The following is a 72089-nucleotide window of genomic DNA, read 5'->3' as shown; positions in this document are numbered from 1 at the left end:
GAGCAGGGGCAGCACAGACAATCACAGTGCACAGAGCACCGTGGCTCAGTTCTACAGCTCCACTAGCTCCGTACAAACCTCTGCTTTGCCGCTCCATGCCACAGGAATTTCTCTCCCTGCCCCAGAGAATGGAGGGTGACAGTGTGAAACTCAGCATCTCCTTAGCACAGGTGGTCCTGTGGATGCCAGCAAAGAGCAGAGAACAGGGACAAAGGAAGGAGCACTGGCACCCTGACCCTGGGAGGGAGGGAGGGAGAGAGTGAGGGAAGTCTGTGTTTAAGCACATGCCACAGGATGGGGTCTGTTGCTGGCTGGCAGGCACAGACGGAAAAATTGTATTTTGCTGAGGGATATATATGACCATCCTGGCAGTGAGTTCATTGAGCATCCAACTGGCACCCCTTTTGTGGGGTTATGTTCAGCACCAGCCTGGGATGTACCCACTGAGTGCAAAGTGGTTGATTGTATTTAAACTCCTAAAGACCTTACATAAGCTAAAGCAGCAGAGTTGTAACAACTTCCCCCCCACACACAACTTGGTTTAGGAGCAAGGAAGGGAAACAACAACCAAGCAAACACCAAGAGCATCTCTAGGCTGTAAGTTTGCCTTTAAATGTGTTCCCACTTTTAAATGAAAGACTACACTCTAGGAGCAAAGTACCCTCAAGCCGCTTGACAACACACCAGCTGTTAGCAAATCCCAGCAGTTCCAAATCTGCAGCGCCTGGGGGACTCATTTCCCGACACCAGCTCAGCTGCTACCTTCCTCTCTCCGGGAGGGAAGGGGTGCTGCCTGCACACCTCCAGCTATAGGGTGAGAAAGTGAGCTGAAGGCAAACAAGTCCCATCCCAGGGCTGCTCCACAGAAGTTTGAGGTCTGCTTTGGTGCTCAGTGTAGCTACCATCCCACCACCAATCTCATTGTCACCGTCATGTTTTGTGGCTGCAAGTGATGCCCACACACCTGTCTGCAGGTGCAGGGAATGAGAGCATGAACTGTACCTTGCACTGTGCCCTCAAGACCAGCACGGATGCTAAAGCCTTCCAGGGGCCCCTCTCCCCGCAGGATGCTCTCAAGGACCAAGCCTTTCTCTAACACTTACTGAAAGTCAGCGTGCACTGGCTCTGGTGCGTGCCTGGGAGCTGCTTGGCTGGGGTTACAGGCTGTAGTAATGCCGCAGTGAATCAGACCCTTAGTGTTTTGTTTAAATATAAACATATTGAATCAGTGCTTTTTGTGTAGAAGGCTATTCTCGCGAGCCAAGTGTTTTGACAGCTACAGCAAGGTGGTATGAGTCACTGCCTCTGCCTCACTCAAGCTCAGAGACAGATACATCTTAATCACATTACGTTTTCTCTCAGCGCTACACAAGTCAAGGCACGGGGCCAAATTTCCCCGCGGGGAGACTAACCAGCGAAGCGCTGAGTCCTGAGCCTGGGGTTTGTCCTTCCAGCCTGGACGAACCTTGGAAAAGCGCATTCAGCGTCCCGGCAGCGTTCAGCCGCGAGCCCTCTGCTGCTCACCAAGGACTCGGTGCAATTTGCAACAGCGGGAAGCGCTGCCGAGGGCTCGGGAGCCCCAGGGCAGGCGCTGCTGCTCACGCTGCCCGGTGTTTACACCCCGCCGGTGCCGTGCCTGCTCTGCATGCGCGGCACATCAGCACATCGGAGCACGGCGGCTGCAGCTGCCATTAGCGCTAATGGAAGTTTGAAATATAAATCCCATGCGCGGCAGTGAGGGCGGAATAGGCGCCTCTGTCTCGAGCTTCGGAGCTCTCAAACACAGCTTCGCAGGGGCTTTAATTGTACTTTCAAAAGAGCAGATTATGGTGCTCGATGGCGTGGTACTCACAGAGTTATTAGGCATGTTTGGACAGAGGGTTATCTTATCTAAATTGGGTTGGAAATAGATTTATAGCATGGCAACTTCCCAGTTGAACTGCAAATTGCAAGAAATTTACTTCATCTGGCCCCTGTGCTCCTGCATTGCCCCAGTGACAGGAACCCCTCTTTGGCACGAATTAGTGCCGGGTGATTTCCACAGGGCTGCAACCTTGCCGAGGCAGGAGCTAAAACAGAGTTTAATAAATGATTGAACAGCCAGGAAAAAAACAATCAAATCTCGCCGTTTTTCATCTCAGGCAATGGAGAGGAATCTGGAAGCCCCGGTTTGCACAGCAGCTCTGTCCCAGAACTTGCACGTGAGCCCTTGGGAGCATCCCCACACCTGCCTGTGCCTCCACCTCCCCTACCTTTTCTCTGGAAGAAAATTCATCCCTGCCTGCTCAGTGCTGCAGTGAAAGGGGTTGTACGAGTCGATACTATTTGGTGTTGATGCAGACATCTGCAGGGGGTAAGCACAGAGCCGGCTGGCCGAGCCAGACCTGCCGCCGCTGCGCACGGAGGTGGTGACTCAAATGTGCCGGTGCCCTGCAGGGTTCCTATCGCAGCCTAAGGAGGATAATCAATATACAAGCTAAAGCTGGCTGAGACGGAAACCATTTCTGAGCATCTCTTGCATGCACAAATAGAAAACCTCAAGCTTCTGAGCACACAGAAATTGGCCTTTATTTATTGGCGGGAGATGTGACTTGGACATGGCAGGACGTATCATCATGTCCTTGTGACTGCTGTCAAACTGCCGTGATAAATTCCCCCGTCTCTAACCTTCAGAGCACTTGCAATTAGGGGGTGCTCAGCTGACACCTGCCTCTGATTTCGCATGCTCTGCTGCAGCTTTTCCCCCTCTTCAGGGGAAGCATAAGCAGCTGGTCCCACTGTGGGATTCCCAGTTGATAATGCAAAGCTACCAGACCACAGGCAGATGAACATGTGGATCGAAAACACATGCCAGCCCTAGGATTTCACACGGACTGCCAATCGATTGCAGTCCTTCCAGTGTATCGAGCCTTATCCCTCTCTCAGACAGAGTAAGCCCCCTTTCATTGACTCACGGAAAGGTGGGGACCCACAGCCGTACTGTTGTCTGCTGGCTTTGCACTTTAAAACTACCTTTTAGTTGGCTAATTGCTTTACAGATCTCCCTAATTGCAGATTCTCCCTCGGCACACGTGTGTACAAGGCACAAGCATCTGAATAGCTCTCACGAGGGCATGAAGGCACGAGACTTAATGGCTGAGTGACTATTCCCGTCTCGATTCCTACAGTCCCACTGCTTTTATCAATAGAACAAAATAATAATTCCAGGTTCACCCCCTTTCAACACTAATCCCAGTAAATTCCCTCACTCAACCCGACCAGCTGAAGTCTGCAAACTTGTTAGTTACCTGACGATGCGGAGTCAATCTGCAAAGGGTCTTTCTGGGATAATCTCAGCAGTTCTGGTAAGATTTCCCCCTCGCACGGGCTCAGCGAGCATTTCTGGCAGCACGGCACTGCTGAACGGTTACCTGGGGTGGTGCATCAAGGAGAAACACACATAGCTCAGGTGGCAAAGTCAGGACAAACACGGCAAGTGGCTGGACCTCACGAGAAGAAAGTGCTATTTCAGCATCCCCACAGGGCTTAGTAACAGGAATAAATAAGAGTTCTGGTGTCACACTCAATTCTCTAACTTTGACCTTGCTTCCTGGAATCCCTTTCAAACATCATCATAAAACATTAAGAAAAAACATTTCAGTCCCTCAGTGGTATATCCTCTCAGAGCAAATGCTGCAAAAATGCTGCTTGCTCCTCTAAATATCCAGACATTTCCAGACCTAGAACATGAATTCTGCCCTGAACACCTCTTTAATTGGCACATTATTTTCTCTATTCATTCTTGTCATCCTCGGAGGACAGCTAAAGGGCTACTATGAACCAACACCATTATTTTGAGTAGTAGCAATCATTTCCTATCATACACACTCACACTGCCTGCAGAGCAATACAGGTCCGGGGAAAGTCATATTCCCGTTTCTCTTCAACAGAATTATTGCAGGGTGCATGTTTCAGTGTTTGCCTGACGTACAGTGCAGCTTCCAGGCTGATGCCTTCTCAGTGAAGTATCCGGCATATAAGAATATCTCCTACTCTGGGGGAAAAATTATCACAGATATGTGGTAGTTTACCTAAACTCTGCACTTTCATATGTGTGTGAAGAGACACTCACACTTGTTTATGCACATGAATGAAATTAGACTTGTCTAAATCCTGCAAGAAAGAAAGAGCATGTATGTGTGCATATTCATGCCTCGCAGCTATAAGACAACTATATTTAGACAGTTGTGTCATCCCAGAGATGACACCATTAACAGGCAATGAACGAAGAGCTATGGTTACTTTTCAGAGTTCAGCTCTGACCGTAAAAAGAGGACTCTGATTGAAATGACCTTTCGTAGAGCATGCTACAGCCCGGCAGAGCAGCAGCACCTCTGCCCGTAGCCTATAGCACTGCGGGACGTGCATGAGCCTCCCTCTCAGCTCTCTGCCCTCTTCCAGGATGCAGCAGAGCCGAGAACTCACAAACAAACACAAAACTTACTCCCCGCCAACAGCCACTTGCTAAACCCGCTGAGACAGATCCCACCAGCAAAGCCCCGCGCCACTTCACTGCCTCGGACAACCCCCACAGCTTGCTCTCCCCCGGCTCAGCGCCACTCACCCAGCGAGCCCCGGCTCCAGAGGGAGGGCTGCTCCGTCCTTCCCTCGCTGCTCCTGGAGGAGGTGGTGGCGGTGGAGGTGGTGGTAGCGGTGGTGGCGGTGGTGGCAGCTCCTGCGGGTCCCTGCAGCCACTGAGGAGCGCATCACCTCCCGGCCGCAGCCCGCGGAGGTGGGTGCCCAGATGTTCCCCGCGCGGATTGGTCCAGCGGGAGCAGATGTTGCCCGGTTGCTAGGAGCGTTGCTAGGAGCGCTGCTAGGAGACGGTGACGCTCTCTCCATCACTGGCGCGACTCGAGGCCGCGGGGAGGGAGGAGGAACGGGGAAGGAGGGAGGAGGGAGGGGAAGGTCCCGCCACCGGGATGCTCCGTGCTGCGCCGAGCCAAGCCGAGCCGTGCCGTGCCGGGCGGGCCCCCGGGCTGCGGGGTGAGCCGGAAGATGGAGCAGATGCCGCGGCTCAGAGCTGGACAGGCGGTGAGGAGCTGCCTGAGACTCGCGGCAGAGGACGGGGATGTGAAACACCCAAACTGGGAGGGAGGTAGCAGCCCGAGGGAGTGGAAGGGGGGGCATAAAATCTCCCTTCAGGGTGGACTGAAGGAGGCACGGAGAGGGTCGGCAGCTGGAGAGATGCTGAGTGCCCGTTGCAGCGCTGAGAGTGCGAGAGCTCTGCTTGCTTCAGGGTAAGACTGGGAAAAACACGAGTCAGTGCCTAGAAAGGCTGGAGGGAGAGGTGAGTCCAATTTGGTACTGCTGGCAGAGAGCCGAGCTCTTCTGCTCTCTTGCTGGGTCACAATTCTCTTCCCTCCCTACTTACATTGCTCCCTTCTTCCTCCATTCCCACATCAGATCCTCACACACTGTTTTTCCCCTGAGCTTTCGGGATGTTCCACAACCGTGCCCTGGGTCTCACCCTGGCAAATACACCCGTGATCCCAAAGAGGCACTACAGCACTCTGCAATCCCATGGGTAGAAATTGGATTGTTGCAGGAATAAAAGCTGCAGAGCAAAACAACCCAAATCTCCTCCCGAACAAAACAGCAGGTCACTGTGGGGTGGGACAACTACTGTGCCTCACTCAGACAGTAGGATTTTACTGCTGAGCACCCTCCTTATGGCAATAGGTAGGATATCAGGCTCAGCCTACCCTCATAACCGAGGGTCCAGCGAGCAATGCCCAGAAAAAGTTTAAAAGGAATAAATACAATCTTAAATGTGTAAGTGAACAGAGGGGAAATCTCTTTCCTGAAAATACTGGCAGATAGAAGAATATGAAAAAAAAATTTTAAAAAAATTCTTTTTTAAAAAACAGTACAGCCAAGTATGTGTAGAGAACTTCCCTGGAAGAAGTAAGTCATTCCCAGAGGAGTTGTACAAGTTGAAAAGGAGGTGTACAAGATGACCTTTTCTGGAAAGCCAGATTGGTGTTAATGGCTGTAATGAAGTTACCAGCACAATACTGTCTTAGATCAGTCCCAGCACCAAGCCTCGGCTTTGCTCAGGACTTTTCTCCAAGAGGAAATCTTCTTAGACAATAAATTTTCTTCTGTGCTTCCCAACTGTGTCCTTTTCCACACAACTAGCATGGATGATACTGTAGCTCCTGAGAGGCTCATGCTAATACCATACCCATTCCCATCACTCCTTCCAGCCCATAAATCATGGAATGGTTTGGGTTGGAAGGGACTTTAAAGATCATCTTGTTCCAACCTCCCTACCATGGGCAGGGACACCTCCCACTAGACCAGGTTGTTCAAAGCCCCATCCAAATTGGCCTTGAACACTTCCAAGGATGGGGTATTCACAGCTTCTCTGGGCAACCATGTTCCATCTTGTTACTGAAAGTGACTCAAAGTCTCAGGCAGTGCCAAAAACAAGGCAAGGTGCTATGGGAAAACATTCATTTTAGCAGCATCTGAAGGTCCTGGGCAATCCCCTGTTGTCTTGTGATCTGTAAGATGGTGTCCCACACACGTTGTAACTTGGCATATCACTGCTGGTGGGACACATGGAGTTCCCCTCCCTCTGGTTGCTCCAGGGTCTCCATGAAGGTCCTGCAGAGGAGCTTGCACCAGCCTTAGTCCTCCTCCCTCTTACATGGTAGGAATGGAAGCACACTTCAGCTGGCATTCCCCTGGATCAATATCTCATCCAAATTTTAATAAACTGAGTCTTGGCAGGCCTGAGTCCCAGCTAACACACATCAATGCCACAGACTCAAACCAGTTACTCCCTTGACTCTGAGCATCTGGCTGTGTTTGGTACTCAGCATGCACGAACATGCGAATGCACTCAGCTCTCCTGGTCTTTGCAGTTTGAGGAAAGATCACTCACAGCCATATACTTACTTCCAATTATCTCTGAAGCTCTGCTTCTTTTATTGAGAAGTCAAATGAACTCCAACTAAATTCAAATTTGAATTTTCTAGAACAATAGGAAGGCACTGGAATTTAATTGATTTTGATTACCTACCTTATTATTATGCTGCCAGTAGCAGTAGTTCAGGTTGGTGTAATTTTAAATTTACTGCGAGATGAACCTGACATTTCTCTACTGCTGAATAGAGGACTTGAGCGATTCGTCAGCTCTTCACAAAGATGTCATAATTAATTCAGTAATATCACTTCTGTAAGCAGAGACAGAAAAGGAAGACACAGAAGCACCTACTCCGTGCCTAAGAGCTGAATGAACGACAGCCTCACTTACTCCAATCTTCGTGAAAATTACTGTATTTTTTTTAACATTCAACACAACTTCTGTTGTAAAGACACATCTTCCCCTCTCCTCTCAGCACACAAGGAGAACCTATTAGCAGGCAATAATTTACAGCGAAAAGGTCAGCTATGTTTCCTCAGCTGGCTCAAAGAAGTATTTCCAACCCCTGATCAGCCCGGAAGAAATTCTTCCGCAATCCAGATGTAGCTGCTTTTCTTTGTCCGCTTTCCCAGGGGGCAGAGGGTGCAGGGAAACAGATCCCTGTCAGTGTAAACCAGCATTGCTCTGCTGGCTGAAAGGCATCTCCACCAAGATGAACAGCAGATGCTCCATCTCAAGCCATCCCATCCTCTTCCTCCTGCCATGGGAGCATGAGAGATCACCTCCCCACCTTGTCCGAAGAGGAGTTTTCCCCTCTGCCAGGGATGCCTGGTTGGGAATCACTGTCCAGCTGAATTGCACAATGTTTCAATGCAACAGAAATTAAACAGACCTGTGAACTGGGATCAAAGTCCCTATTGACAGTGATATTATTTGAGAAGATAAGGGTTTAAATGTGTACTGCATAAGATAAAACCCGGACAGGCAGACAACAGAAGAGCAGCTTTTTTCTTTTAGGTTAGTCTTTTGAAAGCAGGATTGCCTGGCATAGTCAATGTTATAACATATGTATATTTTAAAATGGTTTAGAGCAATTGGGAATATAAAAGCCCAGAACATTAGCATCTACTTTACTTTAACTGTCTCACAAAATTAGAAAAAAAAATCAGTTCCTTCATTTCAAAACAGTTGTCTCCTCAAGTCAAGTATTAAAGAAAAAGTGAATTAAAGTAATGACTTCAAGCACCAAACATTCAAAAGATGTGTGTACAAAAGGACCAGTCTTCTCAGGCAGCATATGCCTACACAGGTACTGTATTTCTAAACACAGCATGCAGAAGGTATTTTCGAAAGATAAAATATACCCAAAATGTTCAGCATTTGTACCTGAAAACTTTCAGATGCGAGGAGCTATGTCCTGGACCAGGTTTTATCCCTCGCCTGGCATTCTCAGCTGCCTCCAGCAGACACAGATTCTCAAAAGCTTTCCCAGCCATTGGCTTGTCACAGCAAATGAAGATGAGTAGCTCCAGTTTCTGGACCCTGTTTATGCCTCCCAACAGTTGGCCAACCTCAGAGGGACTGGATGCCTAGGGAGGCTAATCCTGCCTGCATCTGAAATGAAGCCTTTGCATTTCATTTTAAAATACTGGCTTTCTCTTTTTACTCTTCCAGTACTAGAACTCTATTTTTCTCCTCTATCTCCCAGTTCATTGTACAAGAAAATTTGTTGGTATTTTAATATTTGAAAACTTATTTTTTACCTCCTTACATTTTAAAAAAACTTAGAAAAACCTTCTGAAACAAGCTGGGGAAGAGCAGAACTAATGAAGTTCATTTTCCTACTTATTTGTGCTCTTTATCCCCTACATCCTCCCCACCACCCCCAAACAAATTCCACCATGTCCGCTTGGACACCCACAGCTCAACCAGAGACAGCACCAAAGTCAGCACATGCTGAAGCTTGTCTGGAGCTTTACAGTGTCATGATGGACCAGCTGACCAACCCTTGGCCATCAAACCTACTTCTTTCTGCTTCCCTGTAAATGATCCTCTGCCAGCTGACAAAATTTGCAGAAGCAAAACTGCCTTTGAGACAGTTACCCTTCGCTCAAATGTGATTGAAATTGGCCAACCTGTTAAAAAGTGATGATGGTGGAAGAGAGACTGGCGAGGAGACAGATGGCAGACAGCTCAGCTTTAGCCTCCACTGAGCTGATTGAGAAGTGGGAATGCTTTCACCCTCTCGTGAAAAATGATATCACTCTTTCACTGAAATTCAAAACTTAGTTTCCTGACATTAAAAATGTGACTTTTCCAACTGGTCAAAATTAGGATGGAAAAAGGGACGAAAAAAACATTACTTGGTGCTTTGCCAAGGAACGAAGTCATTCTAAGCAAGGAATTAAAATGCAGCTGGAGGAAGAACGGGATAATAAGAGCAATAAAACATAACACAGCCGGGAGCTGGGAGCCCAGCGAGACCCACACAAATTGATGCTGAGCGGGGCTGACCCAGCAGATTGCTAAGCCCATTGCACTTGCACTAGTTGTCCACCAAGCACATAGAAATCCTGAGTCTTTTATTCCCAATTTTATGGGCAGCCTCACTAAGGCCAAGCTAACCAAGTGTTGGCACCAAGACATACCCCCTCTGTCCCCAAGTTTGATGCCAGCAGCTTCATCATCACGTGTGCCGAGCTTGCACAGGGACACAGACAAGTCTGCCTGGAGGGGTGAAACAAACCCTGTGCTTGTTAGCCCTGCACTGGGAACCAGCCAGAGAAAACCCACCCTGAGGCTGGGGACATTCCCAAAAGGACATGGTGAGGCTGCAGGAACAGCAACACAAGTGTGGTCCCCCCCCCACAGTGCTCGAGTCATCCAGAGCAATTGCTGGCACCTCTCAGTGCTGGGTTTATACGGGAGGAATAGGGTGAGTTGGTGGGAGGATTGAGGCTGGTTGATTGGGCAGGGAGAATTTTAAGTGTTTTTCAGAAAATGCATGGGGTGAAGCGGTGTTATGAATAATCAAGCTAGAAAAACTCTGTGCTGGTACCAACTCAGATCATGTCACCACCTCAGCAGCAGCGCCCACCTGAGCTCCCAAACCCCTGAGCAGCTTGCAGATGATGCCTGATTCTGTAGATCCTCCTCTATGTCTGAGGGAGTTGCTGGCTGCCACTCCAGAGCAAACCCCCAGCCTGCCCTGCAGCCCCACCCAAGCCCTCTCAACTGAGCCTGGTCACCCATGAACATCAACAGAACACATTTTTCATCCCCAATTTACACCAAGGAGGGTGAGTTTTCCCAAAATCCCTTGTTTTTCTCTGAGCCTCCCAGCATACCCCACTTTCCCACTGTCTTTCAGATGAAGGGCTCTGGGCTGGGTTTCCTGCGTCCCCAGACATGTCTCATACTGGCCGCCTTTCCTGAGCTTTCCAGGGACTGAAGCTACCAACAGCCTCTGGAAAAAGAAACTCTATTTCTGGGCTGGTCCTGGAAAGCCAACCCTGTGGATGCCAGCAGGGATGCAGAAATCGTGGTTTCTCATGTCTCCCTCAAAGGTGGCACTGCTATTCTGAGAGGAACAAACTAACCCCAGTTCAAAATCACCAGTTTGGAAAGTTTTTTTAGCTTCTATCTTTTTCTGTCTTAACGTAGGCATGGACTACAACTTCAACCTGTCAGAAGTAAACCGCTCACACAAATAGATCATGATCAAAGGTAGATGTAAGCAAAAGTACTCACCAGATACAGACATATCCCTCATGCCTGGCTTCATGTCAGCCCAGTTTCAGCTCTCCAGCTCATCACTTGAGCACTTACTTCTGTTTCCACCCTGTGGCCAGCCTAACTGCTATGGGGGGATCCCTCAGTGTCCCAGGATGTCAACAAGGCTGGTATCTACACACAGGAGACACAATGGTGACACTGACCCCTGCATGCCCTGGTGCAGATGCCAACATGTCACTGGTGTATACGAGAAACCCGGTGATTGGAGAACCACCATGGAGAGGGCGGGAGGGACTTCTCTCCCAAATCTTGGTGGCTCTGGATGGCAGAGTGGGGAAGAGCAGGCATCAAAGGCATAGCCAGCACTTCTCCTTCCCCACACAGAGCTGGCTGAAAGGAGGTGTGCAGGGGGAAGCAGATACACAGTGGGACATGGGAATGTCTTTAATTCCCCAAAGTGCCCCCAGCCTGCTGCCACAGGGCCCCTCTGTCAGGGTGAATGGACATGGGGACCGGGTGGGGGGTAGATACTTCCCATTCCTCCCAGTTATGCATTATGCACCAGGCACCTGCATCCCAGTTCCGAACAAAGCACATCCACCTCTCCTAGATGCATATTCACTCCGTTCAGCCACAATGGGAACAAAAAGGAAGATACGTTGGTTTTGCATGTCTACATGAGCCATCTGCTTCTATTTTATTGATAAAAACCTGCAACAGCAGTGTTCACCGTGACAAAATAAGACTGTTTCTAAGGTGTGGATGGCTGCATGTGCGTGGGGGGAATTTTAGCCCAGAATTTTGCAGAAGCTGGGTTTGATGCGTTTTGGGTTTTTTCCCCCAGTCAGATATCATCTAGACATTAGTATTCCTAACACAGCATATAATTAGCGAGAGGCAATATATTGTATGATCATGCACGTTAGCACTTAAATAGAATAAAAATGTTTCATTGTCAGCTGCATGAAAAGCTAAGAATAAACCCATACCACTCTTCCTGATGAATATCCAAACATCTTTTCATCATATATTTCATCTTTTTGTCACAGTTTTGCACCGCAGATATCTCCTTCAATCACGTACCCCGCAAGTGAAACAACAGTCTAACCACCCTGGTGGCCTTACCAGTCAATACCAGCTGTTTATTAACTACATTGAAGGTACAATTTTCAGTGTAAATCTTTGAGCTTTACAAAAGTGAAAAGGATGTATGAATTTGTTTCTTATAAACTTTACAGTATGAACAGTTCTCCCTCTATGGATTTATTTATCATAAAAATAATTCAACAATAAATGCAAGCTCTGGAAGCCTTGCTTTTGAAACAACAGAAGTTAGAGACCTGGCCTTTTTTGCTAATTTTTCTGTATTGTTATTATTTAAAGTGATTAATTTATAGATAAATATTGTGTTTGTCCAGAGAATCTGTGGATGCTCATCCATGGAAGTGTTCAAGGCCAGGTAAGATGGGGCTTTGAGCAACCTGGTCTAGTGGAAGGTGCTCCTTGCCACGGCAGGAGGTTGGAACTAGATGATCCTTAAGGTTCCTCCCATCCCAAAACCATTCTGTGACTCTATGAGACATTTTTGTTTCTCTGGGAACTCATGGTAACATTTTCTTTTCAATATGTGAAAGCTGGATACAAATGTGCCAGGAGAAACAGCCATGCTGCCCTGTTGGTTCCTGTTGAAGCTCTGCTGGATCATCTAGAGCTTTTATTGACCTGTAGCTGGTGGGAGCATCTCTCTATACTGAGTAATGATGGATGCTGGTATGAGGAATGCCAGCAGTGCTCACTATTTAACAGTAGGAATGGATGGTGTGTCCTCCTGTTGTTTGTACTTTTGGAGTTGGCTGCACTGGTTGCCCAGAGAAGCTGTGGATGGCCAGGTTGGACTGGGCTCTGAGCAACCTGCTCTAGCAGAAGGTATCCCTGCCCATGGCAGGGAGTTTGGAACAAGTGTGTCTTTAAGGCCCCTTCCAACCCAAACCATTTTGCGATTCTGTGACCTTAGGCTGGGAAAGGGGAGCTGAGATTTCTATTACTCCTGATGCAGCCTCATCCAGAGGGTTGAATCACTCTGAATACCAGCTGGCTCACTACACACTCATGGGATGTGCTTAGGAGACGACAGCAAAGAAAGGAAAAATCTTCAAGGTAGATTATTCTACTAAACTCCAGGAGGGAAATGCAGTAAGAAGCTTACAACACTGTCCTGTGGCAACACACCCCAGGAGTACACAGTATCTGTGTACTCACAAAGTTGCTGCGGGGGGAAAGACTCCCACATCACAGGGCACACAGAGGAAAGAGGAGAGGGACACCTCAGTCTCTGCATCGCCAGTGTCCAGCTGTGACTGCGACAGCGAGACAACAAAAGCCTGCCAGAGGTGGTATATTGTTCCAATATAGAAAGAAGTCAATACACACTAAAAATAACTTATTATATACAGTATATTTAAATCAACAGTCAAATATACATTGAGATGTGCTTCATGCAAATGCCTCGCGGCACTCTACCATAAAAAACATTTTTATATATACACATATAAATGTCACGCAGTATTTAAATGCTAAGTCTACCGAATGATTACCTCATTTACTCTTCTTGACAAACAAAACTCTCTGCTGGGAAAAAGTCAATGAAGTTACAGCTGAGAGTACAGCCCAGCAAAACACAAAACACGGCAATACCAGCAGAAGAATACAGGAGAGACGTGGTACCAGTTTAATTGGAAAACTTGTGCTTGAGGTGCCACGTAGTGACAGCAAGAGATCAGAGGATAGGTTTTATCCTGAGCACCATGAACATAAAATATTGCTACCAGGCACAGACCTGTGTTGGAGCAGACCTCTGTAGATATTAATGAGAGGATGGGAAACACAATGATGAAGACAGCATGAAGGAAAAGCACCTGTAAAGTGTTAACAAGACACAACAGGAATGAGGAAAGCTGGCAAAATTATATTATTTATTTCCTAGCTGCTAATGAAGAGAAAATTTTCCAATGTTATCCTAAGTTTGAGAAATTAAGGGAAAGAGAGGTATTTGGCACAATAAAATGCCTTCCCTGGAGGTCACAACTCAATGGTTGTGGGGCTCAGGAAGAATATAGCTTTCGTCTGGATCCTGAATCCTTGTTCTTCACCCATGGCCAATATCAGCTTTCTGTCTCTTATTACTCCATAAGATCAGCCCATGTTGGGTATGATGGTACAGAGGACAGACACTTCTGGAGTATTTGATGTTTATTTTATGTCACCCATTACAGCCAGAGGAAATGCAAGAGCCAGGAGGAAACATCCTAACTTCCTCACACCTGCAGTTGCCCAAGCAGCTGTGATTTCTGTTAAACCACTTCTGTTAAGTAAAACCCAATAATTTGCTTTCCAATTTTCTACAGAGATGAGCAAGTAACAGGTCTAAATGGAGCTTCACAGCTCCCATCTGGTTTTTGTGCTTCTTCTTCAACTTTTTCCAACCCCGGCCTGCCTAATGTTCACTGGATGTAACACGGTGACCGTATAGGTTTTTGGTGAGATCATAGAGACTACCACAGCCCATCTGCATTGCTGCCAAGCAGCAGTCTTCCTTCTGCCTTATCAGTAGTGATAACTTGTAGGATTCAGGATTTTATGTTCCTGTGATGGGCAATACCCAATTCCCACGCAGGTTCCCAAATTAGGATCAAAAAAAGCATCAACACTGGACTTTTTTCTGCCTTCTACAAGCATTAGGTTTTCCCTGCTCTGTGTACAAAACCTGTCTAGCGACAGAGCTTTGCTCAAGCTGTTCAGCTCTGCAGCAAAATCTCAAAATTCATCCTCCCATGACAAACTCAGGAGCAGAGGGGAGGGAAAAAAAGTCTCACCTTCAACCTTCTGTTTTGGGGGAGCAGCTCAGGGAGAGCCCAGTCTGCGGCTCTCCTCTTACTAATTTGTACAGATGGCTTGTGTGGAGAGGAGAGGAGAGGAGAGGGATTGTAATGCCAAAAGAGATGAATGGTATCTACCAAGTTCTTTATCCAGGCTACAGTATTGACCTATATCTGCTCCATAAAGGTGAAAAAACATGGATAGTTGTGTGGGTTGAGCGGGAACATCTTCCTGCTGCCAGCTGGCAAACAGCTTGGGGATTACAGCATGAGGATTAATAGCCTTTGTCATTTGTAAGTGCAGATGCTAACCTTACTCCTATGACAGACTGATCTTCTTTGGATTCTGTGCCTGTTTGCTGTTCCAGAAAGATGACCTTGGGCTGCTGTGAGAGACAAAATACTTACACATTCATTTCTTCGGGCCCACAGTGTAGGCTGCAGGAAGACACGAGCTCACCTTGCACTGAAAAAAAAGGCTGTATGCCTTCAGCAGATCTGGAGCTCAGGAATCATGCAGAGAAACTGGGTTTCAGCTCAGGCTTGATGCCACTGCAGCCCAGCTGTGCTGCTTTCTGAAGTAGAGAGTGAGCAGATTCCCAGCTCTACAGCAGCATGAGCACACTGAGAGCCTTCCCTGCTTCCCTCCCTCCTCACCACCTTCCCACCACTGCTTGGGGTTTTCATTTCTTGCACGACATCTTGTTAAATCTGCACCAGATCCCAAACAAACACCCAAAACAGCTATGTGGAATTATCCTGGACGTCTTTCCAAGCTTTAGGATCTGTCAGCTTCTGGTTGCTTGTATCACAGAAGCAGATGAGCTGAGAGCCAGCACCGCTTCCTGGGATATGAGAACGTATTTGTTGGGGTAGCACATGCTGAAGGGGAAAACGTGCCTCATTCGAAGTGGGAGCTTTTCTACAAACCCTGGATGCTTTGTTTTTTCCCCTCAAACCATAGCTGCAAACATCACAGTACATTTTAAATGGAAAGCGGATGTTCCTGCATACTAATTCCTTCAGGCTCTGTTGTCCTTTCACAGAACACAATGCCCATGAGAAAGAAGAAAGCAAATACAGAACAGGTTGTTTCTTCTGTCATTAACTTGGTCCACACTGAGGTGAACGGGTGTCACTACTTTGTAAATATTAAAGTATCACAGCCCAACCAACAACCTTCAAACTCCACAAGTGGATTAGACAGCAGGGATGCAATGTCTTGATCATGAGCACCATGACTTTAAGACAACCCCTCTAGGAGTCAGCTTCCCCCAGGCCTGGGGATAACGTGAGGGAGAAGGCCATATTCTCTGCTCAGCCTTTTTGTCCACCTTTCGTGCTGAAGGGCAGAAGGCAGCTGAGAGGCAGAGAGATGAAGCGCTGTGATCACACAGATTAAAGATGATGATAAATATGGGAGCGGAAAGCAAGCTCTGCAGGCACGCCAGCTCCAAGGTCATCACCAGCTCCAACTGAAGGGGAAAACGAACTGCCACCAGAGGAAACGCCTGCTCCTCTGCCAAGCTGCCACCTCCAGCTTTATGATGGAAAAATGATCAATAGCAGCTGGCAGCTTTTGGTTCTGTGCATCCAGGAACATCTAAAGACATTCATGACTGAAGATCAGTCGACTATGTAAAGCACCAAACAACTCCTCGGGATCTGCAGCCGCTAAAAATATATCTGAGTATTGTCCATGTACCCCAGGAGCCACACAACCCACATTACCTCCGAAGGGAAGCACAGGCAAGGCAGAGCGACAGGAACGAGCAGGACACAGCAGGGTCCAGCTAATTAAAGACACTGGTAAAAAGGAAACCCAAACAAATCAAAGGATGTAGAAGCCCATCCAGGCAAAGCTTTTGCAAATGGACACTTCAGGGAGCCAGCACTGCAGCTCAGTGGGCTAAAAGAGGTACTCATTTCTGTGGGCATCAGCTGAAGATCACATTATGAGGAATATAAACATGGTGAGATCATTCTGTTCTGTTGTCGATACACATTAAAACCAGAAGATAAAACAACAGCAGAGCTTAGCAGGACAGAGCAGGATAGCTCCAGCTGGCTGGAGAGAGACCAAGGAAGGAACAGACTGCAACCAGCTGAACAATGCTGTTCAAGATACAGAGCTGTATGCAGGGCACTTGCCCACAATATTCTGGGCCTATGCCAGTGCAGATAAGTTCCTTCCCACACAATGGTTTTGTGGGTTTTCAGGTTTTTTTATTTTCCGATCCTGATCCTTGAACTTCCCATGGCCTTCCCACAGGAAGCTCCTCTCCCCGCCTTGGAGCCCCAGAGAAGCAGAAAGGAAGCATCAGCACCCACATGGAGGAAGGCCAGTGAAGCACAGGGTCCAGCCTACCACCCATCACCAACTGTGAGCCAAGGGAGAGTTAAACTTCCCAAGGAATGGAAACCTTTCTGCAAATTCAGTCTTGTCAGCCACTTCCAAAGGAAACAAGGGGTTAAAACACTGACTGAAAGGGCAACGGTATTTACATAAGAAAGACCAGGAGCACAAGCCAAGCCTGTATCAATATTAGCAATGACTAATTCAATCTGTCAATGGGAAGAATTAGAGGAGCTTTGGAATATGCCAGGGCTGGTACAAATCCTTCATTTCACAGATAGTCAACACCAAAAAGAAAAATAAACCACGAAAGCAGCAAAAATCTCAAAATACAACTAGCAAGCACAAGCACCCCCAGCACCTTGTTCATCCCAAGATTCAAAAAATTCCTCCATTGCTTTAGTAGGAACATAATGAACCCCACGAATGCACTGCTCAAGGCATGGATATGCCAACAGTTTTGGCAGTAGCTCCAAAAGCCCAGTGGTCCATTTGCTGCATCCCTTTTTAACCCCTCTTCAAAATTTTCTGGTAAAATATAAGGCCAAAAGATTGCAACAAGAATGCAGCAACCTGCTTCCCTTGGACAACTAAGTTTTAATACATTCTCAGATATTAACTTACTCTAAGTAAGCTGTTTTCTCTTGCTTTCCTCTGACTCCCAATACTCTACACTGAAATTATATATTAAAATTCAATTCCCGTAATGCTGTATCTTTGGAAAAGATCTTACTGTGAAAACAGCATGGAAGTCCAAAACCAGTTTATTACATTGCTTTTTAAAATGATCTTTTTCAATAGTTTTTTTTTAATCATACTGTTATAAATCTGGGTTATCTCCAGTTCACTGCTGAAACACATTATCAACTTACAGTTTTCCCTTAGCTAATCATGAAGCATAAGCAACACTTCACAGGTTCAAGAAGTTATGGAGAAAATCTCAGTAAGTTTATCATACATTCACATTCCAGGTAATAAAATTAATTATAAACACTTGCATATACATTTTATGCAGTTCAGGGAAAAAAAGATGCCGAGATTGGAAAGCAACTGGAATCAGCAAATGTACCTTTTGAGTTGGGCTGTTTCCTCTACTTTTTTTTTCCCAGAAGAAATATGTGTGATAAAAAAAAATCTATTCTGTTGGTTACCACTCAAATGTTCTTTTTTTTTTTTTCATTGGTAATACAGCAGCATTAGCAGTGCAGTCAAAAATATACTTGTTTGCTGAGCTGAATTTGGATTGTATCCTGTTTTGTGACAGAAAGGCCCAGTAGTGCAAAGCAGATATGTCAGCTTATCTAGACAGGAGAGGAGAACCCTCCTGCATATGATACCCAGAAGTCTCCCTGAAAAAATGATACTCAGACAGGTGATAAGAATATACAAAAGCAGGGTCTGTAGAATAACTTGTATCACCTGAACCAGAAGCCCTCCTACATGCAGATTACTCTGTCTGCCTCATGAGGACAGACAGAGCCTGTGTGTATGACATCAAGTGATAACCTGTGAGTGTCACAGCAGTGCCCTCAGGGCCTGGCTGGCCTGGATGTGAGCCAAACCAGCAGAGAGGCCCAATTTTGGTCAAACAGCCAGTGCCAAAATTTGCATTAGTTAGATTTGCACAGCACCATTGAAGGAAGGAGACGGCTGCAGTGCAGTAGGAGGCAGAATTTGGTGCCAGATCTCAGTAAATGACAAAACCAAAACATGAAGTGACTCAGTGCAGACAAACCTTTTCAGCAAAATATTTCCTGTGTCTTGCTGTCATCAGCAGGAATGGAGAAATGCCAGTCCTCTCCTAGAGAGTGGGGGGAATGGGAGATTGGGCAGCTGATAGCATTTGAAGATCTCAGCACCTCGCTGCCTACATACCATCACTGCACTTGAAGATGAACATCCTCCTTTGTGTCACACACGGCACTGCAAAAACAACCACTTAGTCAAGCAGCAGACCGAGACACCTCCCCTATCCATCATCTCCACGGCTTCAACTTGCGGAGACAGGGAAAAAGAACAGAGTGGAAAAGGACAATATAGTCTGAAAAGTTACTACGTGAAAGTGTCATCACCTCATCCAGCAAGCCTGCTCCTTGCATTGTTTTCAGTGAGAGGCAGGAAGCACAACACTTTTCTCTGGTGCTAGTTCAGCAGAGCCCCTCTGGGGGGTCCCCTGGATCCTATTTCTTGCCTGCAGGAGAGCTCACCCCCAAGATGAGGTGACATGGTCTGGCATCTTCTATGGCTCAGCATGCCAAAACAGGTCCCCTGTCATATCCCAAGAAGATGTTAAAGGATAGCCCTCAGCAAACTGAGTAGTGCTCAGCTGAATCACAGAGAAACCACAGATCTGAAGCCCTCCCCTGTAATGCTCACAGAAATGCTTTTCTGAATGAACCTCACTTCTAAAAACCAAATTAACACATTGGCAAAACAGTGATGCAGAAAAGAGTGATTCAGGCACAAAGGTGGATGTGCAGCTTTTTCTGGTCTTTTGGTATTTGTGATGACAGAAGCCATAACTTCAAGTAAACATCTAAACATGCATTGTATAATGCAATATAAAACTGATGCTCATTATCTCTTGTGCAAACCTATGGCAATGCAGGCTAACAAGTGTGCAGGGTGCCTAATTAAAAATATCAATAGTGTTAAGTCCTAATATCAACTGTTAGTACAGGAGAACAGTAGTAATGTCTAGGCACTTTAAAGTTGACAGAGAATTCAAGAGTGCTTTCTCATGCTGCTTGAAAAATATATCATCCAGTCTACAGTGGTATCAAATGCTTATTTCTAGGACTTAGAAACATGATAATAAAAGGGAGAGGATGTGATCTGCATGCAGGTTAGCCTTTCTGTGAGCTATCTGCGTGTGAAGAATATTTGCAAACTTCATTAATATAAATAAGGGTAGGGAGAGAAGAGAGAGTTTAACCCAGAAGAAAACAGCATCAGAATCAGCCTGTGATGATTAAGCCTATGACAAAATCAGCAAGACAACAACCAAGGAAAGGATTTTGCAGGTATTCCCACTGCTTCTTACCAGGGTTAATTATTTGGATGTAGAAAATGCAGGACAACCTGGAAAAACAAGAACTAAATGTGCTTCCCAGGCCTTGCCACCTTTAATACCCATGACTGCTGACACCAAGCAGCCAGGTTAAAGCACACATGCCCGGTCAGAGCACAGTGCTTGCCACGGGATAGCTGTTTTTTGCTGGTTGAGAACAAGGTAAGACAGCCCTTTGTCCCAGGATCTGCAGGTTGCCCTGGTAACCACTAGGACTCCAGCAGCGTGTGCCACCTGCAGACCTGCGTCCCCTGCGATTCCTTCATTTCCTGCCAGTGGCTTTGCTCCTCCTCTCCGCTGCTGTTCTGACCCATGGAAATCCAGCCGATCATCTCCTTGCGCTTCATGCTGCGCCTGTTGTATATGGAGATCAGCAGGGTGACATCAGAGAGCTGGAAGAGGGCAACCTGGAAGATGAAGGTTTCCTTGTAGACAGGGTTGGGCTGTCCTCGGCGGATGGAGGTCTTGCAGCGAGACATCTCCTGACCCACGGAGTTGCGCAGGCAGAGCTTTCCATAGGTATCTGGGACAGAATAAAAGAGAGATAATACGTCTGGCACAGGTAACAGACTAAATGGAAGTGGTCAAAAGACACCCCAAACCCCTCCAAGTAGAGCAGCTTTGTCTGCAGTGAATAACAGAGGAGGACTGGACATCTCTCCTTGGTAAAATCCATGGGATGAGAAGCAGCAGATGAAAGCACCTCTTGGATTTTCTCATATTAAGCTGTGGAGAAAAGGAAACTGATGTGTGTTTCAGCCCTACTCTCTTGGAAAGAGCAGGGTATCTGTTATCCAGGCCTAACAAACCTGTCTACAACTAACTGAAACTATGAGCATCTCTATGGATTCTCCACATCAAATGGTGTGTTTCCATCTTCCCTTCCTCTCCCTCACAATCAAGCTTCATTTGGGCTCTCTTACCCAGGTTTCCTTTGACTACCCTTGTCTCTCCACCACTCTCTTTTGGAAGAATGCCTCTGTGACCTATTGTTCGAGACACCAAGCAAAAGGATCTTGAAAGAGAGGGAAAAGAAACCTGCATACACAGTGGAATGATTTATCTCCCATGATAATTTCAAGTTTTTTCCAAATTCTCATATTACTTTTTTGGTGGACTCAGGGTCAATTTTATTCACTATCTAAATCAATACAAGGAGTAAACATGCCTAGGAAGGAATGGTTCAATTTAGTGTTCCTGTAAATCTGTTCTTTAAACTTTTGCTGCCTCCTGTATTAATTAGTTCACCTCTGTTATGTGTTTGTTAATATTGTGGTCTCAGAGCTCCCAATGCTCCACAGATCCAGCTCAGTGTAAGTTTTCACCTTGCTCTGCACGTGACAGCGACAGATTGCTTGGCTAGACAAGTCCTCTGCTAACCCCTTCGTAATCTGTGCCTGGGTTCCTGCAAGTGAGTATTATTTCAGAGTGTGCTGAAGATAGGAAATAAATAACAAGCCTCCATCTCTTGTCTACAGCATTTCTATCCTCTTCTGTTCCCGTTCGATGTGCTATTTTACGCACTTATCTACTGAGCAACACAAGGTGTGAAATTGCACTTCAGGTGTGAAAACACTTCTATGTCTCCAAAGCAGGGCTTTCCACTCCTCTCAAACTGTTCCACTGAAAAAGCTGTCAGGAGACTGACAATCAAGGAGGAAATTGTGAGCCTGCACAGCTGTACAGCTATCGAGTTACTGCAGGGAAAGTTCAGCCCAGTCATTAGCTGGGGGGGCCAGCTTGGCTCCCAGCGTAACACTGGCGATGAATTAGACCTTGCCAACAAAGACCTACTTGTTGCACAGAAAAGCAGAGCTTTGATTTAATTTCCTGATGGTATCTGGAAAGAAAAAAAAAAAAAGGCAAAAAAAAAGCTTTATTAAGAGGTGGACTTATTTCCACCTTACTATTCAGTGTTGGTGGTGCTGAAATCTGTAACAACTTCAGATCCATCAGAAGCACAAAGCCCAAGAGAGGACTCTCTCTTCTACCTCAACTCAAAGTGGAACTCTGCAAGATAACTACCAGACAAAACTCTTGCAGTGTTTGTAGAGATGTCACTTTGTTTTGGAATGACAAACCACAACATGCACTGAAGCATTCCTCATATGTGAGTCCTGGCTGCTGGTCTAGGCTGCAAGGAACTCCCTGGAAATAAAGATAAGTGAGGAGAAGGGGTTTTATAGAATTTTTTTTATTTTTTTTTTTATGTATTCATCCTCTTCTTCTGAGAAGGGGATTTCCAAATAGTAAAAGATCTCCACCAGGCTAATTTTTAAATACAAACAACTAACTAGTACACTTCCTTGTTTGAACTTTAAAATTTTTCTTTCTTTCAAATTAAAAGCTCACATCTTCACATAATTTTAGTGTATTTTCCAAACCAATCCCATTTACAGGCAGAAAGATGAAGTATGTCACTTCTGCTGGAAGAGAAGTGAGTGCTGAGATCTAAGAATTCACAGAGATGAGACCCCCTCTCTTTGCTCCTGGTCCAGTTCTTCCATTATTCTCTGGATATGTCCTTGGTGTCACATTGGTTTTCCCTCTACCCTCTGAAAACTGTTTAGTTGAGGGCATTTGATTGGGATCACAGTAGGAGCTGGGAACAGGAAGGGCAGAGCTGGGGCATGGAGCAGCACTGGAATGATCCTGCCCCTGGACCCCTTGGCAGTTCCTGAATGTGTTTCCCTGCCTATGCTGGGGCAGGGAATGGGCAGAGTGGAGAAGCTGTATGCAGCCAAGAACTGCTACCAACACTCTCACTACTATCCCACCTGAGCATGGCAACATGCAACATAACCAACAGCAAATAAAGAACTTTTTTAGACTCTCTTCCCATGTTACTTGAGAGAAAGGTCACCCACACATGCCTGTATCTCTTCTAAGAAGACAGGGAGAGGACTGAGGTCTAGATTTCACTCCTAGTATACCTTCATGTCATCCCTCCTTCTGAATTTCACCAGTACTGGCGGCTCAGGTGGGATTCATCACACCTAACTGTGGCACACTCATTTGAACAGCCCCCAAAGGAGTCAACCCATTTATAATCAAAGAAGAATATGGCATAATTCAGCAGTGATCTAGTAGGCAGTGCTGCCATTATAGATGATTTACGTTTTAACACTAAAGCAAGTGCCACAGCTAAAGAGCCCCATAGGATACTGTTTCAGGATGCCCTGCTTAATTCTTGAGGCTATGAACGGAGGAGTTTCTTACTAGGATATTAGATCTCTGACTGAGGCCTCATCTTTTGCATGTGTGGTGTAATATAGCTGGCTTTGAAGAAAACTGAGCAGTACACCAACAATGACTTAAACCAAAGTCAGAAAATGTGGCTTTTTCTTTAATACACATCAGATTTTCTACAGACTTCTGCACCAAGACCCTGCCTGTACAGTACCAAGGTTGGTGGAGACCCTGCACGTATCATCTGGATCAGGCAGGGGCGTGAAGGCTGGAAGGAGATTGTGCTCAGGGTAGAGATAATATCAGGAGCCCTATTCATGCCCATGAAAGCACAGGCACAAAAACAGTGCAAGTGACAACTAAATCAGGCTGCTAATTCTCCTAAAATTTATTCCACTGAGTGTATTTTACCAGGAAAAAGAATCAAGATTGCCCGAACAGAAATAAAAGAGTAGGTGTGGATCATATATTTAGCATCTGAAATTTGCTTTGCAGAGTTGGTACATATGAGACTGAGCTGTTATTCTGCTTCACTAACTACATTTAAAGATTGTAGTTTGCCCTTTCTGCATTGCACTCCTTGCAGCATCTTTTTAGGTGTCTCATCAGAAAACATTTCCTAGTCCTCCTTGTGGTCCAGTCTGGTCCTCTGAGATGGAAAACTCTCCCCTCCTGTCGACTTTGCCAAAGAAAATCCATCCCCAGATACACAGTTAAATTAGTGAAACTACGGAAAGGATGAACTTGACAATTTACTGAGGAATGTATGTGTAAGAGCATCTATTCATTATGAAGGCAAACATTTTCCATCTAATTACATGCTCAGATTCAGTAATGGCCTCATTACAGTGGTGTCTCAGCACTCTACACTCTTCAGAGTGTTTATTTTCATGCCACCTCTGTCAAGCACAAAAGGAGAAAAGAGATTAGGGCTCACATTCTTTAAAATGCCTAAGTGCTCACCTATTTGGGCACCCATCTCACTGACATGAAGTAGAGCAAGACCTCTTAATATCTGGGAGTGTCTGAGACTGCAGCTTGCCCATGGTTACACAAAAGTCTGTGAAGATTCAAGAACAAAGTCTAATTTTGCCAAGACCAATTTTAGCACTGCATCTACCAGGCTCTCCCTTCCATACAGGTTTTGGAACAGAAGTTCTTGCTGCAAATCATTTTCACCCTAAACTTATCTTTCATCTCTGGTATGAGTAGATTGAACAATGTTCACATATACATAAAATATCAACACCTCTGCATTTAATACCAGAGTGAAAAGAGCTAAATCAAGGAATGCTGCAAGAAGCCAGACACATTTTGGGCTAGCACTGCATCATCTTGCTCCAGAGGTCTGGGCAAATCTCTCCTTGTGCAGACTGCTCTGTCTCTATCAACACTGCCCCAACCATAAAACACCTCTAGAGAGCTCATCTGCAAAGGCAATCACTTTATCCACGATTCTTCTAATGACCCATTTCTGTCATGATCCTTCTCAGGGAACTAACTGATAATGACAACTCAGGGGAATAATCAGCTCTAATTTATGCATTTTTGGAGCAGGGACCATAGCATACATTCTGCTTTCATTTACCCTAAGCACTACCATTATTAATAAAGCTGACCTGTGAGCAAAAACACTGCCAATACAAAAGCATCTAAGCCCCCTGCTTGAATTTATATTTAGAAAGGAAATAAACAACCAAAGACTCCTGACTCCTCACGTCTGTGGACTGCAGGGTACCCCACGGTGCCGCATGGACTTTCCCACCCGCGCTCCAGGCAAGCTAGCTCATTTCCAAAAGCAGTATAACCATGTCAGCATGCTGCAATCCAGACTAATAACAGCCGCAGCAGAATAAAGCCTTGGGCCTGGAGCTTAATTTCCCCCAGCTGGCGTGCCCACGCTCCCAGCCTACATAATAAACGGCAGCACCGCGCAGCGAAGCAGCCCCAGAGCTCAACTCTGTGCTACTCTGTACTGGCAGCTCCATGCCAGGTCTCAGTTTGAGAAGCAGAAGACCATTAGTCCTGGCTTTACCTCCCCATTAAACCAGCAGTGGGGCAGAAATACTCTGAACTGGGCTCACTGCAGCTGGATCAGTAAAAGAGCAGGGAGAAGAATTAGACCCAAGCTTTTGATCCCAATCCCACATTGTGAAAATCTGGATTTTAGGCAGCTTGTGGCCTACTCTGTAAATCATACAAGAGCTGAGAACTGCCTACTATGTTGCTGAGAAGCCAGCTTTCCTTCCCCTATTCCACCAAGTCTCTGCTGCTCGGGTCTCCTCTCCTGGGGCTTACAGCTCTCACACAAGGGAGAGGCTGGAATCTGGCAACCTTCACAACATGTGAGTCATCAGAGAGCAGACCAGCAGCACCTCTAATTTAAAATGCAGCAGAAAAGAATGCACTGCTCCCTGGAAGCACTTCTCGGCCTGAGGGAGGGAATTGCCAGCAGCAATGACATGCAAGAGGGGTAGGAGATGAGGGCTCCCTGAAAGCTAAGTCCAGGTCTTTCAGGAAAGAAAGCTGTTTCCAGAAACACCTTAGAATCACAGAATCATAGAATCTGCTAGATTGGAAGGGACCTCAGAGATCATCAAGTCCAACCTTTGATCCACTACCGCCACAGTTGCTAGACCATGGCACTGATGCCACATCCAGTCTTATCTTAAAAACCTCCAGGGACAGAGAATTCACCACTTCCCTGGGCAGCCCATTCCAGTGCCTGATTACCCTTTCTGTAATGAATTTCTTCCTAATATCCAGCCTAAACCTCCCCTGGCACAGCTTAAGACCATGTCCTCTTGTCTTGCTGATTGCTGCCTGGGAGAAGAGACCAACCCCCACCTGGCTACAACCTCCTTTCAGAGAGTTGTGGATAGTGAGGGGTTCTCCTCTGAGCCTCCTCTTCTCCAGGCTGAACAACCCCAGCTCCCTCAGCCTCTCCTCATAGGACTTGTGCTCAAGTCCCTTCCCCAGCCTAGTTGCTCTTCTCTGGACCTGCTCCAGCACCTCAACATCCTCCCCCTTGGAGCTCAGTTCCTCTGTGATCCTTCTCTGCTGCCTCAGAAACACACCATGTCCACCCCATTTTACAGCACCAGCCCTCACCTGGGACACGTGTTAGGCTACAGAGGCAGCTTACCATCTGCCTGCACTACCCAGCCCTGAGGAGGTGCAGCTTTAGTGCAGGCTGACCCAGCTAAAAGAGAACACAACCATCTCTCCAGATGCACAAGGTGACTCTCCTCTAACAAGGGCATTTCAAAACTTTCCACATTTACGCATTGCTGCTGCCTCAGAGAGGAGATGGAGAACTCTAAGATCGAGCTTATCAGGAAGCATGGTTACACACCTCAGCAATGGCAATGGTAGGGCCATGATGTAAGGATGCTTAAGCCCGGCTTTTGTCACCTCCAACAGTGGTGCCCACAGGCATGGCTTTATTACACATCCTGTCATCAGATCTCCTGCAAACACTGCTCTGTAAAGTCACTGCAGATTTGCACAAAACATTCAGCTCCAGCTGAAACTTGGAATGAGGAGAGCTCTACTCCGGCAGCAATGGCTTTTTCTTCTGCTTGTTTTAGGAGGGGGGAAAAAAAGGGTTTTTTCTTGTTTACAGCTATGGGAGTGGGAGAGCATCTCCATACATCCACTTCAAATGCACTCCTTTGATTCAGAAATATCTTCATTTTTATGCCCTGTAACACGGATTACACTTTTCATATACCTTTTATAAATATAAAGCTATTGAAAACATTACTGGATAACCATGTGCTATCCTTGGATGTCTAATTATCATAGAATATCCCCCAAAAAAATCTCACAATTGCTCCTTGGAAGTCCATTGTTATGACACTTGTCTTTCTAAGCCTAATCAGGTCTCACATGTGGTGGGAAGAGCTGTGCCCAGCCAGTTCATCCAGCCAACAGTACCCCAGTACAGACACCTTAGTAAAGCTATAAAAATATGGCATATGCTGGTTCCCTCCCAAATACTTCCCCAGTATCCAGCAATTTGTGACTCAAGAACTTCCTCAGTCAGAGGCAGTGTCTTTGTACTTAGTGATCCTCTGTGGAACTTTGAGAACTTCTCCTGTGTTGCACAGAACTCAAGTAGATTTCTACCATCCATGACATTCTGTAGTGAGGAATTCAACAGCGTAGGTGAAGAGCTGTCTCCTCTTCAGAACCCACTACCTCCTCGCTTCCTTTTATGATCCTCTGGTTTTGTATCAGGAGAAGACAATGAGTAAGTGTTGTCAATTCACTTTCTCAATGACACTTGTAGACCTCTGAAATCTTCCCCCATCTCCCTTTGTTGTAACATCGTAGGAGGCACAGTCTATTCAGCTACAGCTTGTTGGAAGCTGTTCCCATACCCCTGATTGTCTCCAACACTCCTCACCACATCTTTTCAGTTCTACCATATTCTATTTAAACAGAGGGAGCCAGAACTGTACACAGTATTCATTAGACCACTGACTTTGTATTTACAATCAAATATCAATTTTTCATTTTGTCCACATTTGTTTTGAGTTTTTTTCACTACTGTTGCTGATCCTTGAATTGACATTTTCCTAGAGCTGTTTACCACAAGACTAATATTTCGCTCCCAAGTGAAATATTGAGTCCATCCAGATTAAGTTTGAATTCCACATGTGCTCCCATGCAATACTTTACATTCATCCACGCTTTATCTTCTGCCTCACTGCCTGGCTGCTCATTACTAAGACATCCTTCTGGGGCTACTTGCATCTGGCCTCATCTTTCTCACCCAGAACAAAGCTTTCTCAGCTGTTCTTATTGTAAGTTTATTTTAGCTGTTCAAGGATGGGCAAAAAGAAGTGCAGAAGGAGAGGTGACTTTCCTACAATTTTACTGTGACTGACTGGCAAGCACTTGGCAGCAAGAAGCTTCCCAGAAAATCCCAGCTCTGTTAAGCAAGCTCTCTGGAGGACTGAATCCACCCCATCTTGCCCTGGCAAGGTCCCCCTTTCTATTACCAGTGACATGGAAGCATGAATCACAAAGCTTTAGGAGCTAAAGCAAGTTCCCTGTTCAGAGCAAGATATGCAGGTTAAAAGTTAATTTTTTTATTCAGCTTCTTGGTCTGATTTGGAGTAATTAAAGGAATTAACCTGTGCCTTAGTTCTCCAGGAACATAACACGGTTAATAACTTTACTGCCCTCACAAATAATCTGATAAAATAAAATCCACTAATGGCTTTCAAGCACCCTGATACCAGAGCAATGCAGATCATAATGTAAGGATCCTAAATTTTCTGTGGGAGCATTTTATGTGTTTCCTGGATATTGTTACCTGTGGCTCAGGCAAATGTTTGTTTTCAGAAAAGTCTTTAATTCAAGAAGAACTTTCTCCTGTTACCAATAGAAATCCTGATAGCTTGTTCTCTCCCTCCTGTCTTTTCCAGCATTAATGCTATTGTATTTGTTTAATGGGGTTAGTATGCTGCTGGTATAATAATGATCATGTACGGATGTAATTATAATGTGTGATTAATTCTGCAGCTGTTGAAAACCTTGGAGGACTTTTCTTAGGCGAGGGAATAACTTTACAATAGTTCTTCTCAAATTGCGTTACACGCAGATATAAACCCCAAAAAAAATGTAGAAGGGAAAAGAAGGAAGGCTGGATTAGAGGAGAGAGAGCTGCACCCAGCAGAGCAGCAGATGAAGGTTTAACATCACATGGGTAGGCATCTCTCTGTTTTGTGTTTATACACTGACTAGTTCAAATGATTCCTGTTCCATCACTGTGATCCCAAGGTATTACTACTATGCACCTAGTATGTAACTGGTTATAAATTTTTAAAGATGTCTCTGACAGTGGTGTAGGCTTCTCTTGTTACATTTTTTATAATAAACACCCTTTAAACGAACATGCTGCGTTTTGTTCTAAGAAGATGCAAGACCACAGAACAAAATATGAACTCCTACAAAATGTTAGCACAGGTTAATGTTTTTTTTACAAGAACCAAATAGAATGAGGTGCACAGCACACAAGCCATTAGCACTAAAATACCAACAGTGCTGGACAACAGATGTTGTCCACATCTGACAAAACTGTAGATGTTTTCCTGCATGAGGTTTTTTGGTACACAGATAATTTATGGTCTGATGCTGCAGCCATACTCTTGAGTGCTCTTAAGTGCTCTGAATTATAATGGATCTATTTATGTGATCAGGGATTGTAGGCTTAGGTCTATAACTCAGCATGTTACCCAGAACCATACCTGGACACTTATCCTTGCCCAAACTATCCTTAAATCACACAAATGTGACTGGAAGAGAAGACACAGATTTAAGTTTCTGTAAGATGTCCAGCTGTTTTCTAACCTGGTTATTACTCAGGTAAGCACCCATGACTTTGATATTTACCTGACTCAGTTTAAAGGTGAAGGAGATAAAACATGCACTATCCTCCTTTTCTTCTCCAGAAAACCAACTCTTTCAGCCTCTGCAGCCTTTAACACTTAAAATCACCAATGCCCCAGTCCAGTTCCTTCTCCGGCTCACAGTGAAATATCCCTGTGCCAGGATGCCAAGAAGGAAGCATGCATGCTGTAAGAGTACAGGTGGTAGAGAAGAGGATCAAGGTGGGCAAAAAACACAGCTGGAGATTCCACTGTTGTTCAAGACTCTCCTACCATTTCCTACAGCTGCAGCTGGCAGCAGCAGCCAGTACTAAAGCCACTGGGCTGCAACAGGACTACATATGGGTCCTGTGTAGGGTCTGTGCTTGCAGGGCTAGAAATAGAGATGGATTCTGTCCATTGCCTTCTCCTGGTCTTACCATAAATGGCTGCCCTGAATAGCAGTTTGGGCTTGGTATTTAAGTGCCCCAAAGCACTGTTATATCTGAAATTTCCATGATACTTTACAGAAATCACTCCCTCTGAGCCTCAAACAACAGAACCACAAATAGGACCTATTTAAGAAAACACAAGGGCTCTTTCCTCACCCTCCAGAAAGCGGGATACCAGCTTTAGTTTTCACCTCTTGAAGGACTTATTGAGCATCTTATTCAGCCACCAGCATGTTTCAGACAGTAACGATCGGACCTCACAGCACTCCCCTGCAGTGCCTGAGGAGTTATCAGTGAAATGCTGCTCCAGCATCTGAGACAAGTGCTGGTTTTCTTCCTTCTTTTTAATTTCCTTCAGTTTCTGCTTCACTGGGTTTTCCTTTTCTCACCACACCGCTGGGAACTTTGTAGGCACAGAAGAACAATTCAGAAAGCAGAAGCAGCAATGCGACTTGGACTAAAAGAAGCAGATTGTGATAGGTTCAGAATTTGCCTGTAATCATTTATGGATCTCTGTGTTTCACCTAAAAGCTGATCTAACACTGAGAGACACTGGTCTGACAATGTTAAAGTTCTTTTGGATACAGAAAGGATGTGAAGAAACAACTCGAGATAGTCTTAACAGCAAAAATGAAAGAACTGCTATGAAACAATGTATGGACTGTTAGTTTGGCTGACAGAAGACTTTGGCCATCTTATCAAACAGAATAAATTAGATTTATCTGAAGCCCCACAAACATAGAAATGGAAAATTCAGTCTGAATTTAAAATAAAAAGCCCCTCAAGGAATGCCTTCTTTGCCCGTATCCTGCTTCTGTTCTTTTGTCATCAACAAACACAAAATGTTTTTAATAAAACATCTAAATGTTAACAAGAACATGCCTTTAAGTAACTCACATAGAGACCTATGTTGCTACAGATAATAAAAGATGAGCTAGGACTACACAGACTGGGGTCAGGTGTTTTACTGTTGCACAGGCTTGCCCTTAATTCTCAAGGGACTAACTGATGACACAGATTATTTTTGTAATATACTCCAGTATAGTTTAGTAGAAACTTGAGTTTTCACATCCATACACTGAAATATTACATAAATATTTTGCTAGATCTGGGCCAAAGAGCAGAGTATCTTGCAAAAGTAATCTCAGCATTTTGCAGCTACAGATACTATGTCAAATCCAGCGAAGGCAAGGAACTGTCAAAGGTTATTATCTTTGACAAGTAGGCAAACATCACAAAAGCAAACACACCAACAGACAAACAAAAAACACACATTATTTCACATTGCCATCAGTTGCTGGTGTCAGACAGGAGGCAAAAGGACAACACAAGATGAATACAGTGCTGCCATTCAACCCCTGAATGAGGCATCCCAGCAGCAAAGCAGATAAGACCAGGCACTATGGCTTTGTGACTCCATCTATATCATGGACAGCAGTACTATCCATCTCAAGGACTAACTACAGCTCAGGCATTAACTAAATCTACTGTAAGGCAATTTCCACTTTTTCCTGTAGGACTGGAGGAAAGGAACTCAACTATTGTGACCCTGTTGCGACAACTTTCCAATTTTCCTTCTGCAGAAGATTTTCTTGTGCAGCAGTCGAGAATTCACAGCAGGAAGATCCCCAAAGGGGCTAAAGCACCAGGTCACCCAGCACTCAGCAGCACAGCAAGGGACTAAACAAAGTATAGCCCTGGGAAACACTTAATGGCACGAGGCAGGGTCCCTGTGGGTCACATGGTAACATATAAGCACTTGGAAAGTGCTTCTTTCTTTTTATGGATCTGCTGAGAATTACCCTGTGCTTTGGGTATAATGACACTTTTGCCTTAATCAGATGTTGTAAAGGTATATGCAATAAAACAGACATTCAGGTATTACCATCCCATCAGCTGTGTCTTCATATGATTGCCTCCAATTACCCTGTAACATTTACCAACACACGCATCTGAAATAAAGGCTTTTAATTTTTCATCAGGTACTCTGCAAGGAAACCCGGCTCAGAAAAGGCATAATTGAATATCTCAAGGAAGAAAATAAAAAGCAGATTTTGACTCAATGGTGTTATTTAATAGCAGTGAGAGTACTTACCAGGTGGCCTATTAATTGCGAGGTTTCGGAAATGACTACCTTTGATCATCTCCACCGACAGCCGCCCCGTAGTGGCATTGTATGACAATCCCACGAGCAGCTCTGGCACCCCTCCATGCGACAGGGACTGTGTTGAAGAAGTGCTATCACTGTGAGAGATTGCTGACAGACTAAGCTGAGAATCTGCACTCTGCAGGGAAAGAGCACCGAGAGAATCATCAGGACATTCACCACCACCCTCCCCCAATTTATATCTTCTAGTCTCATTTGGTAACAGCTCTCTTAAGAAATTACAATAACTAAGAATTAATTATGCTGGGGCACCAGGAGAATCAGAGCGTCACTTTAACAAAAACACATCTCTGAACTTTCTCTTTAAAGATGAGGAACTCTGCATAATGTGTTATCACTACTGTAAATCAAAGCCTCTGAGATAACCAAACATCCTACTACATTAATGCTCAGTCAATCTCCCTTGAAAATGGCTTTTGGATGGAATACAGTTTGCAGTTTGGGGTTTTTTGGTCTGTGCATTTTCTTACTTTCTTTCCTTGCTCCCACAATGCTCTCTCTATTCTCTCTTCACCTGGAGTTCAATGTTTTATTCATTTTGTGTGCACAGCCTCTCACTGAGCTTTTTGTAGACAATGAATCATGACAGAGCTCATCTACACAAATTGATTGGCATAGACAGAGCTGGATACAACTGTGATGTGCTTGGAAAATTAGGAAGCAGCACAGCCAGTTCCTCTTCCTGTGACCCACCTCTCCAATTCCATCTGTCATGTAAAGGAACATTACTAAGCATTTCTGGCAACATGGAAACTGCACCATGTGGAGATATACAAGCTGGTAACTAGGGCCAAATGAGGTAGCTCCTGCACTGGCAGTAGTACAGGTCCACCAACACAATGGTGCACAAGAATCACTGTCCTTATTGAAATTAGGACATAATTAGCCTTGGTGGTTCCTGGATCAACCTACTATTTCTGAATGGCACAGCATGAGATGATTCGTGTAGATGTAGTACATACACATGGTTTGGTGTCAGCTTGCTAGCTGATCTATTGTTAATAAAGTACAACTTTGCATAGGGAACAAATATCCTGTGCTTCCCCTCACTGATAACTTTTTAAGTGACAGCAGGACAGATCTACCACTCACGTGCTAACAGGTCTGAATGAAAGACATCAGGTAAGGCTGGTCCCCGCTCACCAGACAAACAATTTTATGGATCCCATATGTCTTTCATCAAACTTACACTCAGGTTACTTCTGGGCTCCAAGACCAGTGTCACCTTTACTTCCTCTTCCTGGCTGATGTTGCTCAGGTAGAACAGCTGCTCTCCCATCATCTTCTCTCCAATCATCTTGTGCACCGCGTAGAGGCGGAAGCGAACGGCGTGGCTGCTTAACTCCTGTGGTTCCAGCTTACTGAAGGCAATTTTATCCTTGAAGACGGGGATGGGTCCTCTCTGAACACTCGTTTTACCCCTCTGTTTCTTGCCTGGCATCAGAACTGTGTGCACTTGCCAGGTGTTCACACCACTGCGGTCTTTGTCTGGGATATCCCTGGCCTCCAAGACAGTAACCACCAGCTTTTGACTTGAGGGTTTATAGTTGAAGACGACATCTAGATCACCACATTTGCAGATGGGCTCATGAGCACCACGATGAGCTGGTACACTATTCACTTCATTATGTTCCTGCAAAGAGAAGGAAGAAATAACACCTCCATTGGAGTTCAACTGTCTCTGTGATCTGAACTCCGTTTTAAAAAGATTGTTCTTCCTCGTGCCTGCAAGAGTAGGCAGTTGCTGTGCAAAATAAAGACCCCACTGTTTCTTGAAAGGGCAATGATTGTTAATTGCCTGATTTTGTGTAATATTCCCCATACACTCTAGTAAGCAATAGCACTTGTTGAAACATTTCCAACAAAAAGCTTCATCAATATCTAAATGTTTTGCAGGAGGTATTTAATTTGGAAAACATTCCTCATAGGGAAAAACTCAACAAAGGTTTTTTTACATTCCATTCATGTCAATTTTGAGGCATTAACAAAATGTTTTGACCAACTTACTTATGTAAGTTTGACCAACTTAAATGTTTTTATCAACTTACAATGTTACTTCGAATGTACATTGGAATTTTTTGTCAAGACGTATTTTTGCATTAGCAAAATCAAACAATTCAGCCAAACCTGCTAACTTTTTAGGTATTTTGTTCTGCTATAAATTAAAAAAATTAAGCACTGTGGTTCAGTTTGATGGGAGAGGAAATCACCATATCGGAATTTCTTGCAAAATTGAAATTCCATTTCTAGATGCTACCCTATATTTCAACACTTTTCCTACAGCTAAGCCAATGATAATGGAGAAAACCAGTCTGATTAAATACATACTGACTCTTTATACCCTTTTTAAATCTCCCAAGAGAAGCATCTGTTCCTTCTGTTCTGTTTGGATACTAATACATTCAGAATAAAAATTCAAAATAAACAAGCACAACATGTGCAGACCAGTCCACACACAATCTTTTACCTACTTTTAAAACAAAAATCATCTTGATAAAACAAGATAAAAACATGGATGCTCACCTTACCTTTTGCTGAGTGGGCGTGTGTATTTCTGTTCAAAAGTGCTTTTTTATCTCAGAGCTAGAATGTGCTTCATGTGATAAAGGGGTTGCTATAGTGATCAATGATTTGTATTTAAACATGAGTATACACTGTACTAGGGAAAGATTTTCAGTTAATAGCCAGAAGGTGAATTAAGGCCTGTCACCAGAATCTGAGTCACCCTCCTCCTCAAACATTTCTCTTCTTTTGCATTTCAAGTAACACTTCTTTTCAACACAGGAATCTTATTGTTCAGAGAACAGATGATGGGCCTTGGGATGTCTGATGTAATTGTCTAGAGTGGTATGTGTCTCAAACAAGGCCTCAGATAAACATCAAAATTTGTGTTTACTTCCTGCCAATCTACTTTCCTAGTGCTCAGATTAATCTGCCATGATGTGCAAAGCTCCAGCTTTCCATATTTTCAGAGGTGTTTGAGACTTCTGCATGTGAATACAAAAGTTCAAGTGTGCAGACTGAGGTTAGAGACCTGCTGTCAGACATCTTGCAGAAGTAATGTCAAAGGGAGAAAAAAACAGCACTTGGGCAACACCTAAAATGACTTGGTTGGCCACAAAAACATAGCAGGCTGCAAAAAACAAAAATGCAAGGTAGGCCAGGTTGCCTGGAGAGAGCGTGGTGTTATGCAAATGTTAAGTGCTGCTCTGTGTAGCTGTCAAGTTATTTCTGTCTGGTTGATGAAATAATATTTAAGAAGCAAACTTAATGGGATTGTGCTTGACTCATATTTCCCTCCACATTTTCATCCCTTCACACTTTTGTCTGTGCATTTGCTACTGAGGAGATGGAATCAAAGCACATTCAAGGGCTGCTGCTAAGGTGTGGAGACAACCGTGCTTGCAGCATAACTTTGCTTTCATCCACATGCCTGAGCTGGAGAAGGTGAACTCCTGGGCACCATCATAAACCCACAGGTATGAAGATCCAAGAGGCAATTTCCCATCCCAGCAGGGCTAAGTATCTCACCTTCTGGTAGCGTGTAGGGCAGGCTGAAGGTCAGAGATCTGTTTTTTGACTGAACAGCTAGAAAGGATTTGGATTTCAGGAAATGTCAAATCGTGCTACTGGAGCTGCAGTCACATCCACTGCAGTGAAAAACAATGTGAACTGGAGGCAGAGAGGGAAAGAGAAATGCCACACTCCGTGGCAGTAACCTTTCCATGGGCAACCAAGCTTTAGAGACCTCACAGGGTCCATAAAGGCCCTTTCTGTGCTATCCAGGACTCACCCCTATACAGGTTTGCTTCACACAGAGTAATCTCCCTTCCGTGGAAATCATTGACAGAACTCCCCTCAGCTCTTGAAGCTCAGCTGGGCTACAAGTGCATTGTGAACATATTGATTATACAGACACTTAAATTGGAATCCAAGGAATGACTGGGGTTTAGATATTTCATCTGAATTTCTTTCCCTCACAGCACAGTTGTTGAGAAGTCAAGCCAAATATACTGATTGATACTGCATGTCTAACCTGGACATTCAGGACAGCCAATATCCACTTCACTAAGTAAAATAAGTCCATTTCTACCAGAGAAACCTGAAAGAGCAGCTAATCATGGATAAGGATTGAAACGGTACTTGTAGTTCCACTGCAGGGGCATAAAATTACCATTTCCGTCTCTAAAGAGAGGTCCTTTGAGTGGAGCATAATAGCACTTGGACATTTCTGGCATGTCAGAACATTTAGTTCCTGCAATAAAAAGTCTTTCATTAATGCACACAATACCTTCAGATGAGAAGCTGCTTGTAGCAGATAAACTGGGTCTTGGGCATATCTGCCCCCTGATGCTTGAATCGTTCTTTGCATTTTTAAAATATAGATACCAGGAGCAAAACAAGAGATGTATTCCAAAGAAATACAAGAGGACACTGGAGACACTGAGGCACATGTGAACCACAGCAATGCACATCAAATTTGGAAAAGGATAAATGAGCCTCAGATGGGCAGACAAACAGCAAAGAGAGGGCAGAGCTGCTGCCACACAGAGTTCCCATGTGATGAGCAGTGTTTTGTGGGACTGGATTGTTCAGCAAACCAAAATGCTGCTCCAAACACCCCTTAGGGCTTGAACATAGGCACCAAGGAGCTGCCTTCCATCTCTTTAACTGCCTGCAGGCAGCCTGCTCCAAGGATAAGAATCTTTCCCTCAAAGCCTTGTTGCTCAGAATGTGATGGAAGTATTAATTTCCACAGCTGAAGAACAGTCTCTTTTAACTCAGGCAGGTGTGACCTTTGTGCTGTTCTTTTAATATGTCTGATGCAGGCTGATATTTTTTCAGACATTTTACCCTGTGGTAAAATAATGAAAATCAACACATCAGGCAGAGAGATTAGGAGAGAAAAGGGGGATGCTAAGTAATCAGGTGTTTACAATGCCTTAAAATCTAAAATGTTTTCTTGAGGCTTCAAAATAAAGCTGCAGAACTAAGGGAAAGCAGCCTTGGGTTCCCTCCTTCCCTAAACAGTTGCCTGGTATCAGTGGGGACCAGAGTGATGGTCACTTGGCCAAGTCACAGGCCACCCCCACCAGCTGTGTCCAGCTTTCCAGATGCTTCCCATTGTCTAAATCATAGAAAACACCTGGAAAAAGAGGCACAGTTCTGACCCAGTGACCACATACCACATCCCGAGACACACACCTTGCATGTAGAGCCAGTGACAAAGCCCTGGGCCACCACAGAGTGCTCTTTGCTAAATGACAGTAAATGCTGTCAGGCAGCTAATGGCTCCAATTTCAGCTCAGAGACTGCAGTCAGAAAGCAGGCAATAAAAGAGCTTCTGTGAATTAGTGTTAGTAGCAAGAGGTAAAATACCAGAAAAAGGGGAAACACAAAGGGAGGGGTGTATGTTCACGCACACATGCACAGAGGAGTACCGTTATCTTGGGCTGCGCTGATCAATTTTTCACTTCATTTCTCCTCTAACACTTTTTGGCCCCCAATATCCTCCAAAAGCTTACACCATGTGTGATAAATGACAATTCATCATACCTCAGGGCTCCAAGCCGATGAGCTGTCAGTAGCATCATTTACTTCCAATCCCTGGTTGGCAGGTGCTGTCTCCATTTCCAAACGTCCTTCCGTGGCTGCCTGGCTAACACCATCCCTGATGCTGGGCTCCATCCTGGGCCCTTTATGCTGCCCAGTGCCCCTATTCCCAGTTGTTGTTCTTGAATCAACAGATACATGGTCATCTCCACGATAGGATAGGTTGTCTTGGTAACTCAGTTGGCTTAGTCCATCCAGATCTAACAATTTTCAGCAAGAAAATAATTTCAGAGGGATTAGAACAAATTCCTCCCCCTATAACTTTCAAAATGTGCCTTTCTCTCTTTTCTTTTCTTTTTTTTTCCCTTTTCTTTTTCTCTCATCTCAGTTTCTGAGTACTGCAGCACCGAACCTCTAAAATAACAAATCCTGTTTAAATCAGCATATGATGGAGGAGACAGGGCTGAACTGAGATACCAGTTGCCTTTACTTGACAAAGTTAACCACCAAATGCAATTATTAGTGGAGTATCTGGGATATTCAAGTGCCTTGGAGCTGCTTTGCAGTCCCAAAGCAATCTCTTCCATGAAAACACAGGTCAGACAAACTACAGAAAAGCACAGCATAGGCCTGATGAATGGGTATCACAGTTTCCTTCTATGTAGGAGGAGGAGGAGGAGGAAAAGAGACGAGTTGGCATTGTCCTCAAGGGCATAGTGCTGGTGAGGAAAGGACTTTCACAGAGATAAAAGAGTGCCACTATGAACCTGCCACCCCTCTGAGAGCTTGGGTGAGCATGACCAGCCCCACAAGCCAAGCAGGAATCTCTAGATCCCATATTTGGGCAAAATTGCCCAAAGGACAACTGAGGGTAGATGTGTTCCCTAATTTCCTGCCTGCTTTTATTAGTTTTAATTCATCTGTTCCTACACACTTACTCCATGGGCTAAAGTTAGGCTCATTAATGAGAACGAAATAATCTTCTCTGGTTCACACTACAGATTCATTTTCTACTACCATTGATATCTCTATTTTGAACACAGGGATCTTTTCCCCACTTGAAAGCACCGGTGAGAGCTCTCTGGATGGAGCAGCACAGATAATTACATGTCCAGGGACACAGACAGAAACAACATCATGATTTGGCCTTGGATGTGGCCTGCAAGCACTTTCAGGAAAAAAACAGGGTCCTTCCTTCTCCTGATGCATCTCCTGATGGGCCTTGCTTCAGGAGCACAAAGAGCAGGATTATGCTTCCATGTCTTTCAAAGAGGCAAGGAGCAGTTACAGTGAAAGAAAACAAGTTGTGCTTCCAGACAGCTGATGACAGCAATGACAACAGAATTACTTCCTTTGCAGGTAGAGCTATTTGGGGTTTAGACTCACAGAAGGAGCTGAGGTTGGAAGGGACCTCCAGAGGTCATCTTGCCCACTCCTCTGCTCAAGAAGAGACATCTCCTTGTTTGTTCTTAAGGGGGTCATTGTTACAGAACAATCTTTTTCTTTCAAATTTGGTCTCCAATTTAAATCTTAATAAAATAATATTAATTACTGTGTTTAATGGAAAACTATTAGTTTGTTTTTGTTTAGATGAATCAACGTTTTTATTCCCTGACAAATGAGACAGGGACCCTGGTAACAGCTGACACGGAGAAGGCTGAGGTACCCAACAACTTTTTTTTGTCTCAGTTTTTACTCTCAGTTGCTTGTCCCACACCTCTCAAGTCCCTGAACCTCAAGGCAGGGACTGGAGGAATGAAGCCCCACCTATCTTAGGAGAAGATCAGGTTAAAGACCTTCTGAGGGACCTGAACACAAATCCATGGGACCTGATGATATACATTCCCGGATCCTGAGGAATGGGCTCATGCAGTTGCTAAGCTGCTCTCCCTCATATTTGAGAAGTCACAGGAGTCAGGTGAAGTCCCTGGTGACCAAAGGAAGGCAAACTTCACACTCATCCTTTGAAAGGGCAGCAAGGAAGACCCTGGGAACTACCAAACTGTCAGTCTCACCTCTGTGCCCAGAAAGATCGTGGAACAGATCTTCCCAGAAGGTATGTCAAGGCATATGGATGACAGGAATGTGACAGAAATGTGATAGGAATGTGACAGTCAATATGGCTTCACAAAGGGCAAACCTGCCTGACCAAACTGGTGGTTGCTGTGATGGAGTGACTGCATTGGTGGATAAGGGAAGAGCAACAGATGTCATCTAATTTGACTTCTCTAAGGCTTTTGAGATGGTCCTACACAACATCCTTGTCTCTAAATTAGAGAGATATGGATTTGATGGATGAACTAAAAAGCCAACTACATTCTGGACTGCAACAAAAGCAGTGTGGTCAGCAGGTTGAGGAAGGGGATACTGCCCTTCTACTCCACTCTCATGAGACCCCAGCTGGAGTTCTGAGTCCAGCTCTGGGGTCCCCATCACAGGAAAAACATGGACCTGTTAGAGCAGGTCCATAGGAGGGTCACGAAAATGGGCAGGGGATTTTGTATGCACTTTTTGTATGAAGAAAGGCTGACAGAGTTGGGGTTGTTCAGCCTGGACAACAGAAAGTATCAGGAAGACCTCATTGCTGCTTTTTGATACTTAGAAAGAACTTATAAGAAAGAGGGAGAAAGACTTTTTACCACAGTCTGTAGTGACAAGAAAGGGGGTAATGGTTTTAAACTGAAAGAGGGTAGATTTAGATCGGATATAAGGAAGAAATTCTTTACTATGAGGTGGTGAGACCACAAGAACAGGTTCCCCAGAGAAGCTGTAGATGACCCATCACTGGAAGTGTTTAGGGCCAGGCTGGATGGGACTTTGAGCATCCTGATCACAGCAGGGGCATTGGACTAAATGAACTTTAAAGGTTCCAACCTGAGCCATTTTATGATTCTCTACACATACCTCTGTCTAGAACAAAAAGCCCAAATCTTTCTGAGCAGAACAAATTCTGTGCTTGGCCTTAGCAGCAAATATGGTGTTTCTAATGCATACCTGCTCCACACACACACACATACACACACACACACACAAAATCCAACAAGGGGAATGGGGATTATACTCAGGAAACTTTTCATGAAGGTGTACAGAAGTCCTTGTCCCTCTCCTTGGCTGCCCTTTCTTCAACTATGAATGGTCTCACATTCTCCCTCCCAGTAAAATGCTTCCAGCACAGGCACTTCAACAGAGGAGTATGAGAGCATCTCATAGCTTTGTAATTATCTCCTCTTCCTCATGGGAGATGGTCCTTCAGGAGCAAAGAGGGATCCAAATTCATATTTCTCAAATTCCAGGTCAGTGCTCTTCTCACTCCCTTCTGAAATGCAAACCCTATTTCTTCTCCTCCTCATCCTCCCATCTGGCAGACCTAGTCCTGAGCCCAAAAGCCTTCATTGTTTTGCCTCTGCCCTAAGCTGAAAGTCTTGAGTGAGGGTAGAAAGTAATTTGACTTTTTGCTATTCTTCTCTACAAAGTCAGAAAACAGAAAGAAGTAAACATAAGAGCGTAAGCAAGAAATAAAAGAACAGAAATTCCACACATTTACTGAGACTGAATGGATACCAGCGCTCCTTAAGGCATTTAATTAGCAAGCCAATGCCTAACACACATTTTAAACAGTGGGTCATCCATCAAAGCACACACCACACAGCAGGCTTTCAGAATAAAATGCTTCTGTAGTAAGAAATTATCCTCACACAATTGTCTTGTGGGTTTGACTCCTGCTGGGATAATATCTAGATCAATAATAGAGGAATTTTCAAAAACTACATTAAAGCCATAAAAGTCTATTCATAACAGGAGAACTCCAGAAATATATTAATAGAGCAAGCCATCTTCCTAAGACTCAGGCACAAAATGCAAAATGAATGTGTTAGGAAAGCAAATGTAGTATTCAGGGAAAGGAAGGGAAAAGGTGATTCACCAAAACCATTCAGGGAAGCAGTCTGGCTTTTTCTTTAAATTTAAAGTAATTTGGTAAGAGATAATCATGTATAAATACCAGTATTAGAGGATCATTACAGGTAATAGCCCAACTATACAGGCTAGAACAACTACACCTCTCCAATTACATCCGTTCTAACATTATATTCACAAAATAAACGGTGAAAACAAAAGTTCTTCCTGTAAAGGAAAAGGTCAGAGCAGTAAAATGCCTGTAATTTACCTGAGATCTTTAAGGAAGAAAATGTCAACTGTCTTATGAATACCTGACATGAATAAACAGCACAGCATCAGGGATATAGGTTGAGACAGCATTATCTAACCATCTGAACTTTAATTAGCCAAGAGTCCCCATAGAGAAGAGCAGCCAATTCTAAGATTAAGGGCAGATAGTACTGCACATCAGAAGAGTGTGACTTTTCTTAGGAATCCTGTCCCCCAAACTTTCCCTGTTGTATCATAAGTGTCCACAAGGAAGGAGTAATGGGAATGACTGGGGAACAGAAATTACCAATAAATCAGAAAAGTCTGTATTTAAGGTTGAAGAACTGGCCGTGAAGAAACTGTGACTTTTGTCAGATGAAAGAATGAGCGTCACCTCCTAATCAAGCTGTAACAGGAACTGGGATATCTCCAAAGACAGAGGGAAATACTGGCACATCAAACACTGAAAATCAGGCTAGAAAATACTGTGAAGTCCACCCTCACATTGGTAGGTAAATGTTCTGGCTAATCTACAGTATCTTTTTTTTAAATGACACACAATCTCTCAGTTTTATGAAGCACTAGAATGTGCCAAAGAAATGTCCTGAGAGGTCTCATCACTTCCTAAAACACACTGCCAGAGTTAAAATACATAACCTGGTAGATATCACTAAATTGACACCACATAGGTCATCGACCAGCAAGAAACACATATGAAGAGCTTATGTGTCCCTATTACCTGTGCTGACCGAGGCCATGTTTCTCTCTGAAATCTTGGGAAATCCTGTCCTTTCACACACACACAAAAAATAAAAGTATGTCTTTTCTTTGTGATTTTTCAAAGTGAAATAAAAACTCATGATGAAAGGTAAGAACTTGTTTAAATATGGTCCAGAGGAGAAAAGGATTTCAATATGGATCTAGGCACTTCTGGACTTGAAGTACTCCTAGCTCCCAGCTTCAACCCTTCACTTCCTGAAAGACAGTAACAGCAGCAGAGATACAAATTAGTGAGACTGAGGCATATTTGTCCTCATACAGCAGCAATCCTCTTGCCTGGCCCCTGCTACAGCCTGAGTTCCAAATATGACTGCAGTACCCTTTGCACCAGGTGCCCCCTTGCACTGAGACAAAACAAACCTGATGCAGGGAGACCAAGCAGTGCTCCTGCTCCTGGTTATTTTGAGATGAGCCACCATTAAAGTGCTAAAAAACTTCCTAGAAGAGCCTCAAAGGAGCAGAATCATTATCTAATTACAATAAATCTAAACAAAAATGGCTTGTAAATTTTAGGGGTTAAAGAGAAAAAGGATCTTAAATTTCAAGTGACATTATGCAATCAGGCCAAGATTGTTTAATTTACCACACGCTGGGTAATAGCCTGAGAAGACTCCATGTTTCCAGAACTAAAATAGGCTCTTTATTAACAGGGTGATTTGCAGAGAGGCTGTGGGCAGAGCTGGAATTCACACCGTTCATCTCCCCAGAGCATCCTCCAAACATTTCCTTCCTGCAGCGTGCACTCCTCTTTCCAAGATCTATTCAGGTTACTACAAAGATTTTTTTTTTTAACAGGTGAAAAGTTAAAGGCAAATGAGACCAGAGTGCAGACTGTCACGAAATCGATAACAGACACAGAGGGTCAAGGAAAATCTCCTGTAAGAACATGATGTGAGAAGACTTTGCCGCATGTCAAGGCTGAGTGGGAGAGAAGCTATTCAGGGCTCTCCAAGATGCTCAACTTCACTCTGTGCCTAAGTTTGTAATAGATTTCTGCTTCTGTAAGAAATTAAAACTACCAGCAATGTGTCTAAAAGGTCTGTTAAAAGAATATGAGGAGAAAAGAAGTCTCAGGCAGAATCTGAATATGCCATGATCCCAGTCTGGACTCAGCACTTTCCAAAGATCCTTCATCCCTCCAACTCCAGACAGGCCAGAGAATCTGCTCTGCTGAGACAGTGTTTGATACACCCTTGGGGCACAATGATGGCTTTACTCCCATAAATCTTTATGTTTTGTGACCACGGCACCAGCCAGGGGGCAACATGGACTCTCACACACATGAAGTTTTCAGACCAGTAACTGGAGGGCAGCAGGATGTGGGGTTATCCAGGATTTACCCCAACCACTTTTCTCCCAAAGGAAGGTCTCATATCAGGAGCTGTAGGTGTGTGCACATATCACTCTACACACAGCAACAGCAGCTCTACATGCTCAGAAGCCTCTCTGTATTTGAAGGTGACTTGGCATGCCCAAGGATTAGTTTATAGGCATTTGTCTGTAACGAAAGGACTAATCTTGAGCTTAGTGAGGAATGGGTGAGAGTACCAAATTTCTCAGTGAAAGCAGGCTTCAACACCTGGTTTCATCGAGTTTCTGAACAGCTATTTAACCAGTATTAACATTACTTCCAAAAAGAAAAGCAAGAGCAACCCTGCACCACGTTGTACCAGAGGAAGAGTTTGATGGAGAGACACATCTTCAAATGATCGCTCCAACTCGAGGGTGCATTAAAATCAAGCAATTATAATTCAAAATTAAAACATTCTATGGAAATAAAAACAAAGGGCACTTTCATGGCCCTTCCCTCTAATGAACTTCTCCAGATTTTAGAATGTGTTGAGGCCAATTTTCTAAATGGCTATGTTTTTAAATGCATTTCATCTCTGTTTGTATAAAAGAGTCATTACATTAATCCATAGAAGATCATAAAACTCCTCCCTTCTGTGCCATAAATTTTTAGTTTCTGTCATTGCCTGACATTTGGCGTATGCACTGGCAAATTACACAGCATAATTCATTCACTGTTCACCTTGTATTTGTAAAGCTGTTACAAAAGAGGCATTTAACTTCTGCTAAAAAGCTTTCTAAAGAGATGGTGGTATAGATGAAAAATAATTAGAACCAAGTCCTGCAGTCTTTACTCCGGTAAAATTTCCAGTAAAAATCCAAGAAAATCCCTGTGGGTTAAGGAGACAGAATTCAATAACTGTATACAATTAATGGAAAGATCTTCATGGACTTCAGCAGGTCTTTGATTCAGACTCTTTCCTCAAAGTATTTTAGCTGCAGGTTTCCAATCGGGAAACCAAGTTTGGTAAGAGAGAAAGCAAGAACCAGGACTTGTTCTCTGCAAGAAAAGAACCTCCCTGTGTTTAGGCTACAGATCTTAGAGACCAAGTTCTTCAGCCTTTTTCATGCAAACAATACCTTTGCATTCAGATACCTCTGTACTGTTCCCTTGTGGCTGGAGGGCAAGTGGCTGAACTTGGGTCTACGCTCCACTCCTGCTGATGTTGCTTTTTCAGACAGTTCTGATCGAAAACTTTGTGAGCGTGACACAGAGATCTCAAAATGCTTAATCACCTCTTTGTTGTTGCCTGAAGATGCTGACTGTTCTTCATCCTCCCCCGCAACTGGTCACTGGGAGAAAAACACAACTCGGGTTTCAGACAGTCTGCTGCCCTCGGCCAAGAAGCCAGAGGACACGGCAAACTTTTGGCTCTCAGATGAACTTTCTGGGGAGAAAAAGGGGACCAAAGGCCTAGGGAGGTTTGGGAATCAGCTACTTCTTCAAACCTCTGGAAAGTCTGTGAATGTCATATTGTGTACACATTATTAGACCTCGCCCAATTCTGTATGCTAAACTATTTTTTTTTTTTTTTAATGAATGAGGACATACACAGAGACAAACGCAAAGACACAACACACAGAAAACCACTTGTAAAATAACTGGCACGTGCAAGAAAAAGTAGCAAGCAAAGGACTTGAAAACTTTTCCACGTCTCCATTCCCCTGCAGCTCCTGCTAAGGTGGAGAGTGAAACTTCTTTCGTGCAGAAAAAGCAGCTCAGATGTAACCTGCTCAGGGTAGTACCACGAACACACAAATACGGCACGTGGCTAACAGGCACTGCCGACTCCATCTGCCAGCAGCAGACGAACTCGGGAGACCAATGTAAATTATAACCTTTAAAAGTGAAGATACGCATTTGAGCACGTCCCTGTGATGCCCTTCCCCTCCTGCTGCCAACACGTGCTCTGCATAGGAGATGACTGTACCCTCATTAGTGTGTGAATACCCGCCAGATGGGGGAAGGAGGGTTCAGTACTTACTATATATACACTTGGCCTTGCTCTGTCAGGATGGAAACACAGAGGCATTTTGCTGATCTGCCTGCCAGCAGCAGCAGGGACGCACAACAGCAGGACGTTTTGACCCACCAACGCATGGGGAAGGGAGCAGTGGGGTGTTTGTCATGTTTGTGGGCATGTGAGTGAACAAGTCAGCTGTCAAGTGTGGTCAGGCCACTGCCTGCTCTTGAGCATGGAGCGTAGGATATGGTTGCCAAGACCCGCTTTGATAATCACCACGGCAAACCCCAGCAGCTGAACAAACGGGCACTGCAGGCAAAGGGGTGGAGGGCACCTGTGCCAGGGACACTGCCTGGTTTGGGAAGGAAAGCACCTTTTTCCACCTCGAACCTCACATCAACCACACAGCTACAGGTGGGGAAAATGCATCCTGGTTTTACACACTGCGTTGGGTCTGTTAAAAATCTGCAGCATAAACTTAATGACAAATGCTGTCACAGCTCCATAAATTTTCCTGCTGCTGCACAGAGGACAGCACTCCCTTGGCAGAGAGGACAGAGCAAGGATGCTGGGAGCACCAAAGCCAACTGCTCCCACCACCAGCCCAGCACCAGGATGGTACATCTGACCCTCTGGTCTGGTTTGCCATTCTGACAATAAGCATGCTGTTCCTTCTAGGAAATTGTCCTCAATTGAAGGAAAAAGCTAAGTGTTCCTATTCTGATAGAAAGGAAAGATGTTTTAGACATTCGTTTGTAAATGGTCAGTGAACAGCTACCATAAAAAATGATTATTTTTATGTAGGTTGTTAAAAATAAGCTTCTTTGAAATTTTCTTAAATAAAAGTTATTTCAAGGTGTAACAACCCTGCGGCCTAAATGTGCTATGATCTATTCAAATAATCAAAGCACATAAAACTGAGCATTCCTTTTCAGCCAACTACGTGCATTTCACTACCTGAGGCTCATGCAAGCTCTACTGGCAAAAGCGTTTAAGTTCTATTTATATGTGCATCTTTTGGGTGGTTAAGATAAAAAAAATAAAAATTATTCTAGTTTAGATTAAAGTCCACTTTTCACTTAAACAGCTTGGCAAAAATCCTGAGTAAAATAGCATCTTTAGTAATTAAATCACATCTTTCACCATTTTCTAAAACAACTGTAGCATTAAAATCCTGGGTCCATGGGCACGAGACTGTATAGTTAAATAAATGTGCCTTGACATGGTGTACATTTTGACTATTATAGGAAATTTTGGAAAGGCCACATGGGTACAGCAACCTTGGACTGCTCATGTAAGGGCACTGACCCGATTGCAGCTCCCTGCAAGACACAGCAGAGGCCTTTCCCTAGGACAGACAGGTAAGGGTGAAGGGATGGAGTAGAGGAGCTTGGCCTGGTTTGATATATTATTGGCTGCTTGACTTTGACTTCAACTTTACCAATCCCCAAAGCACGACTGCATCACATGTTAGGACAGTGGCTGCTATTTCTCACAAACATTTGGAAGCATCCAGGCTAATTAAACAGTGGCACTGGGGAATCTGTAGCAAATCCTTGATACGTCTGCTACTGATTCGGTGCCTGAGCAGCAGACAGCTCCGTGTCAACTTAATATCTCTGTATTAATAAAAGTAACTTTACCCAGGGGAGAGGAAAACGATCACCATTCAAATACACAAGTGTCCTGATTAGCAAAGGACAAGGGGGAAACATTTTCTATATCACCATGGAAACTTAAATAAAGGACCCATAATTATGATCTAAATTCTGGAAAGATAATGAATACATCTTGAGATCTGCAGATGTTGTGTAGCATATACATATTTCTAGCAACTTCAACTCAATTACTTCTATGCAGCATCTGTTTTACAAATCAACTTCCCACTGCTCATAAGGAGGCATGTGGGATTATTTTTTTCCCCCCAGAGGAGACAGTGGGGGAGGAAGGAGGGTGACCTCTTTTTCTGGTAAGGTATTTCAAACTACCACTATTTATTCAGAAATTTCAAACACCCAATCGGTTACAGAGTTAGCTTACAGGCATCCAGATACACTAAGCTAAAACGCATGAAATAAATAATTCAAGATTTCTCTGCAGTGTTACCAAGTAAAAAGAATAACTTAGCATTTGCTCCAAGCTTACCTAAGGAAAAAAATTACTGAATAAAATACATAGTGTAGGTGTGAAGTATAGATGTACTGCATACATCCTGTGTGCCTGTGTGGTAAAAAAAAAAACAAACCAGCAACAAACAACAGTCATTTTGGCTGAACAATGAAAACTGTGCAAATGCCAAATTTCTGTTTTTCCTATACATTTAACACTGCCCTTGTGTGTCCACTTCGGTCTTAAAGGTTTTGATTCTGCTCTAGGGAAGTCAATGAGAGTTTCAATGGGAACATCACCAAGCCCTGAAGGAAACAGAAATACCGTACAAAAGAAATGTATTTGATCACATAAGCAGACAATATCAGTGCATCTATGCATAATGCATACACTCGGGGCATCCCAGGAGCACTCGTTGCCATGTTCTTTCCTGTTAGAGAAACAGTCACACAGGCCTGGTCTTAAGATTTTCATTATCAGGATGACAGAGAGAAACAGTGATCTGTCACAGCTCCTACCTCAGCAAAACCCAGAACTGCACAAAGAAAGAAAAGGGCTTTCCTTCTGGAAAACTGGAAAGGTCTGCCACAAACTAGGGATTTGTTAAAGCTTCTCAGGAAAAGATGGAACATTTTGTATAGGGAGCATACAGCAACATAAGTGGAGTTGCTCCTACCAATTCCTGTGCAACTACAGCTCTGTAGTTGTCAATTTGGAGTCTTCTTTTCTTGCTCTTGCTGTCACAGCCACTTGAACTGGGAGTTCAAACTGGAGAACGAAGTAATGCAACTACCTGATTTATAGGTTTGACTGAGGAGAGTGCCCAATTCAAACCATTCCCCTAGACTCCAAATTTGTTTAAAATTTATGGAGTAGACCCATGCCTCTACACACATGCTATTATGGCCAAAGAGACTGAGCACAGTGACCAGGTACCACTGGTCATTTATTAACCTAAAACCTACTGGTCAACAAGGAGAAGGCAGCCTTCAGGTGAGCTTTTTCCTTGCACCCACCACTATGTGCTTTTGTCCCTTCCTGCTAAGTATAACAACTAGGGAACCATTTGGTGTCCAGTGTTACAGGTGAGGTTTGCCCCTCTCTGCTGAGTGTCAAACTGACAGTGCCCTGCTTTCTGCAACACCTCTTCATTTGTCTTCACCCCATGACCAAAACAACTGGGAAGCTCCCCGAGGCAAATGCATTCAGGTGTTTGCACGCAATGCAGGCAGAGAGAATCACAACTTGGAAGCCTTCAAACCAGGGGATATTTCCAACAAAAATAATTAAAAAAAAAATTATCAAACCAACAAAAAAGTCAGAGAGGAATCAGAAAGAAGAAGACATTATTTCTCTCTGACCATCAAGCACCTCTATAGCAGAATAACACACCAGACAGAGCAACACGCTCCAATTCTGTGCACTGCTGTGCAAAGAAATAGAGAACTGCCCACAGAAAACAGCATGAAAACCAACATATTTTCCTGTTGTTTTCTTCCTACTTCCGAATTTGGACTTTAAAAATAGGCACATGGGATTCAACTTCAAACTGATTCTCACTGTGCTGTCTAAGGTTCTTCTGTGGCTACAGGAAATGGCAGCCAGGACGCTGAACCACAATCATCTCTGATATTCCCAATCATTACTTTACATTTTACACGTGAAGTAAGTATGAGTCAGGTTTCATTTATGCTACTAGGTTCTATTAGCACAGGCGCAGGATTTGTGGAGAAGTGGAAGAAAAAAGAGATTACACCCTGTAGGAGACACTGCTAAGCCAGGAAACCCCCTGGTGTGGATGCAGTTACATCCGTGAGTCAGCCTACACCTCTTTGACAGTACAGGTTAAGTTGTTTGTAGAAAACATGCAGCTGCAGAGGCAGAAAAGCACCTTCTGTCAGCAGATGTCACGTCTACACCAGGGACACTGCAGGGCACAGGTGTAGCTGTGTGTGCTCTGGGGTGTGGGGCTGTAAATGCTCATGGACTTGGAAACTAAACAAACTGCTGGATGCCAATGGCTGATGAAGTAGAAAACACCGTCCTTTCTTTCCAACAAAAAAAATAACTTTCACTTTTATCACTATTATTTTTATGACAGTTTTCCAGGCAGCTTTCGTACCACAATGGGTTGAATGCTTTCAGGTTCCCCATCCATCACCTCTTCTATTTGTTTGCTTGGCTTCTTATAATGCAAGGGAGTCATTTTATAAGCTTCCTCCAACACATTTAAGGAAGTTTCTCTGAATGGGCACTAGGTCCTTTCATCTAGCAGGAATCAAACTGGCCAAGGAAATGTTTAGGAAACACAGGTCACTGAGTCTTGTTCCTCTATTAAGCTGTTTCACTACTCCACACTCACAACCTGTGAGACTCAGTGTATGCACATACCATTCATAGCACCCAACCACCAGCTTCACACCCACAAGCCTTTGCTGGCTGACTAACAGGTGGAAATGAACTCCCTCAAAAGGATATTTGTTTGGATTTGCTACAGATAAAAACTGCATTGCAACAAGGTAGATATTTATTTTCCCACTGATTTTTCTAATTGAAACTTTGTTTGCTGCCAGAGGGTTGATTCACCACAGTCCCCCTTTACCACTGCATGCCACAGCACTCTGATGCCACAGCACTCCTGGGAAAATCACCAACTTTGGGAGCAGCAGAGGGTGAGGATGTGGTGCAACAAGACTCACATGCCTTCAGGACCAAGGTAGTCATCCAAAAGGGACAACCCTGTCCTGCTCCCCTTCCCCTCTTCCCCTTGTTTCAGTTTTAGCAATCATAGGGCCAACTCACCTGCTTCAAAAGTAATAGGGAAGGGGTTGGTAACTTATGGCTGCAGGAACAGGCTGGTCCAGTTCACCACACAGTAGCTTGTTCATGGGGTCAGGCAGGGAAGTAGCACTACTGTGTGATAGGGGAAGGACATTGTATCTCAGCTGCAGTTTTACATCAGTTACTGGCAATTGTAAAACTCAGGCCCAAGGGTTTTATAGCTACATTATTTATGGCAATAAGTCTAGACCCCAAAACTGACCCCGCAACACGGAGTTTCAGCAAATCTCAGTGCTCTCATTAATCCAAATTCAGGGCTTTCTCGCCAGCAGCACCACCACTCTCATACTATTTTCTGGAAAATACTCCCACACAGATTATGCTGCTACTGTATAGACAGCATGGACTTGAATCTCTCCCAACCTGAGGAGAGAAATGCCTCCAAGTGCTCAGCTTGGCGTGGGGCAAATCCTCAGGCACAGTGCAATGAGTCTCTCCAGGGATGCTTTATCTCACATGGGTAATGAGCTCTCTAGATAGGGGAGCACCTGCCTGGACATTAGGGAACTTTTAGGCAGGGTGATGATGCCATGAGACCTGTTTTCTTTAGAAGGGATTTTCTACAGATTTTGCTATAGACTGACCTAAGATTCAACCAAAGTCATTCACGTTGGTCCACAAATAGGTACTGATGAAGCCTCCCTAAGTAAATCTGTGAAAACTGCATGAGAATCACACAAATAGCATCTGCAGAGGTGCAGTCCAAACACACCTTCCTCATTACCTGGAAGGCCCCCACAGCCCAACAAGAACATCCACTGTCTTTAAAACTGCACAGTTTTACCTCCATGACTGCAGTCTCCCTATTTTCTTTCATTGCAGTCTTCCCCCTGGGTTACTAAACCTATTTCAAGAGCCTATGAGGCCACACAAAATGATGGCTGCTACCACCAGGTCCTCACAACAGCCAAAGATTAACTGGGCACAAGAAAGTCATATCCACACTCCAATCTGGCAAGAAGTGGAGGTCAGCACCACCTCACCTTTTGGCAGAGTGATCCTGTCTCATCTAAGCTTACATTAGTGGGTTTTGTGCTGTTAAGCAATGCAAAGAGGTCAGGAGGGAACGGGAGATGGATTATCCATGCTTTCACTAAGCACATGCAGGCCAAACTAGCAACAACTGCAATGCAAAAAAAACCCACACACACATCCAAAAAAAAAAAAAAAAAAAAAGGCAACCAGTACTACTGTTTGTATCAGCACACAGAAATACTATGTCCCAGCTCTGCACAGAATGCTGCTAGTATGCCTGCACGTAACCTCCACCACAACACAATGAGATCATTCACACCTGCCTTGTCTGTAGTAGGAGATGGTAGGTGAGGAGATAGGGTTTCTAGGAGAGAGGCATATTTCCCAGATGCTGCCAAGATGCTGTTTATTGGTAAATGAAGCCTCTTGAGTCCTAAACAACCTTCCCAGAGGAAGATAGAGTCGCAACTGCCATATGGGGAGTGGGAAGAGGATGTCACTTAGCAAGAGTGGATCAGAAAATACATGCACAAACACACACGCTCACACACACAATTTGTTCTGTAACTGCTCTGAACAGCAAAATCCATTTCATCCTCCCAAATACATCCTTCTCCATACAGCTTATGCAACCTTCTAGATGACAAGAGGAGATGACAAGTACTCCTGAACAGATCATCCCTTCTCATGCCCCTAGGGAGACAGGCAAGAGGAACCTCTGCCCACCAAGCAAGGAACTTGGTGAAAGCCCATACTACTGATCTACTGTGGGCTGACAAAAGTACTGTGTCCAAAATCCCCGCCTGAGGATGAACAGCAATGCTGACAGGCCCAAGACAGGGCTGGCAATGGTACTATCTTCGAAAATTTGTGGTTTGAACCACTCTTTGGCTTCGTTTCCCCAGCTGTAAAGCTGACACACCGCAACCCATCCTCCTTTCAGGGTTGTTGTGTAGTCTCATCACCACTCACTTCTGGTGTCATGGATGAAGATCCCTTACACTTTGAAACACTGAAGAGACAGAACTGCAAAGGAGTACTTTAAATATAAATAGGAACACTGTACCACCTTCACAAGGACAAAAGTCTGTGCACAAACACTTTGAGTGGTTCTGAATTTCCCAGAGAGAAGGCATTCAATGCAAACTCACGTCTGCACTTCACTTCATAAAGCTGCAGACTTGTACCGCATTCTTCAGAGACCAGATGCATGTCCCTAGTCACATTTGTGCTTCACCCCACTCGAGCTGCCAGGAGAATTTTCTGTGTAGTTTTTTTTTCTCCACTGTCTGCCTTTGCCTTCCTTCACTCAGTCCTTGTGGTGCTATTGACTCAGTGCAGCCTCTTTAAGTCTCCTGCCTGGAGTACAGGCACTGATTTTTATAGGGCTACATTCTGGCTAGAACACTGGCTGGCTCCACACCCAGACAGGTGATAAAATCCATAAACATTTCACTTCTTTACATGGAGACTGGCCATCTACCTATTTTAGTCTCAAGTTCAAGCAGAAATTTAATTTATCACATAATCAGTATCTTTGTGTTGTGGGTATATTTTGTTATATGGGTTTATAGGACCTAATGAAAATTCACTTCTTGCCTAGGATTTCCTGCCCACATGGAAGGGTCATTTACTGAGGTCGGGAGTGTTCATATAGAGCAGAAAGAATAATTTCCTTTACCACAGCAATTAGTGGCAAAAATCAATGACCCCTGTGAAGCTGGAGGCCAAGGTAACTAGATGCAATAGTGTTTTCTAGCTTTAAAAACTCCCAGGGCCTCAGAGGTGTGCCTCTCCTTGTACATGTATTGAGGACCACTATCCACCCCTCTAGGCAAGATTCCTATTAGGATGTCAGACTTCTTAGCATTCCAAGGTCACAAAAATTATTTTAGTGCAACTAAAATGGCACCTTTGGCTAGCATTGAGATTGTCTAGTTGATGGGGGAAAATCTCCAAGGACTTCTTGTAGTTGAAGTGTCGTGCTCACCTATATATTACACCAGTGTTTATGAACACAGTGTCAGACAGCTCGGGAGACTCTTCCATCACAGAACTTGCTAGGCAAAAATAGTTCAGCTCTGATTCAGAAAACTCAGCTCTGCTCCTGTGTCTGTCCCCATGCCTTTTCAGGGCAGTGTCTGCTGAAATTCCTAACTTATTGGTCACTTTGGCTTTTTCTTTGCAAAGGACATGGGTCCTGAGGAAGAAGTGGGCTAAATCCATTTCTTTCATGGCACAGTTAGTGCTGTTCTTCACCTTTCTCATTATTACTGTTTTTTTCCCTATAGATTCATGCTGGGAAGAGGATGGACTGGCCACATCTACCCCTCTGCTTGCAGTGCACTACTTTTTGATGTGGTTTATTGCTCTGCTGTTGTGCTTTTCTTTTTTCTCTCAATTTTTTAAGCCAAATGTGAAATGACAGATTTGGCAGCCACACTCTTGCCAGCCACCCCCAGTCAGCTGAGCAGCAGGATTTAAGCCACAGGGGGATGCAAAGGCTGGTCTCTCTCTGCTCTGCAATATGAGACAGTTTATCAGAAACACTGAGGTCAGACAACGGACACGGGTCTGCAAGAGCAAGTTCATCTGTATTTGCAAAATTCACAACTACATCATTTGCAAGTGGTGGCAGGGATCTGCATGTACTGCCTTCCCATCACTAACTTCTTAAAACAAACACCTGGTATTGCAATATTTCCTGAACTCCCTTCATTAATAAGCTGTGAATCAAAAGCACCCAAAGTTAAAAACTTTTCCTGAGTTTGTTGGAAACCTTGCTACAACTTTACTAGCATCATTTAATTACAGACCAGGGCTCAGCAGCAGCCAAACCTGCACCCTGTGATTAGCATGCCTCACAGTGTCTGACAGAAGTTTTACTTAAGAACTCAAAAATTTCATTGCTCAAACACTTTATTAAATCCCTAAGACTAAAAATTGTTTTCAACAATGTGCATGCTGCTTTAGAACCTAAGAAAATCTACTCTGGGAGCTAGGAAACATTTCCTGGGAGGCAAAAATATGATCAAAAACATATTTGGTAAAAAGGAGAAGGGGTAATGATGGTTTTTAGCTACAACTTTATTTTATTTCATCTCAGAAGCATGCTGTCAGTTTAACAGAAGGGAACATCTATTGGATTTTGGTTTGCATCTCTTTTAAAAGAAAATTATTCTCATCTAGAGCTATGGGGTTTTTTCCCCTAAACCAAATAAACTATATATTGGAATGACCTTGTAACAAGTTTCTGTGGCTCTTTAATCACCAGTGGCTGCTAAATGAAGCATATCTATTTTCTCTGTTACATTACTATTGGCAACCAGGTCTTCAGTAAGTGCCCAGAAATATTTCCATGGCAACAAAAAGCATTCAGTTTTGCTACTGTTTTGTGCCAATTTAGCTTTAAAATATTCTATTGTGGAGAGAAATGTGTTACATTAAGTGAAATAAAGTCAAGATGCAATGTTCTGAAAAGAATATAAGGATAAACAAGAAACATGTATTTTGCAGAAATGGAGGGGGGGAACCACCAAATGAAAGGGAAAATGTTCAAAGCTCATTCTGATGCTACTAAATGGCTTTGCTGAATGTCAGCAAGTCCATACACTTGCTTACATTGCCACTCAGGGTTAGGTAACAAAGCTAACAGAAATAAGGATACCTCAAATATCTTCTCTTGATCATTTTAATCCATGACTGAAATTTTAAGTTGCCAGGGTATTACAGTCTCTCTGCATGTCTAGGTTACCATCAGAAGAGTTCACACTCTTGATGTTAGAGAATGAATCTAAAGGAAAAAGAGGAAATAAAGAGTTGAAAAATAAAATACAAAGAGCGTGTGTGTTTTGGAAGAGAAAGTTCACTTAGAACAGCAAAACGAGTTCTTTCACATCAAAGAGTTTGTGGACGACATTTTCAAATCACAGTTCAGCACTTTCTCTCCCATTATACAACTTAAAAAGAAAAAAAAAGCATCAGTTCCCAGCCCTCTAACCCTCAAACTGCCAACTTTATGACTATGAAGTCTTAAAACCATTGGATGGCGCTTTGTGCAGTGCATGGCAGAGATTGAAAGATTAAAGCCTATTTCAGAGCATTTGGAATGATGTTCCTTCTGGTGTAAAAAGCTATGCAATGCTCCCTAATGGGGCTATGCAATGCTCCGTGTAGAAGCAGAGAGCTCTAGGAAGCAGCAAGGTAGGTGCTGGGGAGCTCTGAAAGGCCAGCCTTCCAGTCCACAATGGCTCCAGAGAGCTTACTGAGAAGGAAAGCCAATAAGTATTTAGAGGGACTCCAACAGCAACTTGATCAGTAGCTGCACTCAGCTGGGAGAAAGGTCCAGAGCGGCCCTCCCCTTTAGCTGCAGTGATGGGTTACTCTGGCATCTGTCTGTCACTCTAAATCTCTCTCACCAGGAAACTTCATCTGGTCCATCACACACTCCTAAGGACCCTCTTTCTCAGATGTCCCTGCAGATAAGCCTGCAGGTGATAAGCAGCTCTGACAGTGACAGCAACCCATTCCTGGCTCCTGTTTCGCCCAAGAGCTCACCTCCTTTCCTCCCATCCACTGTCAGCAAGGGTGTAGTCCAGAGACAGGACAAAGATATGGAGGGTACCATTGGAATGATGCATTTGGCACCTGGCTGAGCCCCAGGATTTGCTGTGAATTGCTCCAACAGCCCCTCTTGGGGGTGTACAGACTCTGCAGGAGGAAGGTATGCCCAGGATAGCACTTGTCAACATTATCCCTGGCCCCAGCATTGCCTGAAAGGACACTATTTGCCCTGCTCCATGACTTCTGTGCACACACTAGGCACATAATCCAAGCACACACAGTAAATCCAGCCCTGCAGCAGCATTGACTCGGTGCCTATGAACAAACCCTGGGGTAGGATATCAGACAGGAGATGTATAAGGATACCAGAAGGTAGGGGTTGGACTCCAAGAGATAGAGCTCCAAGATACTTAACCTGAGAACTGGCAATGGTTCATTTGGAATATTAAACAAGCAGTCCCAGTTCGGGAGACAGAACAAGACCAAAAGCTCTTTTTAATTATTTACTCCATGGTCATAACATTGTGAGAAATAGTAATAAAGAAAAGAGCTAATTTTAACATTCATTAAAGAACACCGTCAAGGTTTATACCCTCTCAGTCTGATATTCCTATTAAATTCGAAAACAAACAGGCTGATCTTCCACAGTCTGCATAGAAAAGGCTAAATACGTAAGACTTTCCTAGAAGCCAAGAGTGATGAAGAGCTCTTGGTCATAATAAAACACACATTTTCAAGAGCATCTACTGCCCGCTTAAAAAAAAAAAAGAAAAAAAAAGAAAAAAGAAGAGAATTTAGATATTTGAAGCCAAATTCTAAAATTCTCAGTGAGTCAAGTTCTTCATCAACTCCATATTGCAGACCCAGTCCCCCCAGTCCCCTTTCCTCCCTTATCCCTATTCCTGGGATGTTTGTAAAGAGCAACTTTATCCCAGCAAGACCCAAGGATGGTGCCAGCAGGACTGCAGCTTTCCTGTGTGTAGTCAGGACATAAATCTCCATCAGACCTCTGTGACTCAGGAAACTTTCAGCATCACTAATGGTGATATAGGGGGAGTACAAGTCACAAGGCTGAAACTCAGCACTGAACACCATCGTCTGAAAAGCTGTTCCTGTCACTTAATGATCAGAAGTCACAGTTAGGCCTATTTTAAACTGAAAATATGAAACTCAGTTCTCCTTTCCATAATCTCCTGCCTGCTGTCCTCTTCAGTCTTATTTGAAAAGCCTGTGGGGGTGGTGGGAGGGGAGGAAAGCGATTTGGGAGCCTTTCATCCATAAAATCATGAGATATGTCTGGTTTTTTAGTACAGCATTTCACAGCACATGGCACAGTAACATCTTGAGATTGCTGGCACAAAGAAACAAGGTTTGAGATTATATATATCTTTAATAGCAATGACGCAAAGGCAGATGGTTCTCAAAGCAAAGGCTTAAGGCTAAACATTCCCTTTGAAGGGTCCTTCGACAAGAAACTAAACAGGGGGGGAGCAAAACACTCCTTGCTGCAGCAACAGGGCCTGATTGCCTTCTAATACGCAGCCTTTCACCCTGGAGATTTCCACTTACTTCAATGAAATTAGTCTCACGAATGAGAGAAGAACTGGAAAGGTTAGATTTTTCTTTGGGATTTGGGGAGTTTTATTTTAGCTGTGGGGAAACAAAGACAACACAGAACATAATGAGCAGATTAGCAACTAAATCAAATCAATACCAGGAAAAGAACGGTCTGGGTAATACTGTCAGGGTGCATGCTGGCTGCTTACCTGCGAAACTTGCCTTGTCATTATTACTTTTTAAGGAGCCACCCAAGCTGAGGTTGAGCTCATGACCTCCCATCCTCACAGAGGGCTCACCTTCTTCCTCAGCGATGGGAGGAAGCCGATCAAGTGGCTGGAGATCTTCACTTGTCCAGTAGGATCCATTGGCTGTCAAAGACCTGGTGTTTTCAACACACTGCTCTGGCAAGGTGCTGGTATTTTTAACCCGTTTTTGCCTCTGTGGACCCAAGTCAGAACCATGAGGGAGGTTTTGCGAAGCAAGATCAGGACCCCCAATGTAACCATCTTCTCTAGGATATAAATATTCCTCATCCCAGAGGTCCAGGTCTTGTTCATCATCTGATTCCTCAGAATAATCCTCATAAACTCCTCCATTATTCTCCAAGTCCTGCTTCCTCTCTTCTTCTGACTTACGACCCACTCCACTCAAATTCAGCAGTGAAGCAGATATAGAGTCTCCCGCTTGTTGGAGAGCTTCATATATTTGAGACATCCAAGAAGACAGTGGCTGAAGGAAATTCTGAGCAGCCTCAGAAGCCATGTTTAATACTATGCCAGTATCTGGTGATCAGTTGTTCAGCTTTGCCAGCATGTCACTTATAATTCAGGGAGCTACAGAATAAGCACCATAAGAGATTACTGTAAATTGCTTGTCCATCAACACCTGTCGACACACTATCTAAGATGTCTAGAACTGAGAGGGAAAAATGGAAAAAGTACTTCTACCCATTGAGAATACCACTAAAAATCCAGAAATGATGGACAAATTACATATATTCCTGCAGAGATCTGGAAGGCTTTTATTCAATTTCTAAACCTTATAAAGAAATAAAAACACAGAACACTGGAACACAAGTACCTTTTCGAAGTGCACACATTCTGGTTACAGCTGTCAACAGACCTGGTAAAAAAAAAAAAGCACAAAACAATCTGCAATCAAAAATCTCAAATAGTATCCTGGTCCCAACTACTACCACATCCTTAGTATTAGCCTGTCCAGGTGAGAAAATCGAAGGGAGGACAATTTGGGGAGAATTATGTTTTGAGTGAATAAAGCGACAGGCCCAAAGGATACAGTACCAGCCCATGGCAGACAACTATCTCAAATGCATTGCTGAAGAAAGGCTCTGAAAAAGCTCTCTCTGCCCACAGAGAAACACAACACAGAGCTGTTTCACCCTTCATAGAAGTGAAAAAAAAAAAAAAACAAAACAAAATAGAGGAGGTGGAATATTATAGGTATGAAATGACTGGGAACAGAAGCAAGTTAACAAAAGCCCTGGTGTCATGTCAATATGATGTTTTCTCAAAATTCATCTAAACTCTAAATAAAAACATAACTTGCAGAAAGTTAACATGCCTTTTTGCCCGATATACATCTTCCCACATTGTCACAAGACAGATATTCTTTTAGGAACTCTGAGAAGAAGGAGAAACCTACAAATAGGATGATGGCTTTAGGAAGAAAGAATTAAATAGTTGCAGATTTTAGACTAAGAGACAACCAAAAAGAAGCAAAAAGAAGCTTCAAAAGTAATACTAGTGTCTAAAAGCAATCAAATCATAAAAGGGTAAATACAATGTAAGCTGCAAGAAAATAAGCTCAGCAGCAATGTGTATTACTTGTGAAATGGTCTCCAGAGAAATGTAATGGGAATTCCAGTGTTTTGGATTTTGAAATGGAGCAAGGACTAAGGAAAACCCACCTTGCTTGGTGAGCAGCTCTTTTACAGATGAGATCAGTGACTTCAGAGGATTTTACTTTTTAAAACACCTGTGCCAAATAATTTTGTTCAGTGAAGTTGACTTATGCTGCAGACACTTCCAACAGGTTTATTAGCAGCTTCAGTGTGTGCTAAGAATTACAGGCCTTGCAAGGGCAGTGAGTGAATGTAGGTTACTAAAGCCATTTTAAAAGCTGATGGCTGTTACAAACTCTGTGCTCAGGGCACAGACTGTTCCAGGATCCGTCTGTCAGCCGCCAGCCTTTGGCTCAGCCGCTGGGACCCAGGTACAGCTCCCTGCCATGCATTAAATCTTTGGCAAGGAACAGACAGTGTCATAGCCCAGCCTCCCAGGTGAGCTGTTCCCTTCACTGACTCTCCTCTTTCCAACCCTGCCCTTGGCAAAGCCACTCTGCTTTGTGCAACTTGTTTTCTCATAGACCTAAAGAGATTACATGCTCCCAACAACACATTTTCAGCACACTGCAGATTTGCTACTGGTAAATCACAGCACCAGAGAAGCCACTGAGAGGAGACTTCTTGTAACTACTTGTAACAGTGGGGGTCTCCCAGACATGGAAGGAGATAAACTCGGATGGGTAAGTACTGGATACTAGATAAATCTTTAACCTGCCATTTATTTACAGGCAACAGCAAATGAATGTCTGACTTCTAATGAAATCAGCCTCCATCTCAGGAGCAAGACTCGTGACAATAGTAGCCCTCAGAGGGATGCAGGTATCCAGGAGTGATAGCTAACCAATGCAGATAAAACATATGGGTGCTAAAATGAAGTGCTGATCTGTTCTAAAAATCAACAGAACATAGCCTTGTGATATTTGCATAGGGAATAATTAGCTCCTCTTGTTATTAGATTTACGAGCTAACACCTAATTGGTCCAACAGAGTCATCCCACTGCTCCTGGATGCTGTGGCTGACTGCACCATGCTCAGGCAAACATCGTGGTCCTGCACAAGAGACTCCGACACAGGCGGGTTGGTATCACAACCATAAAGATGGAGGAAGTTTTCAAGGCAAGATTTTACTTTAGTGAGGGAATTGATGCAGCAATTAGCAGCCACCTGCAGGGCTTGGATGTGGTCACCCAGTCATCCAAAGTGGCAGATAAAACCTGAACACGAACTTTCATGCACCAAGTAATTGCCTGGATCACCTTGCTATAAATAGGTTGAGGGAAAACACAATGCAAACACACTCAAATATTCACATCCACAATTCTACCCAAGACCTGGATATTTGTCTGGATTAAAGCCAGAGAACCCCTACAAGTGCTTTGATTTCAGTTTATAGACAATGGATAGACACTGAACTACATTTCACCCAAAAATTCCTAACCATTTTGCAGTAACACCTGCAACTCACCCATGCAACTTGCAACTCAGTACCTTTACAATCCCTACAGCCAAAAGCAATGCCTTTTCCAGGGTGCCTGACTCCTTTTAGCCTTTGCTTGGCTTTTCCTCCTCTCTTCTCCCTCTTATTGAAGACTCCACAGTCAGTGATACATGGAACAACTGGAGTTCAACTGAATTATAAATCATTTATTTTTGTTCTTGCAGCAGATGGATAAAATGTGTAACAAGCTGCAGACAAGTTTAGGCAGGCAATGATTTTAAAAACTCAACAGAGGATCAAAGGGGGCTGAGCTGTGTCACAGGCTCACTGTTTCCCAGGAGCTCTCTCCCTTAATTAGGAGACACTGCTCTAACAGGGTGTTTATGATATATTTCACAACATGGCCTTTTCAACATAACAGATTTTTGCTTTTGAATTCTCTAACAGTTTTGACTTGCATTAGAAGGGGAAAAAAAAGTAAAATAACTGAGAAAAACATAAACTGTGTGGGAAATAAAAATCCATTTCTTTTCAAAAGTATTCATCAAAAAAAAAAGAGAGAAAACAAGTTTAGCAAATTCACTTCGAGTTCCATCTTCTAAAACTAATCATCAGAATTTTCACACCAAATCACATGCCTAACTCAAAGTTGTTATGCTTTTTTTCCCCTCCTGGAAAATCAGATAGCTAAAAGGATCAATGTTAAGCTTCTCACAGAAACCATCATAACCTTTACTATAATCTGTATTCCCTTGTCTTGATAGGATCGTTATTCCCGAGTAGCATTCCCACTGAGAGGTGCAATTACTGTATGGCTAAAAAGAGAAGACAATGAGCAGAATTTCAAATCCTACCACAATGCAGAGGTTTGTAATATTACCAAAGTGTCTTTCAGTCTTCTTGATATGTAGGTTCCTAAAAAAGTGCCATCAGATTGCATTTCTTACAATTTCCCTTATTCAAGCTGTTGCAGAGCATGGGCACAAACTTCCTTTGCTTCAGTCACTTTTTGTGTGGCCCCTGCAAAAGTTTTCTACCAAGCTCCTCCCTTACAGGGAGTCTTACAGAGCACAGGTTGAACATAGTGTCCCAAAATATAATAACTGAACAATTTTTAAGTGAGTTCTATTATTTCTGAAATACCAGATGAGGAAGAAATGCACAGACTCATCTCTCTGCCTGGGAATGCACCATTCCCCTATAGAGACACAGAAAGATGAAACCAGCTCCCAGCTTCCAATGATCAGGAGGCATCTTTGTCACACCACTGTTTTAGAACAATGTACTTCTTTTACCACTATCTTGAAAACTGTACCAAGAAGCTTTTTTTAGCAGTTTGGGCATGTTGCTGAATCCACTTGTTCACAACTGGAACTCTGAGCACTGTGCTGAGTCTCTGCTTTCAACAGCCACACTACGTGTGCCTACATTCCCAGAGGAAAGATTCCTGCCTTCCCCACCTCTCAGGACTTTTAATAAGGACACTGATAATGATTTACACCTTTATTTCCCAATTCCATACAAAGAGCATCATGCCCACCTGGCCTGCCACAGATCAGATCCATGGACAGAAGCTTTATGTGGGCATCAAGGAACAGCAGTGTGACAGACCCACCATGAAGCCCTGCTCCAAGCTTAGGGGGGAAAACCTAAACCAAGGTGTGAATCTAAGCTGATACCCAGAACATCAAGGGTCTGTGCAAAAGGTAAGGCCATTTTGCTGTTCATGAAAAGAGGAAGTAAGAAAGGCTTGGAAGGCTAAGATTATTTAATAACTCTTTTTGAGCTACTGAAAACTGATAATGAGCCTGATCCTCCTTTCAGACTAGAACCCAATTAGAACACATTTAAAATAGCAGAGGGGAGATTAGAAATGTACTCAGATGAAGGCAGGCAATAGCAACACTGGGCCAAGAAATCCTCTGTCCTAGTTCTGGGAACAATCTGGACTCTTTGCTCCTCTTGTAGTTGCCAGAATTATATCTAACAAGATGCTAGTAAAGCCCTTCCACCCTCACAGTGAAGGATAACCAAACATTGCTGTGATGAAAATGTACTTCCAGTCAAAATTGTCACAATGCCAACTCCAGCCTGTGCACTTGGAGCTGTTCAGTTGATTGGAGCCTCTTCCAGAAGTGTTATGAGGTGAGTTCACAGACAGTGCCCAAGGTTCACATCAACTGTGAACATCACCACTGACCAAGCTCCCTAAGGTAAAAACAAAACCGAAATACAGAACATCTTGATATCTTTTTGGCCTTTGTGCTATAAAAATGCTACTTATGTAGCTGAATTTAACACAAAAAAAAAAAAAAAGATAAGACAGAGGCACTTTCCAAGTGATTATGTGCTCCGTAATAATAGTTTTCAGCTGGTGAATCAGAAACTCCAGGACATTCAAGGAAAATCCAATGTTTTATGCCAATAAATTAGAAACATCTCATTGGAAACATTCATGGGTTACAAATCAACACGGCAATAAACCGTGCATTGGTCCTGCAAGCCCCAAAAGGGTGAAGTGGAAACAAAGATGAGATCAGACAGACAGCAACGTACCCGGCTGCACGGGGTTCAGCCTACGCAGAGGAAGCCTGCAGACCTATTTCTCACTCCCAAATCATCTCATGTCTTTGTAGGCAGTTCTCTAGTGATGCTGTGCCAAATTAGCTGTACAAATTGATATCCAAATGACAGAAGTGGTTTTGATCAGGATATTTAGCTCCATGGTGTCTCCTCCTTTCTTCCCATTCCTTTGTTCATGTTCTTCTTTTGTCAATAATAATGGCAACAATTACTGATCCTCACAGTTTCAGTGGGACAGGGAGAAGAGGAAAGGGATAGAAGAAAAAAGGAATTATGCAAATGTGACATTAAACATTCAAAATTGTGGAGCCTTTTTCAAAAAATCCAGGTCTCTTCACCATACAGAGTATATAATGGTAAATTCAAGAAAAAAAAATGTTCCTGGAAGACCAATATCCAAATATTGTGCTCAGGAATTCCACCAGCAGTGGGGCTGAGGAGCTGATGGTGCTTTCCTATGCTGACCACTTCACACCTTTGGTTTTGCCCAGTCTGTAAGACCTCCTGAACTCAGAGGTGTGTTGATTTCATGTAGGTCCAGTGTGCCCAAAAAAACAGAGGATCTGTGAATGTACAGATAGATATTGTTGCCACCAAAATATTAATACAAAACTTGATCAAATTTTCAGGCGAGAGAAAACAGAAACACGTTTCTTGACCATAATATTTGGCCTGGATGTATGGGAGAACCAGATTCTGACTTGGCACTGGTGTTAACTCCAGAGTCACTCCACTGAACATCCTTCAAATCAAAATAAAGCTCTTTGCATTTAAAGAGCCATTTGTCACCATAGGCACAAAAAACTAACAGCTCTGTGCCAAGTGGTAGTACAAAAAGCAGCAATGAATAACATTATTTATACTTCTCCAACTGAGGGTTGCAAAAAGGGCATAAAGAAACCCACAAACGATTGGTGTATTAGAAAAGTGGTGTTAGTAGAGGCAACTGTGCTCTTTCAGGGTAAAAGAGTGAGAAACATCTGTAATTACTGGATTAGGGGAATGAAAGAGGAAACCTGCAGTCAGAAATTACAGCACATTCCGTAATTGAGCTGCTGTCATTCATCGGTTTGCATACAGACAGAAGAACCAAAAGGAAATCACAAGGTCAAAAGGCTGGAGAAACACTAATTTACACCACCACTCGAACCCACCCACCTGTGCTGTCAAGCTGTTCCGTAGAGCAGACCCCGTGGACTGAGCCTCCTCCCCGCCTGAAATCACACTAGCCAGTCTGCAGCAAGTGAACAAGCCAGGGTCAATCAGGGCAATTACTTGCATGGAAATTAGCAGTGGGAGAGCATGTCTAGCTGCTTAACACAATGAAGATATTTTAGAAACATTTTGAGGAGTCCCTCAGTTACTGTCACTCCTTCCCCCACGCACACACTCCATCCTTACAGAGCCTGCGGGAATTGCTCTGTAGGGACCACCATCGAGCAGTGCAGACAGAGCTGTCTGGGAGCCAAAAATGCAGTGGATGATTCCTGGTTATCCACCTCTGTGTGCACACATGTGTCTGTAGTTTCCATCTCCTTTCACTTCTACTAAGTCAACTACCAGTCCAGATGGACATGCTGGGAGGCTGAGGGGTCACAGGGAAAACCAGACCTAGGCTGAAAGGATTTAAAGGAATTTGGAACCATAGGTCTGATTAGGCAGTTGTCCCTAGCAGCTTAGGAACTGCTCTCTCAGCTATCTCTTATCCTTCATTTAATTCAGGCTCTCTAACTTCTAGGGCAGGCATCAGTGGCAACAGTCACACTGTCCCATGTCCAGCCACTCTTCCTGTGTGCCTCGGTAGAAGCAACTGAGAGAAAAAGCATTCTGGAAGAGTGGCTTCACTTGGGCACTGAGAAACTTTCCTTTCATAAGCTTCTCTCCACTCCTGCCACTGGCTGGTCAAGGAACCGAACACCCTTGCTGAGCTACATATCTCAATCAGGTGATGTGGATAACGCCAGGCTCATTTTCAACATGCACTTGCCAAGGATAGTGGAGCTACTGGGTACTCAGCATCAGAGTTACAAAGACCAACTATGACTGTATTTCTTTGGAGAAGTACATTCCCGGGTTTTCCACAGCTTACCATTGTTTTGGAGGAAGCCACCACACTGTGCATGCCAGACTGGTGGTGTCACACTCACCCACATTATTTGTTCTTAAACATGAAGTTTTGCCTCTGCTGTCATATGACAATCCCAAACACTGCATATGACTTGTCGCCAGGGCAATACTGACAATGAAGGTCAGCACCCAGGCAGCACTGCTAACATTCCTGCCCTTGGTGAGTGTTACAGGTGTTGATGCTTTCCTTGCAGCCTCAGCTATGGGAGATGAGTGGTTTATATAAGAACTGCAGCTCCGTTTATTTATTTAAAGTGTGCTGCTAGCCCCAGAGGCTGGAGCAGTGGCTGTGCAGAACAGCTTGAGAACGTGAACTGAAAGCACTCTCAAGGTTGCTAAAACAGAAGGAAAAATGGAAAAAAATGTTCCTTCGAACCTCATGATGTTTATGCTGTTTTCACACATCAGAAGTACATCCTTAACATCACAAGTGTTCAAGACAAGGCACAACTGGAATATTTTTGCATAAAGCACAGTCAGGAAACTATGATTTCTTTCCCAGCCTCAGGTCACATCATTATAAAAAGATGACTGTATAGAACAAAGAGGGTCCTTTAGTTTTTCGAGTCTTGGCACTGAAGCATATGGTTAGATACAGCTCTTTGCACAAGGGTTTGCACAGTATTGTCACATGTTTCTGTGAAAATTATTGCACCCGTGAACTTTCGAAGCAAAAGACTCCCCAACATTATAAACACTGTATGTAAGAACATAATCACCATTTCTTGGTCCTGAAATTCACACTACAGAAAGGGATACCAAACCATCACAGCATCAAAAGGTCTCACACGAGACTTCACTGACCTCTACCAAGCCTTTGCTCAAGGGAAGGTCTTCCTTCCTTGTGTGGAGAGACGATTCAAGGGGAAATTTCACATACGCACATTCTCCCACTGACAGAAAGATCACCAGTGCTGTGGGGAACCACTCCAGCTGACTCTAAAGGTGTGGTATTTAATTTTTCCCTCACTTAGGAGTTCAGCACATGACCTACCTCAAGGCTCTACATCACTCCAGGCAGGTCAGGACTGCTTCATGCCATCATCACTTCTCCCTGCACATGCTTGGGCACAGCCAATCAAGCTTGGTATGCTCTGTGCTACTCTCCTGTTGGTTATGTTGTTACCAGCTTCTCTACCAAGATTTGCAGCCTGCTCTGAGCTCTACTTTGCAGTGCCAAGTGCATCTTAAATGTGGCTGTGTCCGGATGAGCTCCAGCCCTCCCAGTGAATGGACTCCTGCAGCTGAGTGAGAAGCAATCAGGGCAGCACATCCCTGCTCAAAAGATGGACTCATCACTAATGTCAATGAACCAGTCAAGAATAGGATCCACAAAAGCCTCAAGTACCAAAAATCTGCTATCCATTTTGTCCCAGTAATTAAGAGTCTTTGTCCTGAAGTCTCTTGAAAGTTTTTCAATGAAATCTTCATTTTCATAACAATCTTTTCCTTGTCTCGTTCCTTTCATAAGGACACAAATTGTGCAATTAGAATTAAATTAGGAACAAATCAGCCAGATGCATCCTAGAGCCATGACGATGGAAACACCTATTTCGTTCTGTTACTTGCCTTGTTCTGAGGTCAGGCTCTATACAGAAAAGCAAAAACAACAACAACAAAAAAGGCTTTGACATTTAACAGCACATTTTCTGAATGTCAGCCTGTGCACCTGCAAAGTGCAGAGTAGACAGGTGTGCTTATGCTTCTCTACCAACTCTCCACCGATAGATAACTCAAAACTTAACTGGATCCAAGGACAAAGGAAAGCAGCTCATGCACAGAACACATACACAACTTCTCAGGCCACAGCCTTCAGTTACCTCTGCTGTTGCAAGTTGGGATTTATCCTACAGCAGATGTTACAGTCATGCCAGAGGGATCAAAATTCAAAACGCCTTCTTTCCTACTTAAGCAGTTGTGAAGCTGATAGTCATAGCAGACAGGTATGTTCTAACCACTCTTAATTCCAGATGTGGAGAATCAAAAAGCTTTCCCCAGTCTGAGAGCTTAGAACTGGGAAGAGCAACCATTAGTGGGATACGTGGTAAAGAATAGCAGAGCCCTTGGAATCGGGATCTCCTCATAACATTCACAGCTCACCAGAAGAAGTTGAGAAGAGGAAAAGTGAATAAGTTACCAACAAGTTACATGTTACAAACCCTCCCCTCCTGCTCCTTTCTACCCAACAAAGTCAGATTCCGAATGTGAAGTAAACTACTGCTTATCAACACTGCTCTTGGGAGAGCTCCCTCACCAGGCAACTGCCGTGGTAGAAACAGCCTTCCCTGGCTTTGCAGCCCGAGCTCAGCCTCCAGGTTTCTACATTTGCCATATGACACTCACTGTGTTAGCCCAGGGTTTAATATATTCTCTCATGCTGCTGTCCTTTAAAAGCATTGGCATTTCCTACACACATATTCCATATTGGCTTTACAAGTATCAAAACGCTACGGTGAAATTTAAACTAAATATAGAGATGATATTTTTAAATAACTCTTTGCTCCAACCCGCCGAGCTGATTTTATTTGAACAGAAAAAGCAGACTCCAACTTTAAGCTCCAATTGTAATTAATGATTACAACACATTCCTCTGCCGTATCAGATTTAGCACCTCATTAATGTATGTGGTATTTTGCTAGCATGGCACAGCTGTAGTTAAAGTTGAATTAGTGTTTCCATTATAAACCCATGTTTTCGAAGGTTTATTACTCAGACACATGAGATTTAGTCTGAAATGAAAATTGCTATTGAGAGTGTCAGCTGGAAAGCAATTTCTTGTCCTTTAAAATCTGGTAGCAACAAAATAAAAAAATTTAAAAAAAAAAAAAGCAAGCCACCCTGTTTATTAATAATTCACATTTTAAAAAGTATTGCAAATACATGTTTACATGATAGTCTGTGACAGCTCCATAGAATGTCAACACCCACACGCTCCTGGGAGATGTGTCATCTTACAAACCGAAATAAAAGCCACATTTTTACACCACTTGATGGGAGGCGAAGAGAAGGGGAAAAAGACTTAAAAATAATATTGACAAAGGAAACTTATAAAAAAAAAACATATAGACTTTGTTTAGAAACATTGAAGTTAGGATTTTCAGTGGAGAGGGGGTAGGTGGGAATCATTTTAAGTGCCACTGGTATTTGCACCTTTTTGGGTAATAAATTTAACAAGACTTAGTCCCACTGAGTTCCTATCACATGTGACATCCAGGCCTTTGACATGTCCATAATGCCTGGAGCCTTAAGGTATGACCAGATCATGCTCTTTGCAACAGCCACGCTGAGGCACAGGGCAAAATGTACAACAAAACAACCTTCCAGGGGCTCCACGCTTTGGGATTGTGTCCTTCTCCAATAGCTTTGAGACTGAACCACTGAGAAGGAGAACTTTTAGTTGGGAGGCTTCTGAGGCCTCTTCTTGGCTGATTATTTCAGTGATTATAAGCTTATGACACGCAAATATAGAAAGACATAAAGAAATTACCAAATTCCCAGTTACCATCATTACCAGAATGGATGCGTTTTTGATGGCTGAGAAAAATTAAAATGTTATTTTTGTGACATGGTAAAATTCCCAGTTATTTTGACCCCAGGACTCATTGGTTTACCCGAGACATAATGTTTCCAGAAAACAACAAACACATGAAGGAGTGTGTAATAGCTACTACAAGAAAACCAGGACATGTAAACCCTTTGCGAACAGAAAGGCACTGTCGTTACTCAGAAATGTTCACATTTTGCTCTTCACTAGATAAACAAAACACTCCCACAACAGACAGAGCAGGGAGTGTGCTTTTTCCCCCTGTGTTGCCTTCCATTTTTCAAGAGATTACTCCAGACAACAAAGATAATGGGAGCATGGTAGCAATTGCATATCCATATGATCGACTCTGGGAGGTTACCGTGGACTATCTGAAATCCTGCTGTTTTCCACCAACAACCTGAGAAAGAGCAAATGTGTCTGTCTCTGTTCTCCCAGCGATCAAAGCCTCAAGAAGATTCTGTACATCAAAGGCAGTATAACACTGTGATACTTACCAAGGCCTTCACAAGCTCTGGACTTCTCTTTGTAGTGTTTTCTTTGCCCTTGTTCCAGGCATGGGAGCCCACCTCTCTTTTCAAAGCAGAGTTTCTTGTTGATGAAGTGGAAGAGGACTGCAGGGAGGATAATGAAGGCTCCAACTGCAGACAAAAACCCAATGGCCCCAGGAGTAACTAAGAACAGAAAGTCAGAAAGAAAACATCAGCACAAGCGGGAAAAACTACCCAGAGGAAGATGTGGTTTAACCACAGCTGTATCCATGGCTCTGCTTTCCCATCCTCTCCACAGAAGAAATAGGACTTGGCTTTGTGTGAAATGGATGCAACATCCGCATTGGTTGAGTCTATTGAGAACATCAACAACAAGGTACATACCATATCAGACTTCTTTCCAATTAAGGTCTTGATTTCTGTCACATGATGAACTCTAACACAGGAAAGACAGTGATTTTAATAAATTTTAGTATGAATGCAGAATTCCACCAGCTTCAACAGTGACACTCTCCCTCTATACTGCAAAAAGGATGCAGTTGGTCATTAAATATTTCTACACAGCTAGAGGCAAATTCTCAGGGGAGGCTGCAGGGAGGATTAGCTTGGGAAGGTGAAGGCCCCAACATTTCCTTTTCAATTTGTGTATTTTCTTTAAAGCCATCAGGTTGCACATAACGGTAATCACTAACTTCATTACATTAAGAACAAGGTTAATGTATAGCCTATGATCTTCATTCAACTGTTACTTTACCCTTAAGTAAGAAGTATATTACCATACTACATAATTACCATTATTTTCTGCAAAAAACCCCCAGCCTCCAGCTCAGGTAATTCAGTTGAGCTCCTTGAGTGTCAGATTTGGCCACAGGTAACGAGCACAGCGGTTTTGCACTAGCTGGTGCCCTAGCCCTGTACATCAACATCCCTATGTCAAACTGTAAAGAAACAATCTGATTTCAATTTATCATGTTCTGCCTGTGCCACTGGGTCTGCAACAAACCGCAGGCGCCAGCAAAAAGCTTTTAAAGCCATTTCACCTCTCTCACACATATCAAAATGCCAAAACAAGGGACAAACACTACATACATCATCTGATGTGGGTGGCAAGGGCACACGTGTCAAAAACTTTCAGTGCTATCTGCAAAAAAAAAAAAAAATTGGCTTGTTATTCTGATAATTACTTCACCAGGGAAGGGGTGAAGTTCAGCTGCTCAATTCAAGTCAGAGACCCCATAAAAATGAAACATCAGCAGCATCAGTGGCACACCAGGGATGCCTGTGATTACAAAGCTGCAGCTCAGATGAGATGAGCAGGATGAAAGGATGTAAACAGCGCCAGACCTGCCTGTGAAACATCCCACTGGGAATTTATAAGACTTGACTCAGCGAAAGACTTGGGCTAGAAGAGCTACACTGTCTCCAGTTACAGCCTTGATAGTGCACAGTAGGATGACAATCTAGGGGATTTTAAAAAGCTAAATTAATACCAGCCAACATGTCTCAATTGGAAACAAAAATCACCAATGCATAGCAGCAGCCCACATGAAAAACAGATGAGTGGTTGGGACTGAACCCAGAGGAATATGTGTTACACAAACTCTGGAGGTGGCTGTGACCTTTCTCACTCCAGCCTAAGGGAGGAACAGAAATATGCACTGAATTGCAGCAGCTTAAATGACAACAAGATCAAGTCTGCATTTCCATTGCTCTCTTCTGCATGGGCACAGACACTTCACAGAATCAAATAATGGTTTGGGGTGGAAGGACCTTAAAGACCAACTCGTTCCAACCTCCCTGCCATGAGCAGGGACACCTTCCACTAGACCAGGTTGCTCAAAGCCCCATCCAACCTGGCCTTGAACACTTACCTGGCCATTACTTCTCTGACCTCCTTGTGCCTCACCAGCACTAAGCAGGGTCCATGAAGACAGTGGATCTTCTTGCCAGCACTGAAATTTGATGGCACATCTCTCCTGGATAATTTGGCAGGCACATATCAGACCTATTTTCCCCTCACACATCAACCCAGGGAGCAGGGCTGGGGATGTGAGAGTGGCTGAG

At 43.8% G+C, this 72089-nt stretch overlaps 1 protein-coding gene and 1 long non-coding RNA gene across 5 annotated transcripts in view; both read right to left on the bottom strand.

The window, feature by feature from the left end:
* Window positions 1–4808, bottom strand: part of LOC113944559 — a 12401-nt gene extending 7593 nt beyond the window's left edge. Inside the window, exons 1-2 of the long non-coding RNA XR_003526723.1 lie at window positions 4604–4808; window positions 3288–3410 (exon numbers count right to left, since the gene is read on the bottom strand). This is a non-coding gene — a long non-coding RNA (uncharacterized LOC113944559). The remainder of the gene's footprint in view (window positions 1–3287; window positions 3411–4603) is intronic.
* An 8276-nt stretch (window positions 4809–13084) lies between these two features.
* SYT16 (synaptotagmin 16) lies at window positions 13085–70132 on the bottom strand. 4 transcript variants are annotated; one of them, XM_027637825.1, is made up of 7 exons: window positions 70032–70132; window positions 59059–59100; window positions 58185–58811; window positions 37694–37950; window positions 33327–33770; window positions 32066–32255; window positions 13085–20472 (listed from the first exon to the last, which is right to left on the bottom strand). In XM_027637825.1, exons 3-7 carry the CDS (start codon window positions 58738–58740, stop codon window positions 20159–20161), a joined length of 1761 nt encoding a protein of 586 aa, XP_027493626.1. In that variant the 5' UTR covers window positions 58741–58811; window positions 59059–59100; window positions 70032–70132; the 3' UTR covers window positions 13085–20158. The 4 variants fall into 4 exon arrangements, with proteins under 4 accessions (XP_027493626.1, XP_027493628.1, XP_027493627.1 ...); XM_027637827.1 differs by having other exon boundaries at window positions 58275–58811; XM_027637826.1 differs by lacking the exon at window positions 59059–59100 and having other exon boundaries at window positions 70032–70112.
* Window positions 70133–72089: the final 1957 nt, after the last annotated feature.

Source organism: Corapipo altera, unplaced genomic scaffold, assembly GCF_003945725.1.
Source record: "Corapipo altera isolate COAL_440 unplaced genomic scaffold, ASM394572v1 23, whole genome shotgun sequence".
NCBI lineage: Eukaryota > Metazoa > Chordata > Aves > Passeriformes > Pipridae > Corapipo > Corapipo altera.
Note: the sequence above shows the minus strand (reverse complement) of the source record. Positions and strands in the feature narration are given on the sequence as shown.

Coding starts and splice junctions, on each gene's coding strand:
- SYT16 (XM_027637825.1), bottom strand. CDS start 58,740: ATGGCTTCTGAGGCTGCTCAGAATTTCCTTCAGCCACTGTCTTCTTGG. Junction 37,951..58,184: donor TGACAAGGCAAGTTTCGCAG/GTAAGCAGCCAG, acceptor GAAAATTGTTAG/ATCTGGATGGACTAAGCCAA. Junction 32,256..33,326: donor AGCCCAGAAGTAACCTGAGT/GTAAGTTTGATG, acceptor CTTTCCCTGCAG/AGTGCAGATTCTCAGCTTAG.